We start from the raw sequence: 72,089 nt of genomic DNA on the forward strand, positions 1-72,089 counted from the left end.
CACTTTAATCATTTTGATTTTTCTGTTTAATAACAACTTGCCTTTGTAAAGTAGCACCACAGCATCTCCAGACAACACAGATACAAAACGGAACAGTGCACACAGATCCACAAGTTTTTGTGCTCATGCATGCATATAAAAGCTTGTGGGTTTAAGTAAATATTTTACAAATAACTTTGTTCTGAGAACACAAATTACAGTATGTAGTTAGAAACTATAGGCCTACCTAGATATTCACACACACACACAGTAAATAAAGCCACAGAGATGGAAACTTCCAGAACAAACACACAAACACACACACACACACACACACAGGCGCGTGGAAAGCGTGGTGGATGTGGGTGTTATAACGTACACACTTTTGCTGGAACACGATTCTATCCTCCACACTTTTTGACAGATTAAAATGAAAGTAAAATATGGAAATAAACCCTCCCGTAAAGAGTTGGAACCGTATTTACCATCACGCACACACAGAGACACAAATAGGTCTGTTGATTTGATTGAACGGTCATCCAGCCAATCACATCAAGTTAGCCAGTGAAGAACCAGAGCCGCTCTGATCAAATTCAAAGTGTGCATCTTTCAAGATGTTGCTGCGTGGGTCTGCATTATAACGTCTGCAGTGAGCAGATTTCAGGTTGAATTGAAATGATAATTGTTACCGCATTATGCTAATTTAGTAAACCAAAATTCACTGTCTGACTGACCGTTTTTGTCACAATGTACGCACAAAGGCATTTGTTTCTGCAAAAAGACCTTTGGCTACTGTTCTCAGAGCATTATGCTTTATCTGTCTATGATCTGCAGCTTTTCTCAAACTATGGGCCTCCTCAACAATTAACACAGCCGTTATGCCCGGTGCTTCACACGTCTGATCATTTGCAGCAAGATGGTATGGAACCGCGGACGGAAAAAAACTAGGCTAAAAGTTTCCCCAATCAGAAATACTTCTTTATTTGGTGTCATCAACTATATAGAAATAGCCCAGTCAGCACACATACGTCTCCAAGACGTTTGGAAAAGATCTGAACAGCTTAATTACATCGCGTTCCATTTAGAACGTCTTATTTGATCTGATCACAAACGTGGGCGGCATTTCACTGTCAGTGTGTGTCGTAGTGCTACTGTACATCTATCGTAATATCTTAAATACGATTGCGTTCCATTTAGAACATCTTATTTTGATCTAAACGGCGGCGTCAAGACACATTTGAGTTCTACATCTGAGAACTAAGATTTCCAGCATGTAGAACTCAAATAGAACGCTTATATGAGCGCTCATGTGTGCGTCCCTGCAACAAGTGAAACTGGAGGTAACGTGGGCTAGAAGCAACAATAGTTTAAACAATAACGTGGCTTTCTGTAACTATCAATGGAAAAAGCATAGAGACTGCTAATCATAATCTTTAAATTTACATTAAGCTGGCTATATGCAACACAATTTATTTATATTCCGTTTGCATATGTTTGGGTAGACTTCAAACGTTTTTGAATATTCTGTGTCATTTACATTTATTTAATAGATATTAGTGATACCTAGAAATTAGGCTGCTGTCTGTTAGGCAATTTATTGTAGCCTGCTAACCCATATGCACAAAACATAATTTCTGAAATGATTTCTTGATTTATAACATGAGCTATGTCTCCAGGTAGGGTATAGTGTCAAATAGTGAAGTGATAGCAGGTAGATCATGTAGGCCTACATATCACATGAGCCACACACTGCTTCTTCTGTCCCTCCCAAACAGGGATGGATTACTGCACGGGCCTACCGGGCCCAGGCCCAGGGGCCCAAGGGGTCAGGGGGCCCTGAACCCCAAACCTTTGCATGGAATCATTGCCTCAATATCCACAAATCAGGATGTAGGCTATGAATCTGATTGACTTTAGTATTGGCCATCCCCAAAATGCACCAGAATACAGGAAATCACATCAAACAAATTAAACATTTTCTGGGGGAGGATCCCCAACCCCCCCCCTCCCACATATACAACAATAAGTGGGGGGGCCTTAATTCATCTGGGCCCAGGGGCCCGAAATTAAATTAAAATGGTGTGTTTAGCAATCAGAATTTCTTTTTCGGGGGAGAATCTCCCGGACACCAATATACTGTAGTCCGCACCCCTCTCAGAAAATACATACAATGTCCCTGTAGGGAGTTTTTTTATAATTTGGCCGGATTGTTTCATTTTCCTATCCCACAACCCCCACACTTTTAAAAAGCTTAATATGCCTCTGCACACACACACACACACAGGCGTAACTCACCAGGCAGCAGGCCAGAGAGCTCCATGCTGTGTGCTGTCCAGTTTCTGATCGACTGAGATGGTAGAGTTTTGAAAGAGAGAAAGACACTTGCACAAGATAAACTAACCTACCCAACAGAAAATAGGGGAGGAGTGGTAGAGAGTTTCTTGTGTGTGTGTGTGTGTGTGTGTGTGTGTGTGTGTGTGTGTGGTGGGGGATTGCATTGGTGTGGGTGTAAGGCAGAATGACTGAGACAGACATGCAGTCAGGCAAAAAGTAATACATACAACATATCTTGATTGATTGAATGATTAAGTGGTTTATTGATTAATCCATTTATGCATTCATTCATTCATTCATATATTTATTATATGGAATGACCTGCCTGATGAAATCAGGTCAGCCAAGTCAGTATGCTCTTTTAAATCCCTCCTTAAAACTCATCTTTACAAGCAAGCCTTCCTTAGTTTTGTTTAAGTATTATACTTCATTTTGTGTTAAGTTTATTAAGTTTTATTTCAGTGTTAAGTTTTATTTCAGTAAGTTTTATTTCAGTGTCAAGTTTTATTTCAGTAAGTTTTATTTCAGTGTAAGTTTAATTTCCTTTTTCAAATTTATGTTAAGTTCTAATTGAATTAGTATATATTATTTGATTGTTATATTATTATGTCTTATTTGCATTTTCATTTATGTTGATATTGTACAGCACTTTGAAACTTTGTTTTGAAAAGTGCTATATAAATAAAGATTATTATTATTATTATTATTATTATTATTATTATTGTTATTATTATTATTATTATTATTATTATTATTATTATTATTATTATTATTATTTAGGGCTGTCAAAATAACTGATTCATTTCGATTAATTAATTTGAGAAAAAATAACTGATTAAAAAAATATTGCAGATTAATAGATTAAGTGTGACCTTTGACCCCGAGCCATTCTAGTCAGTAACCATTAGACTGTAAAATGGAGGAGACAGAAGAAAATGTGCTGCCTAGATCATTGATTGGAACATTTACTTTTAAAAAACGGCCTAATGTTGATAAAAAATAAAGTGTTGATTAAAATAAAGCCCTCTGCAATGTCTGCAGCAAGGAATTTGCATATCACCGGAGTTCGTCAACTCTAAAGTCGCACATCAATGCAAAGAAATAGTGTTGACATTCAGGGGAGTGTTAATTTATTTTCATTGTGTCCCCTATGTTATATCTGTGGCCTGAAATGCCTTGTATGTGAAAAAAAAAAAAAAAACTTCTTCCACTTTTGAATTGATTTCCTTAGCATATTAGGTCATATCATAGATTATTATGCCCATTATTTGAACAGTGAAAATAACAATAAAAGAGTTTTTGAACTTTAATGCTGATTATTCAATGATTCATTTGAATTTAAATATTTAAAATACTTTCACAGCAAAAAAATATATATGCAATTAATGTAGATTAATTAATCACAGAGTATGTAATTAATTCGATTATTTTTTTTTCATCGATTGACAGCCCTATTTTTATTGTTTACTTCACTGATGTTTAGTTAGATAGTTAACCAGCCGCAATGCATTTTGGACAAAATACCAACTATGCTTTGTTCTCCTGAGACTAAAAGTCCAGAAGACATTCAAAACAAGGAAACACAGAGAACAGACAACAAGTATCCATGTATGTGAATAATAGAGGGAGAACTTGGATGTTATTATTGAGATTCAAAAAAGGGGTCAAAAAGAGGAAGGCCTGAATCTTTCATATCACATGCACTATTGCAACTAATTTCTCATTATTGGTCTTTTGCTCTTTTTATTTTTGCAACTCTACATTCTACATATCACATTAAAAAGGAAACTTGCAGGATCTGATTAATATTATGTATTCATTCACCATATCTAATTGCCATGGCTATAACTGCAAGGAAAAACAAATGGGGAAGCAGCAGCCAGAGATGTTTTGAGAGCTGACCCATGTTCAGCTAAAAGCCACAGAGTCTTCAGAAATAAACATGTTGGTCACACAAGTGTGAACTTTAAAAGAGCCCGTTCTCACACCTCTTTTGTGGTAATTGGTGTTTTTTTTACATTGGCTTGGTTTTAATATCACTTGGTAAATATTTGAGGGTAAATATTAAATAAATATTATCTGGTATTTTAGGAATACCTCCTCATTATTTTGTACAAGGAGTGTCATATCTCAGAAGAATATCAGTCGTCATATAAACAATAAGGCCTCAGAAACAGCATACTTGAATTTCCTTTAATATTTGAAATATCTGTGAATATATAAAGTATTAATTAACTATGTCTAATTGTCATGGCTATTTTGCCATATGTTGATACATATTTCCTGTTTAATGGTGTCATGCAATATATTTTCACTGCAATTATAACCCTTTGCACATGTGCAGTAGAGAGGACATGGTTGGTGAGTCCCTCCTACACACAGATCACAGCCTACAGAGGAAACCAGACCAGAAGCACAATCTCTCATCTCTTGCACAGCAATAGACACATAGACACCCGCAGAAAAGGTAGAAAAGGTAGAAAAGGTAGAAAACAAGTGAATGAGCAACAGATAAAGCGAAAAGAAAGAAACAGCAATAGGGTATAAGAGGAGACAGAGGGGAGGAGAGTAGCAGGCAGATTGAGGCAGATGATTGTGAAACACTGACACCACTGAAGACCCAGGTAGTGACTAGTTCAACACCACGGACAGCGCCCACATTTGGCTCAGTGTGTCATTGTGTTTCTCACGCTGACTATAAATAGCCCTGGAACCTCCTGTCTTGAGTAATGTCAGCCTTGGGGTCGTTGCGATGGCTTGTGTTGAAACAGAAAATCATCTTGGGCTAATACTTTTTTGAAGTGGTTCTCACGTGCCAGGTCTTTTTCTCAGTTCTCTTTTACATGCTCTACATATCCAAATAAGGTAGCACATGGTTCTGGCTGTGATGAGAACTGACTGTGGAGACAATTTCCAACCATATTCTACATCTGTAATAATCTATAGTAATGCACATTCTGCATGTCCTTATTCCATTTTGTGTGTACTGATTCTGTGAATGAGAAATTGTGCCAATTTTAAGCTTCACTTGTATATGAATGATGAATAAGACATGGAGAGAATGTGAGTGAGTGACTGACTGAGTGAGTTTTGATTTTCAAGCTGCATTACACTCAAGTCCCATGATGCATCTTTATTGTATACTGTGGACCATGACAAGACTGGAAACACTGTGATGATGAGAACATTTACATACAGTTTGTATCTACCAAAGTCAACCTGAAGCAGGACTAAAAGGGAAGTGAGCACTGTACCATTAAGAAGAAGAAAACTGATGTGGACAGCGGTTGAAGTCACTGTGGTCTGTGACTTCAGTATGTCAGCTACATCAGTTCAGCCAACAGTTATTTTGGTCCCCCATCAGCATGCCACACATGGACCACAGCTTTTTACATTAAAATAACTTTTATCTGTCCTGTATAAGCTTGGAACACAAATTTTCATCAGTGATGCACTCCCAGCACGGGGAGGTTTATAGACAACTCTAACCTTTCCTGGAATTGCAGAGAATATTTCAGTCCAAACAGCACAGAACACAGAACACAGTTGGATTGGGGCCAAAGTCTTAACTGAAAACTGTCACCTCCCTCCATCACCCAACATTTTCTTTCTGCTACCTTGAGCCGACTAACTATAGTGGCCCATGACGGGGCCTCCAGAGTTATTTTGGTTCCCTGTCAGCATGTTTCCCACCCATACTTCTCAATGACGTCTAGTCTTGCACCTTCATTTTTCATCAGGTTCCTCATTTGTGAAGTACAATTTCTACAGAACACCACACTTTGAAGGGGCATTTTGGGAAACAGCCTCAGCTATTTTGCTTGTTGCTAAGAACCAACTTTGGTGTGGAGGTCTGTTTTTACAACTATGTGACCATGTGCATCTTTAACACTGTTCCTCCTCTCTCTGTCTGTGTATCTGTTCTCTTAAAGGAGCACACAAACCTTTGGGGAAATAAGCTTATTAGCCATCTACCCCTGACTCAATTTGACTGACGTGGACAGCGGTTGAAGTCACTGTGGTCTGTGACTTCAGTTTGTAAGCTACGTCAGTTTCAGTGCATCTGTGGTTCATTGGTGCCAGAGCAAGTTCACATGCGCGCTAATGCAGTATGGAAGACACAGGGCTGCACATACAGGTAGCGATGGGCAAAGTGATGCTTTCTGAAACCCTGAATCCCATGAACACCCAGCTACCAAACAATTCAGCACCCCGGATAGCTCCAACACATGGACCACAACTTTTTGTTAAAATTACTTTTATCTGTCCTGTATGAGCTTGGAACACAAATTTTCATCAGATGCACTCCCAGCACGGGGAGGTTTATAGAAAACTCTAACCTTTCCTGGAATTGCAGAGAATATTTCAGTCCAAACAGCACAGAACACAGAACACAGTTGGATTGGGGCCAAAGTCTTAACTGAAAACTGTCACCTCCCTCCATCACCCAACATTTTCTTTCTGCTACCTTGAGCCGACTAACTATAGTGGCCCATGACGGGGCCTCCAGAGTTATTTTGGTTCCCTGTCAGCATGTTTCCCACCCATACTTCTCAATGACGTCTAGTCTTGCACCTTCATTTTTCATCAGGTTCCTCATTTGTGAAGTACAATTTCTACAGAACACCACACTTTGAAGGGGCATTTTGGGAAACAGCCTCAGCTATTTTGCTTGTTGCTAAGAACCAACTTTGGTGTGGAGGTCTGTTTTTACAACTATGTGACCATGTGCATCTTTAACACTGTTCCTCCTCTCTCTGTCTGTGTATCTGTTCTCTTAAAGGAGCACACAAACCTTTGGGGAAATAAGCTTATTGGCCATCTATCCCTGACTCAGTTTGATAAGAGGATGCATACCCTTCTCTTCTCTGTGTACTACAGGCTAGTTATAGGCTAACTGCTCTAATCCACTTCCAGTGAATTATGCTAAGCTAGGCTAACAGGGTCAGACAGGGTTATTGCACACACAGAGAAGAGAGGGGTATGCATGCTCTTATATAACTCTGGTGTAGATGGCAGATAGGCTATTTTCCCAAACGGATGCTGTGTTCCTTTAAGCAGTGGCCATGTTCAGTGCTTTTGTGTGTCCTGTGGCCCCTGATGAAATTGGAAACTCTGTGATCAAGAGAGAACTGATGATGTGAGGAGCATAGCATAGGAGAGGTGAGGACTTATGGTATGTATCTAACACAGTAGAGATGGAGGCTTATTCACATGCATGTTAATGTCATGTTGAAAGTCTGCACTTGGGGCCAAGAAAGGTTTTGAGAAACACTGAAATCCTACTCAGGTACATAACATTTCAGCACCCTGGACAGCTCCTATACCTTCTGCCCTTCTTTAGGGACAAGAAATACACCTGGAATTCTCTCTCTCTCTGAACTCTACGCATGTTCCTCATCTGTGCTTTCAAATATTCTCTTCTGTCTAAGGATGAACTGACACGAGGATGTCATCAGTGAATATGATCAAATATGATCAATACTTAATCACTCTTTATTCACTCTTTTTATTTTCAATATACAAAACACACTATGATATACAACTCTATGTCTTAGATATCTTAAATTCACTTAGAAAATAAGTGATCGTATAAGAAAAAGTAAATAGTTAAAACATGTACTATTATAAAGTCTACAGAATATTAGACACCTTTTAAAAAAATATGAAAATAAAAGTATTGCAGTATTTTTTGTGAGCTAATTGGCTGCCACTTTCAACAATGCTGTTTTCATTCAATGTTGCTCAGTAAATTACAATTGCAAATAACAAATTTACTCATAACATATACATAGAGTTTGCAGCAAGTTGTGTTCTTCATTTTATTGTTTATGAACACACACACACAATTATGTATTTGCCAATTACTGTATGTACTTTTATCCCATCATTTGGGGAAATGCCACTTTTTTAAAATACACATATAGAACACATATGTATCAAGCTCATAATAATTCATCATTTACAATAGAACTCAAAGGCATTTGCGGAGATGTTATGGAAGTCCTCAGCCTTTGTGACAGATAGATGGAGCTTTGTACAGATGGATCTTAATTTAGGTAATACCATCTAAAAGGGAAACAACAGAGTTTTGTTGCTTCCCAAATAATGGAATTCAGTGAATTGATATGACAAACACATGGCACAACATTCACATATTGATTTGGACGTTTTACTCAGACAAGTGGCTTTTTCTTACAGCTTTCTCTCTCTCTCTCCCTCCCTCCCTCCTTGTTCTCTAAGTTAAACAGTTTCCTCTGCTTGAGTGTCAGAGGGAATCCCATCTTCATATCCCTCCTCTTCATCTAGAGAAGATAGAAGTTAGGAGGGTTGTCATCATAAACTCCAGGTCAAACTTTTGATACATGTTTTACTATTGTGAGATTTTCACTGTCAAATCGATGACTGGTGTGTATACAGTAGCTTGTATTCACCACAGATACACACCAGATATATTACAAATAATCTCTTTATGTGTATATGCATTTTTATTGGTTATAGCTGGTCATGAACATAGTCTGCATTGTATTTGCATTACACCACCAACAAATAAAACATTTTGTTTATTTGAACAATGTGTTCTACCTTTTTGAGAGTCGGATGATTTCAATGTCTCATAGATATCTGTAGCACCTGCATCAGATAGAAATGATAGAAAAACGCATCCTGTAAACCCCTACTGCATATAGTGTAGTAAGAATAATGTAAGATCAATGTAAACTGAGATTAGTGTATATAGGGTAGCAGGAAAAATCAGATCAATCTGCTCAGATCATTCAATCCCAAATATGGTACAATGTTCTGGGAATCAGATAAACATACATCCTTTCATATGTTTCCAAACATGAACACACAGACCTTTCTGCAGTGGCATGTACAGGGGTGTGAGTGTCATAGACGTCTGTACTTCCTGTGGAAATGAATGGATTGGAAATGGTTAAATTGGAAGAAAAAAATATGTATAAGATGCTGTACACTAAACACACTTCACCATGTTAACTCTTTATCCCATGCTCTCAGTTTGTCATAATTGATCTCACGAGGAAGAATACTGTGACGTGAAATCAATAACAAATCCAAACCCTGCATTACCAGTGTAAAACACACAGTGTAAAAAAGCCAGTCTTACTCTTCTGCAGAGGCAAATACTCTGAGTGAGAGCCCTCCCTTCCTGCAGAATGACTCTAGTCCTGATCTGAACTCTGATTGGTCCTCTGGTCCTGCTGCTGTTGGTCTCTAAAGGGACATATAGATCTCTCATATGCTGACAATGTGATGCTGTATGACTGATGAAGTCAAAGGATTAAGGCAGATTTGTACTCACTCTGTCCTAGTGGTCACACATAGGCCTGCGGTGAAACACAAACAAAACTCTAAACTGCGGAAGTTTAATCTACAGAAATTCAATAGTTGCAGGCAATGTAGTTGTTGCGTTTTACAATGTACGTACCTGTGAGATCTTTAGAGCGATGCAGCCAGAAGACTAAATAGGAGAACATTGCCAGCACCACTCCCACAGCTAACAGGATGAAGGAACTGAATGTGTGTGTGTGTGTGTGTGAGTGTGTGTGTGTGTGTGCACGCGCATTTGAGAGAGAGAGATAAGAGAGAGACATTTACATCTGGGCAGTGGTAGCATAGTCGATATGGAGCTGGGCTTGTATGCAGTAGCCAGAAAAGTTGAGGGTTAAATTCCCTGCTGTCACCATTGTGGCCTTGAGCAATACACCCCATTAACCCCATGTTGCTTGGGGGAGAATGACCCTTGCAATTATTGACACATGTAAGTGGAGATAAATGCCAAATGAATAAATCAAAAACATTTAAATGGTCATGCCAAAAAAAGATTATTGAATTTTTAAGAGAGAGAGAGAGAGAGAGAGAGAGAGAGAGAGAGAGAGAGAGAGAGGGGTGAAGTGAAGTGCATTACTTGGCTCCTGTCCTGGATGAGTGTCCACAGACACTGTAGGGACTGGCAGACCTGTAGGTACAGAGTGACAAGTAAACCATTGACACTCCATCAGCAATTGAGACAGAATGCAGGAAACAGAGATGCAGTATAATGTTTCAAATTATATGAAAGTGACAACATATTACTTTGATCCTGCACAATGTGTAGTGAGTTTAGATTGACACTGTAAACTTTTCAGTACTTAAATAAGGAACCATTGTATGCATTTGTATTGCATTTTATTCAAAATCAAACTTGAATGTGAAATGTGCCTGGGAAAGTCACACCATATGAGATTTGTCTGGTTTGCTTGAAATTTGTGAAAAACGGGAATATGAATGGCACAAATGCTCTGTATGTTCATGTAAAACAGAATTTTCTAGGGTGTAGATTAGATTAATTCAACTTTATTGTCATAGCAAAGTACAGTTACAGAGCCAACGAAATCCAGTTGACATCCAACCAGAAGTGCAAAAGAAGCATTAAATACCAAAGTGCAGGTTGAGTAGCCTACAGTATTCTGTGCAGTTATGTAGACGATAGAGATTAATTATGTACAACAGTGTATAAATACAGGTTTTCCAGATGACTTGTCTGCAGTGACAGATAAGGAGTATAGAAGGTTATGTACAGAGAGTATCAATAGACATTCTATATAAATATTATATATGCATGTAATATATTGCACAGGTTTATGGGCACGTTATGGAATAAAAAAAAGTAAATATATTGTGCAGTTTTGGGTGTTAGCAGTGCAAGGGCATTGATGAAACAGTGCCGGAGTAAGTGTAAACAGGTAAACAGTGCAGTGCAGTCAATCATCACACACATAAAAGCTGCCATACCTTCCTCACCAGATCAATACCAGTTTGCATACAGGAAGGACAGGTCAACAGAGGATGCAATACTGTAGCTATTGTGTTACACACTCCGCTAGAGCACCTAGAGCACAGGAACACATATGCAAAGCCTCTCTTTGTTGATTTCAGCTCAGCTTTCAACACAATCTTGCCAAACAAACTCTATAGCAAACTACATGGACTTGTAAATAGCCCACTGTGCAGCCAGTCACACAGATGCTCTCACTGCTGCTATCTGACCAATCCACTGTCCAATCAGATGTTCTCACTGCAGCTTTCTGACCAATCCACTGTCTCTCAGGTGCTCTCACTGCTGCTATCTGACCAATCCACTGTCCACTCAGGTGCTCTCACTCCTGACCAATCCACAGTCTGCACAGGTCACTATATCAGAGCCAGCTGCTATCCAGCTAACCCTCTGTCCATTAGGAGTTCTCACTGCTGCTTGAAACATGTTATTGAACTCAAGGAGGTCACACACAAACCATTCTGACCAAACCTTCTGACCCATCATCAGCTCTGCGTCAGTAATTCAAGCTGATTTGAAGAGTAGATCCGACAAATTAGTAAAGTGTGAGGAGGTGTTACTCAGACATTGCAGGTGGTGTGTATTTTGCTATTTTCCCACAAAAGCTCTTTTCATAGACACCTGTTCACCAGGTCGGAGTAAGGAAGACTACAGGTAAGCTCACAATGTTTTCTTTTTTCATTTTAAGCAAATGGTGATACATTTGAAATTGAAAGCAGTGTACTCTCTATTAAGGGAGACACTTTCAGACACTCTCAGGACTAGTACAACTACACATGATGCAGCAGTTTAAACTAACTGAGCTGAGGCAACTAACTGAGTTGCCTATTGATATATTCTGATGACTAAATATAATGATAAAATCAGTTTATACAGTTCTAACTGAGCTTTCTAAGTTGCCTATTGATATATTCTGATGATTAAACAGAATGGTACAAGTTTTTTAGAGTAAAGGTTTGTGGATAAAAGTGTCACTACAGTAATATCCAGAATTCTTGTCACTTGATCTCTGTAGGGACAGAGAACAAGTTCAATCTGAAATGGAGGAATCTTACAACCAGACATCAGCATACATTACACCTACAGATACCTACATACCAACACATACCAACATGTCTGATTTTGAATACAATTTTACATGCTTTGAAGATATTACACACAACGGCAATTACTGTTACACTCAGTATTTGAAGGACATTGATTTGATAACTGTCTGTCTGAGGTTATCAGCTGTGCTCCTTGGACTATGCTTTGTTGTCTATGGATTATACTCTCTGGTCAAAACTGGTCTTTTTTATCAAGTGTTTGTTATAAACCTGTTCATTTCTGATCTGATTCAAACTTCTTCCCTATTAATTCGTTTATCTAAACACTTTCTGGTTTTATCGGATTTGATAACAGACTTTCACTCCTTTAGTTATGGTCTGTCTTTTATCTATAATGTTACTGTTTTGTCTAATATTTGCTTTATGGTGTTTATATCCGCTGAGAGATATGTAATGATTGCTCATCCTGTTTGGTATAGACACATCCACACGATCAGGACATCAGTCTTTGTGTCGGTCACTGTTTGGATCATATTACCCATCTTTGTGATGAAGCTTGTTCTCACTAATGAGATCTATGATGATTTGCTTGTACTCTTGTTTGTGCTTCTCCCGTATCCCTTTGTGATGTTCTTTCTCGTGGGGACATGGAGGAATACATCAGTACCTCGTCATGAGCAGAGACGGATTATGGGAACCCTGGCTCTTGTTCTTGGCATTTACACAGTCTTATTCCTACCTTTTGTGGTGGCGCAGCTGATTAATATTTACCACCCTTTTGGTAAGACCTCATGGTTCCTGAGGCTTTACATTTGCGTGAAACTATCCAACTTTCTCGTAGCACTGAACCCCCTATTTGATTTTCTCCTTTATTTGTTTATGAGAAGGGATGCTAAAGATATCTTGAGGGCTCTGTTCTTCTGTTTTCGTAAGAGACATGAAGACGACAGTGTTACAGAAACTGTCACAGAAGCCCAAGGATAAACTGGTTAATTTATTTGAAAGGCTGAGTGGTCACACGTTACAATTTCTTAATTCTAAAAAGAAAAAAGAAAAGGAACACAGGAAAACATGTACCTTGCACATATACGATACTATACGATACAACTTTATATGTCAGTTTGTGTTGAAATTATTTTTGCTTCCCTGGGCCCCTCATTTAAGGAGAGGAGGACAGAAACAATACATAGACATATAGCATCAATAGACAGGCATGTAGACATACATGTAGGACAAACAGACAAACATGAAACTTGACTGTATCAACAGACAAACATGAGACATTATCATATGTGGTAGTTTCCCACTTTTAAGGGATGTAATGTATGAAGCATGATGCTGTAAGACATTCGCCACCTTCCATTCCTGATACAGTGGAAAAATAAGAGATTAACTGACTAAAGGGGGGAAACCTTTAAAAAATGTATGTGCCTTTGTTTCTGTGTGTGTTTACGGTGAGAAGTCACTGTTTTCAGTTTTCAATTGGTTCTGTGTGTGTTTACGGTGAGAAGTCACTGTTTTCAGTTGACATTTGGTTCTGTGTGTGTTTACGGTGAGAAGTCACTGTTTTCAGTTGTCATTTGGTTCTGTGTGTGTTTACGGTGAGAAGTCACTGTTTTCAGTTGTCATTTGGTTCTGTGTGTGTTTACGGTGAGAAGTCACTGTTTTCAGTTGTTATTTGGTTCACGGCCCCCTGCTGTCCTGCTTTGTCTTCTCACCCTCTCTTCCTGAGGTCCATGAGGACAGGCCTAAACTCCTCTAGCGCCCCCTGCTGTGTCTTCTCACCCTCTCTTCCTGAGATCCATGAGGCCTAAACTCCAGTTGAAGTTTAAAATGTATTTGTTGAATGAGAAATGACAACATATTAATTTAGCATCATTTTCATGGTCTAAGTGTAAGGGTCTCATATAACAGTAATGTGAATGTATGAATATCTGAAACCTGGATGAAGGGGACACTCCAATTACCTTATGTTGCCCTGATGAGCAGATACTCCCGATGGTTCAAGGTCTCCAGATGTAAATAGTGTCTCCATGTAAATTTCTATTTGGAATGTATAATGAATGTCTTTGTTCTGGTTGGATATTTAAGGAAAGTGACAGACATTTTACTCTTTGAGTTGATCTGCCGCTCAGACCTTCATCTTCAGTGTGTAGCCCTGTGCCAGGGACTACATCTGTGATTTAATGTATTTGAATTGATTGTTGTAGTACAGTTTATTACATGATTTGATTGATTGATTGTGCTTTTGACACTGATTGATATATGGTCATTCCTGGCATTACAATTAATTGTTATGTTAACTGTTAATCTGTATGAGACACTGTTTCTGAGATTACTGTAATTAAATGCCACTAGTTTATCTGTTCATGTGTTCTCCTTACACACACACACACACACACAAACACACACTCTCTCTCTCTCTCTCTCTCACACACACACACACACAAACACACACTCTCTCTCTCTCTCTCTCTCTCTCTCTCACACACACACACACACACACACACACACACTCTCTCTCTCTCACACACACACGTACACACACTCTCTCTCTCTCTCTCTCTTTCACACACACACAAACACACACGCAGACGCACACACACACACACACACACGCACACACACACATTCTATCACCTCAGAAATTCTATTTTTATTATTATGTTATTTTTATTTACTTCTCTGCACTGTAGTTCTGCACGTAATTCTCTTGCTGTAAGTGGCTTTAGATAAAAGTGTCTGCAAAATTAATACATGTAAATATATTAATGCAATGCAGAGGAGCTGAAACCAGGATTTTACTCTGTTATACAACTACATTGAGATGTAATAAAGTAATCTTGAATCTTACGTAATAATCACAAGTGTTGCCCCCATGCAGATCAAGTAAAGGTGTTACAGTAAAACTGGTGGTGTGTCGCAAAGTTCAGCAACTGTGAACATGTCATGATCAGTCCTTTTTTGTACAATTTCTGCACTGTTTCTTGATTGTTTACTGTAAACACAATCATTTAAAGAAACCCACAGTTGGTGAAACCTTCAGCTCATAGCCAAAACCGCACAAAAGCCCCATGTTCAGCCGTACACTTTATGCAAAACACTACACACAGTTGTTTCCAAAACACAAAAAACTCCTACTCTATAGTTTAGACACAGAAATCTGATATAATGTCACATCTTTACCATTTCAAGACAAAATACCACACTCAAGACCCAGTTGATCAAACACAGCCATGAGGTGTAAAGACATTACAGATGAAGTGTAGTGCCTATTCTACTTTATGAATATGAATCATTTACAGTAAAGTGAGATGCTCAAGCTGATGTGAAGGCCAGATTTGAAAGATGAGTGAAATGTGTCTGAAGGGATTTTCATAGACAAATTTACCAGGATACTTCTTACAGATGAGCTCAAAATGTCTTTTTTGTTGTTGTTGTTGTTGTTTTAAGCAAAGAATGACACATTTGCAAAGTAAAGCACTGCACTCTCTGTTAGGGAGCCACTCTGAGTGCAGGAATAGCACAATGACCCCCATGATGCAGCAGTTTAAACTAACTGAGCTTTTTTCTATCTCCAGGAATACATCAGTACCTCGTCATGAGCAGAGACGGATTATGGGAACCCTGGCTCTTGTTCTTAGCAAAATGTTTGTGTCATCTGCCCAAATTCTTATATCACTGAATCCCCAATTTGATTTTACAAAATAATGTGTTTCCTTCAGAGGTCCATGCATGGATACTAAGGCATTTGTGTGTTTTTTTTTTAATGGGACCAAAGGCATGGAATTTGGTACATTTCACAGATCAGAATTGAAATTCTCAAACTACCTGTTCAATCTTCACATCATTGTGTCACTTTTGCACATCAAAAAAGCAGTTTATCATTTCATTATTCATCATTAAAAATAGACATACTGTAAATGTAGCCTATACAGCTCATTGAAAGTGCTTGAATGTATAGTTAAGATCAAAATTGTCATCCACCTTTATAAAATGACCAAAAAGCATCAGTTAGTTCCCTGGCATTTTATCCTCAATGGTAGTAGTACTGTGTGGAATCAGCATGGGGGCAATGAAGTAGGCTACTGATTGGTGCATGATGGGCTCCATTGTGTTTCACAATTGAATTGTTCAAATGACCATTTTCAGTCTGAAACAGTGTGAAAAAAATATTTTAGGCAGTATTTTCAATATTTTCCTTGAACCCCTTTGAAGCTGCTCTTTCTGACCAGACCTCCAAACACTAAACAGTCTTGCTCAAGTCATCTGCTTGGACATCAGAAAAAGCTAACTACTGTACCACAAACTGAATTCCACATTGCTAAAAATCGACTTTGTTCCGCATCTTAGAAGGCCTAAAGGTCCTTGAATTTGACATTGAGGAAAGAGCGGGAGAGTACAAAAGTGTCTTGTAGAGTTTACCACCCCTGATAATTAGCCCCCCAAAAAATCTCTGTGTTACTAAGAGCTGGAACTGGGCCTGTTCAGACAAAAGCTATCCATCACCTAATCTCATCCACACCCAGTGGTCCACCAATAGGAACAGATTATACAATTATATTGGTTACAAGATAGACTGATTCTGTACTAAATCAAAGCCTGTATTTGTACATTAGAAAAAGGGAAAAAAGAAGAAAATTAAAATAAATAAATACATTTTTAAAAGATCTTCAAAATGAGTTAGAAACAAGAGCAGCTTGTTTGCAGATAAGTAAGAAGAGATGATTTGAAATGATTGGAAAGAGGTGATAGATCTAAGAGAACTGGTTGGTTGGTTGCCACCGAGGTGCAGTTACTGTTCAGTAGGGTGACAGCCGCAGGGAAGAAGCTTCGGGTGTGGAGAGACCTGTTACGCCTCCCGGAGGGGAGTGGGTGGGTGAACAGTCTGTGGTTGGCTTACGCAACCATCGCTTGCCCTGGACGGCCTCGATGGAGGGGAGTGAGGAGCCTGTGATGCGTTGGGCAGTTTTCACCATCCTCTGCAGTGCTTTCCTGTCAGAGGCAGAGCAGTTGCAGCACCATACTGGGGCACAGTTAGTGAGGATGCTCTTGATGGTGTAGCGGGAAAAGTTCACCAGGATCTGAGGGGACAGGTGAACCGTCTTTAGTTGCCACATAGTAAGAGTATATGCAGGAAGAATATGGTTTTGATTACAAGAGGACTGTTCACATATTTATGTTCTTGCTGAGTTGTATATGATACACATGAATACATTACTGTTTGTAGTATTTAGCACCTAAGACATTTTTCATAGTTAAAAATGTAAACCTACAGTTTGACTCCTTGGCAGAACTTTACTGTATTGAAATTGGTTGGTAATGACCCAGTGCTTCACAAAGTAAAGAGTCACCTGGGAACGATTTGTCAAATCATGGCCAAAAGGGGTAATAGAACATGCAATAGATGTGTAATAAAATTGTATAAAATGGGTGTACAGATTATGACAATCATATTTTTGCATGTAATGATTTATGCAAAACACTTTGGCATTGCATCGGTTGTGAAGACACTCTGTGCGCAGTTTTCACGGATCATCATTGCCCTTGGACATTTTCAGCTGGTTTGGAAATTGGACTAATTTTAACATCACTTTTTCCCCTTAAAATATATTTTCTTTTTATTTGTTTATTTGTTTTGTTGTCTGTCTTGTATGTCTTGGTGTCACGGGTACGCTGGCGACTACGCCGCTCTGTCCGGCATTTTTTGTATTTGTTATTTTTTAAAAGTATTTGTCTTGTCTTGATGTCATGGGTACGCTGGCGACTACGCCGCTCCATCTGGCATCTTTTGTCTTGTTGTTATGTGTCTTGTTTGTGGAGCGCTTTGGATTGCACTATGTGCATGTTAAATGCGCTTTAAAAATAAATCTGACTTGACTTGACTAAATATTGTTTTGGGGTGAGACTAGTCAACAAAGCCATTATAAGGCATGTAATGATCAACATGACATGTAATGTAAATAACAGAAAACAATGGCTCATAATCATTACATCATCCTGAACTGTCAAGGTGTTTCAAAGCATTTGCTATTGTTAAAAAAAAATTGAAATTGCTTCTATATGAAACTGTTCTGCTGTACTCACCACACCTGTAGTATCATAAGTCCACCAGCAGAGGGCGATTATGTAGGCCTACTACAGCAGTTCTCAAACTTTTTCTGTCATTCCCCAATGGAGGTGGGGAATTTTCAAGCCCCACCTGACCCCATCAACCTGGCAAAATGGTAACGCTAAACTATTTTTGGTAACACTTTACGGTAAGAGTACATGAATTATCATGAATTCATGCATGAATTTATTCATGATTTATGCATTACTTCATTCCTTAATATCCCATATATCATCAGGAATTGACAAGAGTTCATAGTCTGTCATTCGGGACATGAAAATTACATCACCTGAAGCATTAGGCAGGCGCGTAGCAAGCGTGGGGAATGTGGGTGTTATAACGTACACACTATTGCTGGAACACGATTCTATCCCCCACACATTTTGTCAGATTAAAATGAAAGTAAAATATGGAAATAAACGCTCCCGTAAAGAGTTGGAAGCGTATCTATAACGCACACACAGACAGACACAAATAGGTCTGTTGATTTGATTGAACCAATCACATCAAGTTAGCCAGTGAAGAACCAGAGCCGCTCTGATCAAATTCAAAGTGTGCATCTTTCAAGGATGTGCTGCTGCTTGGGTCTGCATTATAACGTCTGCAGTGAGCAGATTTCAGGTAGAATTGAAATGATAATTGTTACCACATTATGCTAGTTTAGTAAACCAAAATTCACTGACTGACAGTTTTTGTCACAATGTAGAAATGCAGGGAGTCAAAGTGAAAGCGGGGGTGCGCGCACCAAGGCACTTGTTTTTTCTGCAGAAAGACCTTGGCTACTGTTCTCAGAGCATTATGCTTTCTCTGTCTATGATCTGCGGCTTTTCTCAAACTATGGGCCTTCACAACAATTAACCTACTGGTCCACGAAGCCGCGAAATTAAGTTATGCCCGGTGTAACGTCTGATCATTTACAGCAAGATTGTATGGAACCGCGGGGACTGAAAAAAATAATAAATAGGCTAAGTTTCCCCAATCAGAAATACTTATTAATTTGGTGTCATCAACTATATAGACATAGCCCAGTCAGCACACATCCTACGTCTCCAAGACGCTTGGAAAATATCTGAACAGCTTAATTACATCGCCATTTAGAACGTCTTATTTGACCTGATCTTTACAAACGTAGGCGGCATTTCACTGTCAATGTGTGTAGTGCTACATCTACTGGAGATCGCATTCCATTTAGAACATCTTATTTTGATCTTATACGGCGGCGTCAAGACACACATTTTGAGTTCTACATCTGAGAAGTAATATTTCCAGCATGAACTCAAATAGAACGCTTATGAGCGCTCATGCAATGTGTGCGTCCCTGCAGCAAGTGAAACTAGAGGTTATGTGGGCTAGAAGCAACAATAGTTTAAACAACAACGTGGCTTCCTTTAACTATCAATGGAAAAAACATAGAAACTGCTAATCATAATCTTTAAATTGACATTAATTAAGCTGGCTATATGCAACACAATTTATTTATATCCCCTTTACATATGTTTGGGTAGACTTCAAACGTTTTTGAATTTGAGCTTACAGTTCTGTCACTATTCTGTGTCCTTTACATTTATTAAATAGGTATTAGTGATACCTCGAAATTAGGCTGTTGTCTGTTAGGCAATTTATTGTAGCCTGCTAACCCATATGCACAAAAAAATATTTCTGAAATTATTTCTTGATTTATAACATGAGATATGTCTCCATGTAGGGTAGTGTCAAATAGTGAAGTGATAGCAGGTAGATCATGTAGGCCTACATGTCACATGAGCCACGCATAGGCGCTGCTTCTTCTGTCCCTCCCAAACTGCATTAAAATGGTGTTTTTAGCAATCAGAATCTCATTTTTTTTCGGGGGAGAAACTCCCGGACACCAATATAGTCCGCACCCCTCTCAGAAAATACTTACAACGTCCCTGTCCCACAACCCCCACACTTTTAAAAAGCTTGATACGCCTCTGGCATTAGGTACGGTGGACACATCATTATGAATTATGATTTATTAAGCATGATCATGATTATTTATTTTTCTGCTAAAAATGTGAGGGGCCACAGACATGAGAAACTCATGAGCAATTAACCTTAAATTTTGTTCATGCATGACGTTGACAAATGTTGTTCATGCATGACGTCATGAATGAGACTATGAACTCTTGTCAATGTCTGATGATTCATAAGATATAATGGAATGAATTAATACATAAATCATGAATTATTTCATGCTAATCCATGTGCCCTTACTGAGTATATTTCCTGTGTTTGTTTTTTTCTTTTCTAGACTATTATCTGGACTATCTCTTTTGACTACTTTGTTTAGGCATTACATTTGTAACGTAAAAGTAAAATATAGTGGAGAAGTCCATTGCTCTGCCAAGAGGATATCCTCTACTATCTCTATACTACTATATAGAGGAGTGAACAGCTTTGGCCACAAGGGCCATTGGGCTTTACGAGGAGGTGAACACTCAGCATTCTGTCAAGGAGAATATCAGTCTTGCGAAAATGCATGTAAAAGTAGGCAATACTGATGCTGCAGATCACATCTACAAAAGTCTTTTACATCGAGAACACCTTAGTGATACAGAGAAGCAATTCCTGTACTTGCTATGTGGTGAGAAAAATGACCTCTGAGGCAATAGACATGTACATAAAAGCAGTGCAGGTCCCTATAGTCTCTGACTACAGAGACAAGTGCTTTCAAAAACTCATGTCAATTGTCAGATCTGGGAGGCACGAAAGATGAAATCTATTCCTCTCTGTTCGACCTGCCCTATGTTGGCCGCAGGCATAATGGACAATTGTTTCTGAAGAAGTGATCATCGCATGGTTCAAGTACACATTTTCTAAATATCTTTCAAAGCTAACTCTATAGACTGTAGATTAATCACTTTCTGATATTTCAAATAGTATTAAAAATGTGTTTCACGTGAAAGTCAGTAAAGTGTGAAACCCAATACAGCTGAACACTCCTGTTCTTTTCATGCATTCCTTCAGGTTGCTACCATAGCTCAGTTAGTTGACTCCTCAGGCCATGTTACCTCTTCACACATCTGTTCAACTATGTTGTGTTTTTTTTTACTTGCTTCCCATCCCATTGGTTGAGCAGGTTCCATTTTCACTTAAAAAAAAAAAAAAAATATATATATATATATACATATCATTACTGTATTACTGTCAGTGTTTATTACTGTTTATCACTGCTTGTGAACTGCATTGAAAGGTTAATAAATGAGGAAATCCTGATATGCTGGAGATTCAGTTCATGACATATTTGTGCTGTTTTCAGATGGGTTTGAATCTTAATGGGTTTTGAAGCTTAAAGTCTGAGGAATCTTATTTTACAATGTAAATATGAGGAGAGCAAAAAAATAAATAAAATTCATTTATCCTATGCATTAGTCCAAAAAGCCTAATGTAATTATATATTTTCAATATAAATATATTGCATACAAATAATATGTCAGGAGTTTAAAAGAATCCAGCACACTGACCATTACACAAGCAATTATTTATTTAGAATACAACGTATCGGTCTTAGATATCCTGAAGGTCTAAGACCGAAACGTATTCTAAATAAATAATTGCTTGCGGAATGGTCAGTGTGCGGGATTCTTTCTGAGCTCCTGATCTGTGACCTTTGGTCATATCCAACGCACCTGTCTGACAAAAAGAGGTGCAAAAAGCCTTCCTACAATACAAATAATATGTAAATTCAAAATAAATGGATGATTATATAGAAACTATAGGTATCAATTAGGACAATGTAGGACAAAAAAAAACATCAGGCGCAGTCATAAATCCAGCTGTGATCTGCATAGGGTAATGTATCTTTTAATTTCACATCACAACTCAATCAAATGACACAAGTGATTCACTATCCAGGTATCCAGATTTATTTTCAGCAAACTGGACATGACTGCTTGCTTCACTATTAACGATGCCTTTCAACAAAGTCAGGTACCAATGACCTCCATAGGGACTATTGCCTTTCTCCTGCTTTAACTATTGATTATTTGTTAGAAAAAAAGTGAAACAAACACATGAACCTGAGGTATAAAATAAATAAAAAAATAACTAATGCTACTGTTCTGAGTATCTACTCAAAGTAGATGCAGTGTCTATTACCGATATGCATAATATTCATATAGAAACGGTTTCTGGCTGATGTTGTATATACTGTAAGTCTCTGGTCTTTGGTACTGTAATTATACAAAACTTCACTATCCAACTGGGTTTTGTATGTTTCTCAGAAACAGGGCAGAAAGTGTCCAGGCAGGGATGACCCCAGCTCGTCAAGTTTGTATCATGGAAGTCACGTGCTGTAACATGCAATGCTTTAAAATCCCTTTTCACCATTTTTCAGAAAAAGTCTGCATTTAGACCTAGAGCACATTGGCTCTAGTCTAGAGACATCATGTTTTGCATTTCACTGCATTTCACAAAAGGTGATTATACAGTATTACTGAAGCATCTCTGCTGTACAAGATGAAGAAAGAAGAGCATGGTGTGCCTTCAGAGGATGTTGGGATCTGGGATCTTGGTGTAAAGCTGGCTTCATGAGATCAGGTTGGTTGGATCCATCTCCGCTGGAACCAGAGTGACCCCTGCAGCAGTGCCGGAGCAGACACATAAAACCCAGAACCACAGAGCTGCACATTATGGAGAACCCACTCAGCAGGAACGTGGTCATGTAAGAACCCGCTCGGTCCACTAACCAACCTGTGTAGAGGCAGGAGAAGAGTGAATGAATAAAAAGCAAGAGAGAGAAAGAGAGAGAGAGAGCAAATATGTTTATTTGACTTTTACTGCGACTAATTTTGTGTGGTTTAGAACATTTTTCAAAAATTTCAGAAAGAGATGCAGGGTAGTTGTTACAGACAGAACATGCTGATGTAGAGTAGGCATGCACATGGGTTTTGAGGTGATGCATTGCTCGAGACGCTAACCTCCGATTGGTGGACTGATGAGGTACGGAATGGCATGCAGGAAGTAGACCACGCCCAAAGCGGATGACAGGTAGGAGGACCCCACGATGTCCGACGTCACCACGGGGATGAGGGCCACGTAGGCGCCGTCGAAGTAGCCGTAGAGCAGCGCGAAGGGCACCAGCAGGGGGAAGCTCTGCAGCAGCGGCACCAGGAAGCAGCTGAAGCCCTCCAGCCCCACCGCCAGCATGTAGCTCACCATCCGGTATGGCCGCAGACAACTGCACAGAGTGCACACAGGCTTACGTTAATTAAATTTAATTGTATTTATTTATGTATTTATTTATTATTATAAGTAGTAGTATTAGCATTATTGTGTGCGCACACACAGACACACACACACACAGTAAATTGTGCTGATGTAAGGGTCCATAGTTTGATGGTGTTGGTGTGAGGTGAGGGGGGGTGGTATTGATGTTATTGATACTGTTATTGTAGTGTTTGGTGATCACAACACTGAATAATAGAAATAAACAGTTCATCATCAGTAAATATGGTCTTTGCTCCATATGGGGGCAGCCGTGGCCTACTGGTTAGCGCTTTGGACTTGTTACCGGAGGGTTGCCGGTTCGAACCCCGACCAGTAGGCACAGCTGAAGTGCCCTTGAGCAAGGCACCTAACCCCTCACTGCTTCCCCCTCACTGCTTCCCACGCGCTGCTGTTGTTGCAGGCAGCTCACTTCGCCGGGATTAGTGTATGCTTCACCTCACTGTGTGTTCACTGTGTGCTGAGTGTGTTTCACTAATTCACGGGTTGGGATAAATGCAGAGAAATCACCTGAACTTCAGCAACTAACCCTCCACTGAATGGCCACACTTGTGCTCCTCCATGAGCAGTGCCCTATCAGCAGCTGGATGAGCAGGGCCAACACGAAGGAGCCACAAATGGCAGCTAAAATAGCTCATACTAACTGACTATAGCAGGGGTTTGTGGCCCACTAGTGGTCCATGGAGGTATTGCTGAGGTGTGTTCCCTGACCATACATTAACGGATAATTCCGGTATTTAGCACTTTGAGTCCCTTTTCTGGTTTGTTTTGGATGAACTGGAGTGGTGGACACCGAAATTTTGATGATTGGTCCTGTACGGTCCTGACTTTTATGATTAGTTTTGAATCGCCTTTACTGCTTCAGAGTGGCTGCCTATGGGCATGCACAGACATGTCCTTAAAACAACCCTTAACATTCGTTTTCAAAACTGCAACTCATCGAGTGGTTAGTGGTGTTCGTTGATTATTAAAAACAAATATATCGGCGCAATGTATGATTTCCAGCCGTGTTATTTGCTATTGTGGAACTATTTTTTCAGATACCTCACAACCGTGTATAAAGTTCCGCTCAATATTTGAGCCTGAAGCATAGACAGTAAAAGAAGGTCTCGTGGAAAGACTACAACCAAATGTAAACAGCCCCCGTTTCCGTTTCCGGTGGCGCAGTAATATCAACGTGCAATGAGTCTTCCAATAGAAATCAATGGGATTTTACAAAATGCCAAATAAAACACGACAGAAACTGTATTTCGCTATGCTACTTGTTTTGGAACATCAACGAACACCACTAACCACTCGGTGAGTTGCACAGTTTTGAAAAAGAATGTTAAAGGTTGTTTTAAGGACATGTTTGTGCATGCTTACAGGCAGCCACTCTGAAGTTGTCAAAGGCGATTCAAAACGAGTCAGAAAAGTCAAGACAGGACCCATCGTCAAAATTTCGGTGTCCACCACTCAGTTCATCCAAAACAAACCAGAAAAGGGACTCAAAGTGGTAAATACTGGAATTATCCTTTAAATAATGTTGTTTCACTGTGGAAATCACTATTGTCTATTCAGTTGATGGTGCTCTAGGGCCTCATTCTCTGGCCTGAATCTAAAGAAATCTCACTCACTCACTCACTCACTCACCTCCAGTCAGTGATCCAGCCAAAGGTGATGTTTCCCATGATGCTGATGACACCCATCACGGAGATCAACAGCGCCGCCTGCTGGTGGCTCACCCCGACACTGAGGGCATAAGGAACCAGGTAGACAAAGGGCACACTGCAGCCGTATGCCAGGAACAGGAAAGACATTGACAGCAACAGGAAGTCTGTCATCAGCAGGAAGCCGTACTCCTCTGTGGGGGGTAAGCAGAAGCGGCACCCCGCTACAACTCGACACCAGCTGCTCCATCCAGTTGTGACAGGAGCACCCGGAGAGGACCAGTTCTTCTCCCGCAGTTTGGCCTCCACTAGCTTAGCGCAGTGTAACTCTAAATCACATAGCTTAGCATCAGCAGGCTTTAGTGCTGTTAGTGTTGAGTCCGGTGGGGTTGGGTCCACTGGTTTTGAAAGTTTGACCTCTGTACCTGGTAGATATTGGGTCAGTGGCTCTGTATTTGCATGTCTGGTGTTTTCTTCTTCAACTTGATTTGTTTCAGAATGCTTTGGGGAAAGGCACACATTGTCTAATTTTTCATTAATCACATGCATGCTCTCTGCTTGTTCACTCTCTGTGTTCGGTGGATCTTGAGTTTCTAGCTTTGTGACTGTTGGTTGGGTATTTGCTTCTGCAGTGTTTTCTAGATTTGTTTCCAATTGCATTGGTGAAGAGCACATATCGTCCGATTTTTCATTTATCACATTCATGCTTTCTGTATGTTCAACGTCTGTGTTTGGTAGATTTCGGGTCACTGGCTTTGTGTCTGAAAGTTGTTCATTTACACATGCAGTTTTTTCTTGATAAGTTTCCGAATGCTTTGGCAAAAAGCACATGATGTCAGACTTTTCAATTGTCAGGTGGGTGCTCTCTGCTGGTCTCCAGTCAGGTCGTTTTGTATGACCTGACACGTCACCTGCTTGTTTAAACTCCTTCAAAATCTCACCCACGGGTGTTCCATCCGCGAGCTTTAAGTCAGGCAGCTTGACGTGTGTAAGCTTAGCATCGCCTTGTTTAGCGTCAGGTAAGCTTACCACGCACCCCTTCTCCGGCTCATCTGCCCCCAGTTCCTGCTCCTCCACCGGCTTCAGGAGGGCAGCACAGACGCACAGGTGAGACACCAGGCCGCCCAGGATGAGCAGCGCTCCCCTCCACGAGTAGTGCTCAATCAGCAGCTGGACAACGGGGGCCAGCACGAAAGTGCCGATGCCGCTACCGGACATGGCAAGCCCATACGCCAGAGCCTTCCTCTTGCTGAAGTACATGCCCACCATGGCCACAGCTGGGGTGTAGCTCAGAGCAAATCCCATGCCTTTAAAAGAACAGAAACTTAGCCTCAGATCGATAAATACATATGAAACAGTAGCACATCCCTATGCAGACATGCAGTTTGTTTATGTATATTCATGCATTTTGTTGTGCATTGTAGAACTCAATGTTTAGTTATGAACCCAAAAAAGTGTAGTGTATTGTAAAAAAATCTACATTTAATCATGGATCCAAAAACATGTTATGACAGTAACGGTAAGAATCATTACCTGTGTCAGACAGAATGTCTATACACTACAGACTGGCATGGCGGCATACACAACAGCCCCCATCGTGAAGAAAAATCTCATGTCTCACCACTGTTAAGTCACATGGTTTTCCTGTTCACATGGTTTTCATGCTTACAAACCTGTGACAATGCCCAGACTGAGATAGAGGAACTCTAGACTGGTGGCGAAGGAGCTTAACACCAGGCCCGTAAAGGACAGCATCCCCCCCAGCATCACTGCCGCTCTGTGAGACAGACGGTTCCCAATGAAACTACCCAACGGAGCTGCAACAGTCAGAACAATAACAGAAAACAATTATAATTTAGAGAGGAAGAAAGACGACAATAAGTGCCTTTCAGGACTCAAGCACCACTGGTGTGTGAACTTCACTACTGACACTAAACTACTCGTGTAACAACCCTGGAAAAAAGAGGAATTAATAACCGATATTGAGCCACACTTACCCATGGGCGGATTATGAACTTTCGGGCCCCTGGGCCCAGATGTATTAAGGGCCCCCCACTAATTGTTGTATATGTGGGAGGGGGGGGGGTTTGGGGGTCCTCCCCCAGAATTTTTTAAATTTGCTTGATGTGATTTCCTGTATTCTGGTGCATTTTGGGGATGGCCAATACTAAATTCGGTAGGCCCGTGCAGTAATCCATCCCTGCACTTACCACAGAGCATGGTCATGCTGTCAACGATGGAGTGGATCCAAGCGGTTCCTGAGTAGTCTCGAGAGAACTGTAGCTGGAACTCCACAAAGAAAATGGAGATGCACCTGAAACCACATGAAAACATAAGGGACACTCTAAAGAAATGTTACATTTACATTTTATATGTATTCATTTAGTTCTACTCTATTCTTTTCTATCCCACGTCATGCTATTCAAGTCTACAGTATTCCATCTGTATCTGAAATTTCAACATAAAGTTAAAACCCTATATACTGTATTTAAACTGGCTTAGTCACACAACAATAACTTTGTTATGGCCCCTTACAATACAGCCAAAGCACCCTTAAGGGTATATTTACTTGAATAAAAATGTCAAGGGCATGTTTTACTTAAAATGCGTCTTGCCACGCTTTGTTAAGTTAGGAATTTATTATGCAACAGAAGATTTTTAGGTCAATCAATTTTACACATAGGAGGTTTATAACATGTGACCAAAATGCATGTGAAAAAAAAGGAATTTTAATTCCCTTTCTCTAATGCCTCCAATGTATGAAGTCCAATAGTCCAAGCACAACAAGTCATTACAAATACCTGAAGTCATGATTAAAAGTAGAAACTCTTAATGTTGTGAGGGAAAAAAAAATATTTAACCAGTTTGTTAAAAGGGTCTCTGAGCCTGAGAGCACTTCCTACCAAAAAGGATCAGAGTAATGGGCAAATTGGGCAGATTGTTATGGAAGGACATACTTTTGTGAATCTGTATTTGGTCAACAGACAGTACATTGCATTATTTGTCATTTAGCTGTTATCCAGAGGGACACACAGTGAACAAAAATCAAAGGACAAGGTCCCTGGAGCAACTCAAGGTCAAAGGTTGGGCAAGCGATTTCTAACATGTAACAGTTTATGTAACATTCAGCAAATATCTCCTCATGATTCACTAGCTCTCTGTTCTTTAAGTACATTGTAAAACATTCAGTCTCCTCCCACAGCCCTGGCACTGTTAATGGGAAAGGAAGTGGAGGCAGCCTGTCCCTCAAACAGAACACAGTGTTGAGTTTCTCGGGTAGCACTGAAAGAAGGGGTGAGCGCACATTTGTCCAATGTATCCGTCTGAGTAGTAAGTTGTCCGAAAAAACGCCCCCCTAAACTCGTCTCATGAGAAGCGAACTCGTAGAAGTCAAAGGACCTCCAGTTCACGGCGAGCTCTTACGACTAGGAAGTTACGTCATTTCACAAGTTACAAGTTGTCACAAGCCATCAGCATGTACAAATGGATAACACGATCTGCCCTTTTATGGAGGGAGCTGTTAGGCTATGTGTTCACTGCCCACCTTGTTACAGCCCGAGTACAGATGGTGGTGAGGAAACAGCTGGCGACGATCATCCAGCCCCACCCCCCGTCAGGGGCGGCAGCGGCGGGGCGCTTCATGGTCCTCTTGGCTCAAATCTCCTCAGCAATCCAGGAAGTGGCCACACCACCTTCTATTATCCTCCCACACACACCACTGTCTGCTGCCCCAGACCACCTTCTACTGCCCCACACCACCTTCTAATACCCCCCAGACCACCTTCTCCTGCCCCACACTAAATGGAAGCATGTTGATACTACAATCCCAGGTCTTCCGGGGACCATTCATGGACCATTTGTCATTCACTCCCCATGCGCTGACAGTGAAGGACTTTTGGTGAGGACTCGGATGAGGAAGACCCCTGAAAAAGACAAAATGGATCATTTGATTAGTAGCATTGGGGTGCCGCTTGAATTTTTGGGCCCACTGAAAGAATATAACACCCCCCATCACAATGTTGGTGGCAATATGCTTTATGAGGGGCCCTTGTTAGTGCAGGGCCCTTGGAATCATCCCATCTTCCTCCGGGGCCCCTGTGAAGTGTTAGTTTGAGGGACAACTGCAGTGTTTTAAACAAAACAACGTGGACTCCAACTTCCTGTGTGCACGGTCACTCTGATTAGCTCGGGCAGGCCACCATCCCACTGCATGAGCGTTCTACGTGATTATGTTCTTTTTCAAGAAAGGTCCTTGAATGGTCCTTAGTTTTGAATTGAATGAATGAATGAAATGAATAAATGTATGTAAAATGTTAACTTAAACGGAAGTTTCTCCAAATATGTTCTTTATGTAATAGTGTCAAGAAAAGAAATAAAGAAATTAGCAAAGTCTGGTCTTGTAAATTGACTTAAGTGGAGTGATGACTTTACACTAAAAGTGTATAATTCTGGAGTAATTTGAACACAGGCTCTTTTTCACCAAGACAACGAGTCAAATACCCCCTCAAGAGCTATATTACGTTGATCGAAACTCCTAGTAAACTTGCTAAGTTCTTGATGCTTCATTTTATGTAGGTGCCCTTTTCATACTACTGCAGAAGTGTGTTGCTATTTTGAGTATTATTAGTGGTTAAAAAATGGTGGTTTGGATAAGTTTGGCTCAATGCCATTAGCATTTGCACTGTTAGCCTTGTGGCTGCCTTGGGGTGTTCGACTCTTTGTCATGGTGAACAAGACCCTGAATTACACTTTAAATATGCATAGCCAGTCAGAGATCCACAAATGTGCTGCTGTCTCTTCAAAAGAGAACTCTTTGCTTAGCAGGCTTATCAGCCTGCATCTTACAGTTTTTTCTGAATGCTTAAACACAACTGTGATTCTTATAGCACAATTTCTAAAACTATTAATACTTATAGCAAAACCACTCACTGAGTTCGCAAAACTAAAAGCACAAACACTGCTTTGCACTCAGTTTGCAATTTTGTAACACACACTTTGCACAACTGTAGGCACAATTAACTACACAGCACTCTTTTTGCAGAACTGTAAACACAACTCATGCTTTACACTCAATTTCCAAATGATCAACACACTCCTAGCAAATATATACACATGTATGGCTATTATTTTCACTATTTTGCCAACTCTCTGGCACACTTTCTCATGTGAAAACTGTTTTAGATAATTAGTTCACTTTGCAATCAGCCTAAGCACTAAGCCATGGTAATGTACAATGAGTACAATAGAGGGAGCAGGAAGAGTGAGAAAGGTAAGAATTAGAGGAGGCTGAAGAATAGGACATGGAGGTGAAGAAGTAGGAGGAAGAGGATGCGGAGGTGAAGAAGTGAGAGGGAGAGAATGACAAGGACAAGGAGGTGAAGTTAGAGGAAGAGGACAAGGAGGAGCAAGAGGAGGATGGGGAGGGGAAAGAGGAAGTGTAAGAAGAGAAAGAAATAGCCCTTTTACAGGCAAAAAAATCAGTCTACATGTGGGGATATTGTCATGTCAGGCCTGGATACGGCATTCCAGAAGATATTTTCCCCAGTGCCTTGGACTAGAGAACATTGCATGTGATTTAGATGAAATTTTGTGGCCGGACCCAGAGAGACGACACGATGTAGACTGATTTTTTTGTTTTTCTCTGTGAAATTACCATTTTGTGTTTTGACTTGGAAAAAAACACTTGTGTTTGTTTTGATGTGTCTAAATAAACACTAAAACTTGATGTTTGGATCCCTGTATGTTTACAGAACTATGACAAAAGTATTACCTCAAACTGACATAGCCTTGTGCACAGAGAAAGCAAAAGCCAGGTGTTTTTTTTTTATTTATACCATTAGTGTGTAGTTGGCACATTGTGTGCTTATTATTGTGATGGCTTGTGTTTACTGTTTGATATGAAAACACAATTTTTACGAAGGTGTGAAGAGTTAAGCAAGGTGTGTTAGCTTTTGCAAGAGAACTACAATGTTTTGCTGATTGGGTGAGAGGTTTTGCCATTTGTGTGAGTTTTGCAAAAAAAGCCATAGTTACAAAAGCAATCAGAAATATAGCTGCAAGCAGCAATGAGGGGGCCAAGCAGAATAGGCCGAAGTAGCCACGGCGACAAGATAGAACTCAGCAGACACCCGGGATCAACAGGGCTGAGTATTGCCACCGCCTCCGCCAGCCAGCCCCCCCCCCCCACCTAATCACCCCAGCCCGTCCCACCCCGTCCTGCCCTGCCCTGCCTTTGCACGCACGCATTAGAATTAACTGGATGGAACATGTTGTCATCAGTTTCACATCAAAAAATAAAAGATTGATAAAACACATCAGCAACTACACATCATAATGCAATATTGCTAATGGCAGCACCCCCTACAGGTCAAATGTCACCAAATGTTTTGAGCGTCCTCCTAATGGGGTCATGAATATATGTAGTAACTTTGGTTGATACATGGCAGGGTTGCTGAGATATGAGCTCACTTCCTGTTTGGCGGCTTCGCCACCAATTTCGATTGGCTGTTATGGGCGAATGCTTTTGTCAATTGTTATAGAGAGCAATATATTGATAGGTTATGGTCTGAAGATGGTTTGTGCCAATTTTGGTGAGGATCCGCTGAAATTTGTAACCTGCGAAAACTTGTACGTGTTTTTGATTAAATCCAATATGGCGGCCGAATCAATTACGATGACATCACAAGTTAACTTGGGTCGGCCTAAGGACCTCCAACAGTATTACCAGACACCACTAGTGTGTTTTAATTCTAAGCACAACTGCAGCTACAGGCCAAAAGGCATGTTTCTTAATTACAACGCCCCCTAGAGGTCAAAGGTCACCAGATTTCTTGAGCGTCCCCCTGATTGGGTTCTGAGTCCATATACTAAGTTTGGTTATGATAGATTAATGGGTTGCTGAGATATGAGCTCACTTCCTGTTTGGTGGCTTCGCCGCAAAATTCGATTGGCTGTTTATGCGCGAATGGTTATAGTTCCGAAGACAAAAAGCAATGCATTAATGAGGCATGGTCTGTAGATGATATCTGTGAAGTTTGGTATCAATTGGACAAAATGTGTGACCTGTGAAGACATTTAAGTTTTTCTGATGAAATCCAATATGGCGGAAAATCCATCATAGCGGAAATTGACGTCATAGGGTGTGTTGAACTCGGCTTGGTCCAAGGATTCCAACGATACATCATTTTTGACAATCGGCCATACGGGTCAAAAGTTACGTGCGTGAACGCACATCCAACTTTGGCCTGTTGGTGGCGCTAGAGCGCTTGAGGTGCCGGCATGAAACTTGGTGAAATGAATTACTGGACTTTCCCCAATTAGTGTGCAAAATTTTATAACTTTTTACCAGACGGTTCTATGGGCTGCCATTGACTTCCATTGCAAAATAATGCGCATCATCAACTACTGGCCAAAATGCATTTTTGTCAATTACGGTGCCCCCTAGAGGTCAAATGTCACCAAATTTCTTGAGCGTCCTCCCGATGGGGTCTGAGGTACATGTACTAAATTTGGTTTTGATACATGAAAGCGTTGCTGAGATATAAAATCACTTCCTGTTTGGCGGCTTCGCCGCAAATTTCGATTGGCTGGTACAGGTCAATGCTTCTGTCAATTGTTCCAGAAAGCATTGCACTCATCAGGCATGGTCTGAAGATGGTCTCTGCCAATTTTGGTGAAGAACAGATGAAATTTGTGACCTGCGAAAATTTGTACGTGTTTTTGATTAAATCCAATATGGCGGCCGAATCAATTACGATGACATCACAAGTTGGCTTGGGTCGGCCTAAGGACTTTCAACAATATTACCAGACACCACTAGTGCGTTCTAATTCTAACCACAACTGCAGCTACAGGCCAAAAGGCATGTTTCTTAATTACAGCGCCCCCTAGAGGTCAAAGGTCACCAGATTTCTTGAGCGTCCCCCTGATTGGGTCCTGAGTCCATGGACTAAGATTGGTTATGATAGGTGAATGCGTTGCTGAGATATGAGCTCACTTCCTGTTTGGCGGCTTCGCCACAAATTTCGATTGGCTGTTACGCGCGAACGGTTTTAGTTCCGGAGACAAAAAGCAATGCATTAATGAGGCATGGTCTGTAGATGATATCTGTGAAGTTTGGTGTCGATTGGACAAAATATGTGACCCCTGATACATTTTAAGTGATTTTGATGAAATCCAAAATGGCGGAAAATCCATCATGGCGGAAAATGACGTCATAGGGTGCGTTGAACTCGGCTTGGTCCAAGGATTCCAACGATACCTCATTTGTGACAATCGGGCATACGGGTCAAAAGTTACGTGCGTGAACGCAAGTCCAACTTTGACCTGTTGGTGGCGCTAGAGTGGTCAAGGTGCCAACATGAAACTTGGTGAAATTAATCATGGGACTGTCCCCAATCAGTGTGCCAAATTTCACAACTTTTTACCAGACGGTTCTATGGGCTGCCATAGACTCCAATGGCAGAGGAAAGATGTTTAATAATAATAATAATAATAATAAGAAATCATAGAAACACAATGGGTGCCTTCGCAGCTTCGCTGCTTGGCCCCCAAAAAACTGTAATTAGCATCTTAATTGCTACAATGATACTGATGACAGTGTGAGCCAAAACAAAGGCCGACTCCAGCCGGGAGACCATGAGATGATGACCTAGGGGGAGAAAAGGCTTGTTGTTTGCAGGGACCCTTGCACAGATCAGCAATGTGCCGCCCTGACAAAGAGGGGGATTCTCCCCCACCCCCCTCTCCACCACAGTGCACTCGTGGGGAGCGGCGTGCACAACAACTCTGATTATCTGCTCAAACGTGACCGTGCAATGTTTGTGTCCTCTCCTGGTGATGGTCCTGCCTCTGGACACCACGACACCATAGCACGCCACACGCATGTGACCGGCCCTCTGGCCACTCGCATTCACACTGGCACGTTCGCTCCACCCTTGTGCCACCGTGATGCCAGCTGACCACTGTTGATGGTGGTGGTGGTGGGTGGGGACATCTTGTCTGTCCATGCGATAAGAATGGAGGTCTCAAAGAGTTACATGTCAACACGCAGGGGAGTGTTGGCTCCAGTCACTGTGCCTGTGGCCTAGTTCAAAGTCTGAGTTCAACTGAATAGTAATAAGACAGCAGATTGTGCACTGCTAAAACACAGGGAAAAAATAAATAGGGTGGTCTACTTAGTTTCTTAATGATAAGGCAAAGGCTGACAGACATTTTTTTTACCACTCATCCATAAACTTATGTTGCTCTTTTTTGTCCATTTTGTTTTTACTAGGAAGGGGCATCACCCCAACTGAAATTTCAAGTGAATGTTGTGTGGTCCATGCCTAACTGCACCATGCTGAAGTCAGAAGCACCTACTAACTGAGGGAGAGGAAATAAACTACTGCATCCCATCCCCCACTTTACATAGCCTAATTCTACTTCCCAATGGGGGTGAAGTAGTTTAGAGAATTACAATGTCTCCTGCTTTCACATTAGATGCACTAAATAGTATTAGTGTTAGTATTTGTTTTATTATTGCTATTCTCCTTTATTTTCATTAGGCTATTGATTGAATTGGCATTATTGTTTATCATTGCTATTCTCCTTAATGTAGTCTTAACAACATTTTAAACTGTTCACCGTTAAATTGAACTATTGTATTGTTATTATTTGTATGTCGCTTTGGACAAAAGTGTCTGCCAAATCCCATAACCATAACCAAATAAGAATAAAACAAATGTATTATGAATACATAATTCCAGATGCTGACAACAAACAAATTCTACACTGCACATGCACATTTGTTGAAAGAGGCTTAGGCCCATAGCCAGCTATGTCTATTTTCATTTCGTCTTCTTCCTGTCATTTTTTAAGAGCTAACATTAAGATTTTAAGCTACATATTCAGCAAAACAAAAACAACAGCAGTTGAAAATGTCTGTGTCAAGTGCATTGTTAATTCAGTTTAAATGTAAGTATATATACTCTTTGGATCCCGTGAGGGTAATTGTGTTACCAGTATCATTGTCTGCTGTGTGTGTGTATGTGCGCGTGAGACGGTATACAGTTTGCATGCAGCAGTGCATAGCCTAGACGTGGTGTTATTATCTCATTATTGAGTAGGGAAAAATTTGCATGGAATAGCTCAGTTGGTTCTCTTGTGGTAAGATGGTTGGCTGACCCACAGCAGCGCAAACTGATTCGATCGACGTTAATGTAGGCTATGCAACTGCAGTCCTAAAGCAAACATTAGCTGAGCAAGCAGCGTGGACAGTAAATGTTGAGTAGGCCTATTCTTAAGAAGCAAACTGAAAAAACGAAACGCAAAATTGACATGCGGCCTATATCTCATTAGGCCTACAAATCAACCAAGGGGCCGGTAGAAGCTATCTTTCGGACCAGATTTGCAGTTTGACACATACTATCTTAACACTAATGTAACACTTCCCCAGAAAACAAGCTGCACAGAGCAGCATTCAAACCGTTTAAAACAAAAATAGATTAATTTCTGGATACAACGCGCGCGCACGCGCGCACTCTCACACACACACACACACACACTGAAGGGATGGTTATAGTGGAGTAGCCTTTTTGCTCACCCAGAGTAAACTTCAAGTTTAAAATTATTCTTGGCACATAGGCCTACATGATGTTTGATGTGTTTTTCAGGCCTATAGTGTATGTAATCCACTACCAAACGGCCCTTTCAAGGAGGCACTGGACCTCAGTACTTTTCGAACCCTGGCTACAGCACTGAAGAGGTTTAGCCAATGCGTTCTTATTCTTATCAAAAAGTCCAAATGTTTGTGGGAAATGGAAAATGTTGCGAACAGTATATTGACCTGACACAAATCATGTTTGTAAATGTCCTTATGCTTTAAGGAGGAAAACGTCAAATAAACTAAATACGGAGCGAGTCAATAACATTATCACCACAAATAACATTATCACCACACGTGCACAGACGTACCCCCTATATATCTATGCTTACACCAGTCCGTAGCCTACCTACGCCTCTTAAAATATTATATTGTAAGTAGGCTAGGTAGTCCTGATAGCAAAGATACACGACAAATTATAGCTTATTGAGCAAACGGTTCTCCAAATTGAGATAAGGGACGCATCATTGCCAATGATGGCTTCGCAAGGGTAGCCCATTTCAACAATGATATTGTAGTCATCTGCGGACTACTGTTTTTCACTGTAAAATATATATATATATTGAATTGATGTGTAAGACCACAGGTAACATGGAAAGCAGCTTACTTTGAAATCACACATCCAAGTAGTATATTTTAGAGTAGCCATATGAGGACGAAGTCATTGAATATATCCCACTAGACAAAAAGAAACGGTAAAAAGTACAATGACAAAACAAATGCTTGCTGCTTGCTGAAGGATGACAACGTTTTAATACTTACTTCAAGTGCTTGAAGAGCCCTCCATGGTTCGATATGTTCAAAAATCCGGAGACTTCATAACTGCTAACTACAACTGCCGCTCTGTAGTACGCAAGTGTCTTTCAAGAAAGTTAAAGCGGAAGTGATACTTTAGTTGTATTCACTTGTGACAATGGAAAAATCCTTAAACGCCCTTATGCCATGGTCTCTTCACTGCCCCAACTAGCCTACAGCAACACTTGGAAACCGTCTGCGTGAATCTCGCAAACAACTTCATCTGCAATCCATCTCCCACTCGCTCTGATTCTATTGTTGCTTTTCCAATAACTTAAATTTAAAAAATTGATGGACACAAAGTTTGCTCAGTCTCAAATGCCACATGCTGCAACATAGGAAAATGACAATACAACCCAATGCAAGATATCATTGGAAATAGTCAATCGCTCACAGAAGTGTCAAATATCAGGCTATTTAAAAACAAAGATGCTGAGAAATACAGATCAAATACTTACATATGAGCAGGCACATTTTTACAGCTATGTCAAGTGTGAAATTGTTTACAGCCTTGGTGTGTTTGCTATGTTTGGTAAAAGGAAGAGCATGACTGGCATGTGTGTCTTTCACTTGTTGGAACCACTTTAAGGACTATGATCTTCTAAACTCAGCCCAAAAGTGCCACTGTGAATTGATTCTATGGACAAAAAAAAAAAACCTCAATAGCCTAGTTGGTTTACAAATAACCTTAAAGGGCATCAGCAGACTTGTGTGTGTAATGTAATTCACAATGCTATTATGAATTTAAAACATTTAGAAAAATATAAATCAACTCCAGTAGCTATTTTTTTTTTTATTGTTCTTCAAAATCCAGAACATACTGTACCCATCTGCCCAGAGTCCCCTCTACAGACAGAATTTGAAGCATTTACACACAGAAAACTGGTTAGGAGACAGTAGGACTCGTAGATGAAGGATATTTACAAAGTACATTCAGATACACAGGATGTGAATCCATTGGTTCCAGATTCAAAGAACAGTACCATTTATACCCGAAAATACTATAGTTCTAGTCCCCATGGAACACGAAACAGCAACAACACTGCAAAAGGACTTTGCATGTTCATAATTTGCAACATTTAGAAAAGCAATCGAAACAAAAATAAAACAAACGTTACAGTGTTATCAAGATTTCCGAAAAACATCACCAACAGATGAGCGAGTTATATGACTGCATAGCAAAGTTGTGGAAGAACAGATGAAAACTGAAACATGGTCAGGGACACTGGCAGAGAAAGGGCAAGGGAGTCCACTTCCAAGGGAGTCCACTTCCCTAACACACACACACTTCCTCTCTCTCCCTCCCTCCCTCCCTCCATCCTTCTCACACACACACACACACACACTCTTCCTCACATACATACATACTATCTCTTGCTCTCTCTCACACACACACACTCACTCACTCTCGCTCACACACATACACCCATGGGCGGATTATGAACTTTCGGGCCCCTGGGCCCAGATGTATTAAGGCCCCCCCACTAATTGTCGTATATGTGGGAGGGGGGGTTTGGGGGGTCCTCCCCCAGAATTTTTTTAATTTGTTTGATGTGATTTCCTGTATTCTGGTCCATTTTGGGGATGGCCAATACTAAATTCAATCAGATTCATAGCCTACATCCTGATTTGTTGATATTGAGGCAATGATTCCATGCAAAGGCTTGGGCTTCAGGGCCCCCTGACCCCTTGGGCCCCTGGGCCTGGTAGGCCCGTGCAGTAATCCATCCCTGCATACACCCACACACAGACTCTCTCTTTCTCACACACATTCACTCTCCTTCTCTCTCTCACACACATACACACACACACACACTCTCTCTCTCACACACATTCACTCTCCTTCTCTCTCGCACACACACACACACACACACACACACCCTCCACTTCCCTTTTCATTAGTAAGATGTCATTTTGCATAAGTTGCATATGGAGTAGCATACCAGTAAATGTAGAAATATCTCATCCCTGGGTCTGCGCACCATGACAGCAAATTAATGTGACTAGCCTCAGCATTTTCTATTTAGAGCAAAGATGTTTAATTGAGAAAACGCTGAAAAAGACCACACAGTCTATGTTCAGCTGTTTGCATGTATCGGAAATGTAATTCACAGATACAGACACTGACCTTTAAGCATGCTACTATCGAACAGCTGTCAGATTTGCATCACATTGTATTTGATTGTTAACAAAGTCCATGTTAACGTGATGCTAACAAAGTCCATCTGTTTATTCTTTATAAGAGTGCAACTCACAAAGTTTACATCACTGAATGCATGTGTCTCTGTTGCTGTCAACACTAAGTGAGATGTGCCCCACCTGGATTTGCACAGGTACTATGATGGGTCAAGTGGATATGTCACTGACTGATACAACCACAGTTCATGTTGGAGATCAGTTGGGAAAACTATGTGCCGGAAATTCCAACAGCGAGTATTTCATACCAAGAGAACTATTTGCTTTCTGAAAAAGTGTAGCAAATACAAAACGTTCTAACAGCACAATTCCACTCTCATCACTGATCTAGTTGCTCAGGAGTGGAGAGATTCACTGTGATTTCAGCTAAACACATGCGCAATCATAGTGTTTACACAATCTCATTTCTCAAGCCAGTCAATTTTACTATAGTTATTCACTTAAAATGACAGAAAAAAAACCCCAAATGAATTGAATGAGTACAACACTGCATTGGTAGGCAGGAACTATGCGAGACATTGATATTACTCATTTTGAAAGGCCGACTTCAACATAAATCATGGAGACAATGCAGAACACAGTGTTGATAGATAAACAGTGATCAATGAATTTGCTTAAGTGCACACACGTAGAGCAGTAGCAGTTTCTCACACAAATACAGCAAACCAACACAAAACCATTCAGGGATTAAAAGACCCCACATTTTCCTGCATTTCCTGAACTGCATGGGTCCTTAATTCTGCAGCAAAAAGATTTCTGCAAAACGTGTGTTTAAATGACATGAAACAAAAAACAAAACCAGTTAAAACCAAAACATTGGCATGATACAACCACCAACAGAACCGAAACAAACAAAACTTACAAGACAGATGAAAACATGGTCACCAAAACAAAAAAGAAGGCAACAAAAACACTTGATAGAGAATAGGGCAAGATGTTGCTACATTTTCTCTACTGTGTATAAACTCATACTGACATGAATATTGATGCTAGCATCCACACTGTTAGATAAAAACCTCTATACTGCTTGCATTTACAGCGGTGAAGGCCAGAGACGTCCTCAATGTCACCTCTAGAGGGCACTGTGTTGGCGTTGGTGTTAGCTTTAGCATTAGCAGGTTGCTAACAGAGAGGCCATAACAAACAGACAATGAGGACAAAAAGGCAACAACACACGTGGAGCATAAAAAATTAAAAAGGTGGGGTAGAGAAGTGGATAGCTGTACCTTTCTGGCCTAAGCATCTACAGATCCAACTAAAGAAAACAGAAGGAACCAGAGATAGACACACAGCTAAGTGTCACCATCCGACAAAAACTGGCCAACTAACATCCCATGTTTCTCATCTGAAACATGTTGGCACAGATTGTTAATCTGCGTAATCCAAAATAGAAACTGTTCTACTACCTGGCACTGTGAGATAAAGAACTGACTGCAGTTAATACACAATGTCGATGATGATGATCACACACACACATTGCGAATGGCAACAGAGCGCTTTGGATAAAGGTGATGGCTGATGTACCAGACATGAGACATGTAGATGGAAGAAAGGGCACACCATCTTGGAAGATGAGAAGGCAGGCTGAAATTGAAGGGAGGAAGAGAAGAAAAATAAAATGTGATGGGGGAGGGGGTACAGTACTTGCTACTTAGTCTCTCTGCAGCTTTGTAGTTCCCCGAAGCAAAGGTTACCTAAATGCCACTGGTATGTACTTAACGGCACACCGTCTCTGTTTTCGTAATGGCAATATGCTGATAGGAGGGGACCTCATCCTGTGAACTGCCTGCAATTAGAGGCTGAGTGGAGGGAAAGGACTATTCATGGTCCTTTGGGCCCATCATGGAATTGGGCCAATAATGTGGCCTATGCAATAACAGAGCGGTATAGAGAGGACTGAGGGTGACCGTGCATATGCCTGTAAAATACATTGGTCCCATGCTGAGGAGCTGTAGCCAAAGACCCTGTGTCTTAATTCCTCTCCCGAGACCAGTTCTCAAAGACGAGCACACAGCTATTAGGAGAACACTTACTGAACAACATTAATTGATTTTCAAACAAACATAACTTAAAACGTAAATGTGACTGAAATACAATGCATTTGCATGGCAATGTATGTCTTTATAGAAAAGGGCAGAGAACGTATACTGTAATAAATAATCCACCTCAATGTTCCCCTTTTTGTCAAAGCAACGGCACTTCCATTAATGTGATGGAGGAACGTGCTTGTCTCACACCTTAAAAATCCGCTAGCCGCACGATTCAGGCCAGAGCGGAGGGAATCAGAGATTAGCAGAAGAGAAGATGATGCTACATCCAAACTAAACCTCAGGGTCCAAGCAACACAAAAGCGAAACCAAACAAACACATTTGAATGGGACCTCTTACTGCATCAAAACAAACTAACAAAGTCTGTTGAGGGAAGGCTGCCCCTACTGGTGAACAGTATACAGGATGCCAGGAAGTTTCAACACTCATAAAATCTCAGCAGGGTTTGGCATTTAGTGACACACATAGTACTCAAAACAAACATAGAATGAATATTTACATGCATTACCAAGGGACAACAAACAGAAAATAGACAAAAAACAAAATGTCTCACAGACAAGGCGTTTAAGTTAGTCATATAAAACTCTTTTAAAAGGGATATGGGAGCACTGGAGGGGGAAGAGTAGTGTTTAGAATATTTACACACTGCAAAAACTGCTCATCTAACAAAATCTATCCAAGTGTTATTAATCTTATATCAAGATAAAAAAAACTAGTTGGTATTGTTTTTAGTATAAAGACACTTACCTAGCACTTTCTCATGAAATCATTTGACTTAAAATAAGTCAAACTTTTCTTAAATTAAGACATCTCATCCTGAAAACAAGCAAATTTGTCTGCCAGTGCGTTAAGCAAATTTGTCCTAAAAACAAGCAAATTTGTCTGCCAGTGCGTTGAGCAAATTTGTCTTGATAAGACTCCTTAAAATAAGTCAAAGTCTTCTTAAATTAAGTCAAAATGATCTTTCGAGAGAGCGCTAGGTAAGTCTTTTCATACTAAAAGCAATACCAAATAGATTTTGATCTTAATATAAGATTTTTGATCTTAATATAAGATTATCAACACTTGGTTAGATTTCATTTTTTGCAGTGCAGTTAAATTATTACATGGCTTTTCCAAGTATTCCCGGTTTTCCCCCCTAAATTCCAATTCCCATTTTCCTGTGCAGGTGTCCATTAGGAGACCGATGAGCAGCTTTTGTCTGGGTGGTGATTCCGAAGCCACTTCTTAAGCTTCCTCTGAGGACTTCAGAAGCTCTAAAAATGCCCCGACCGCTCCGAAATACCCCTGTGGAGAAACACATACACAAACTACATTGTGAAAAAGTGTTTATCTTTACGTAGAACTAATGCCAAAGATACTTGTCATAATATGAGATTATAGACAGGTCAATCAGTCTGGTGGTAAGGACATTACGTAGCAAAAAATTCTGAATTGGTACATGCTTACACTACTTAACCAATCATCTAAATGTTGCCCTGATGGGAAAGCGCAAATAATCAGAGCTTAGTGTTACTTATCTAAATAAATAAATAAATAAATAAATAAATAAATAAATAAATAAATAAATAAATAATAGTACCAAAACAAAAGTTTATTTTGGGCTCAAACACCAAAATGTTTACCTCATGCTCTAAGAACAGAGCCCTAAGCTGGCCCTTGGACCAGAAGTCCATGGCATAGGCCAGAAGCTTGGTGGACACTGTGTTTATTCTCAGGAAATTTCCCACAAACACCACCCGCTCGATTTTCTGAAAAACAAAACAAGTATGTGAGAATAGAACGCAGACTTCTTTTACGGGCTGATACATTATCAATAGATAAGCAGCTGGAAATCGTTTTTCTCAAGAACTACCTGATAAGTTAGTCTTGTATTATTCTAAAGAAATCAGTCCGGTGATGCCACTGGACTTTCACAGAAAATGCATTATTTCTGTCTCAGTAACTACTTAGAAAAGAGTTCAGTAGTTCATCAGTTATTAATCAAGTTTCCCTGGATTATATTTCTAACAAGAAAAAATTTAAACATAAATGATGAATGAAAGTCAAAAGAGAATAAGAATTCTCGATAAAAGTGTGTTGTCATTTTCTCTTGACATAAAACACTGTCTATGGGTTGCACTCAATGTAAACAAAACCACGTGGTTGTATTTATTCATTGAAGATACCACACAACTATATAGAGAAAACGGCAAAAGTGTTACAGTCTGCAGTTGACGACAGCTGGATTGAGTGAGTGCCCCTACAAACTACCAGCAGGCTTATGGAAAAAAAAACGAGCCGAAAATTCAGTGCCATTTTTTAATTCAGTTGTATGTGTTTGTTTTCAACGAGTTGATCCAAACCAGAAGTGGTCGCGAAAGTGACTGAAACTGGCCCCCATCTAAAAGGACGGGAAAGGAGGTATGCGTACAGAGAGCTTGTTTTAACTTTGATCTTTCTGTGTGTCTGTGCTTGTGTGCGTGCATGTGTGAATGCGTACGTGTGTGTGTCTGTCTGTCTGTGTGTCTATTTGATCGCAGTGTTCTCCACAGAAGCAGCGCAGATTCAGTCTGTGAGCCGCAGATGTTCTGAGCGCTCTGTTAGCCCTGTACAATGCTGCTTGATCACCAGGCTACAAGGCAACACTGTAGAGAGGCTCAGAGCACAGAGAGCTAGTCTAGTCTGCTAGTCTGCTTACTCTCCACCAGGCCAACGCACACTCAGCATAAAAGGACACACACTCAACCCACACTCACTTGCATTAAGACACACACTTGGCCTCACTCTGTAAGCATTAAGGGACGTCTTAAAGGTTCAATTTGTGGTTTTGGTGTTCTTTGGTATTTGGTATTGAGGGAAATCAATTTGAGAATATATACATAAAGTTTATTCTGAATCAAATGATAGACAGGCATAGCAAGTCCTGAATGCACCATATGCAGGTGCTCTTTCTTTTCTCTTTAATGCATCTCAAAAAGCAAAATGGTCATATAATCTAGATTCATTACACATAGAGTGAAATATTTAAAGTCTTTTTTGTCTTGTTTTAAAGGCACACTATGCAATATTTACACCTTTATGAAGCCAATTTGATGGTAAACAAACTTATAATAGGCAAATCGTTCACCTAGCATAGCTATACAGCATAGATGTAGCGAGTCCCTACAGAGAAAATCAGCCATGCAGCTTCCAAGAGTATTTACAATAGCAGAGTAACATATAAATACATCACGACTCTAGAGGGAGCTCTAAACTCAACAAAAATACCTAAACCTGCATACCGTAGTATACTTTTAATGTTGATTATTCTAATCTTGATGATTACAGTTTACAGAAATGTAGACCTGAAAAGAGCTCTAATATGCTTATTAAGTCAAAACACTAGCAATGGTTGGCTGAGCCTTTAATATCTCAGTCTGGGTAGGGCAATGGACTCAGTCATCTAAACTAAACAAGAAACTGCTAGAATAGTGAATGGGTGTGAAATATGATGTGCATTCAGTAATACAGATAGATGCCTGAACTTCTGCACATTAAACATTGTTTGAATTTGATATTGTTAGTATTATTTATATTGTTGTAATTATTACTATTATTATTATTATGCTTAATGTAGACTTTTCATATTTGAAATTAGATTAGATTAGTGTCCATATACCATACTGTAAGTAGCTTTGGACAAAAGTGACAAATAATATTAACATACAGTACACATAAACAGAAAACTTTGTACCTAACAAAGTAAGGGTACATTCGAGTACATTCTCCCCATGACCAGATTTCTATTGCTGCTATTCCCAAGTGCCCCACCAAGTGTGGGAGCATTTCTGAAAACACGCTCTGGCGAAACAGAGTTCCTCAGGCTGTTTTTTCTGTTTTGGTTTAGTACAGTTAAAAACACTGCAGAAGCTCTCAAATCCAACACTCAAGGCTATGGGTGCAGGTAGCCTAGTGGCTACAGAGCTGGGTTAGCATACAGTAGCCAGAAAAGTTGGGGTCTGAGTTCTAACTGCCACCATTGTGCCCTTGAGCAAGGCTCGTTTGACTTAACCCCAAGTTGCTCTGGGGGCTACTTGTAATGACTGCCACTGTCTCAGTCCCTTTGGATAAAAGTGTCAGCCAAGTAAATAATAAATAAGGCACCATGGTGGTGGTCACTACCTCATTAACAGCACACATGCGTGCGATGGAGCCGATGTTGTTTGTGATGGTCACCAGAGTGGCTCTGGCCAGGTCCTCTTTCGAGATGCTCTCCCTTTTCTCCTTGCTCATCATGTGCCCAAAACTAGACATTAAAACAACACAGGGAAATGATCAGGATCACACACTTCCACCTAGCTTGACCTCAGTTACTCATTGTGGTGCACGACTGCGAGTGAAGACTGCAAGTGAATTGGTGAGCAGAACAATTAAAAGTAGAGAGCAAAACAAAACATGCAAGACATGTGTTGCTGGTGGATTTGTTTTTTTGTTTTTCAGGAAACATCAAAACACTGACAATCCAGGAAAAAAGGTGAGAAAAGGTGTTAACATTCTCACTACCATGGAGGTTAACATTCTCACTACCATGGATGTTAAAGGGATACCAGGCAAGCCTGATGCTTTTTCTCTATAAAGCTCCCCCTAGCGTCTGTACGTGTCGATACGTGTGCAAGCCCTCGCTCGGTCTGAAGCTCTTTTCCTTTTCTTTGCATCTTCCGTCAAGGGTTTTCGCTGCTTATTCGCCGGCTCTGCCATTATACACACGTTTGCAACAATCGCTAGCATTTCATTAGCCTGCCTCTGTGCTGGGGATGCAGGATGTAAACTGATCCTGCTTCTCGTGATGTCTGAGACTTTGTGAGACTGAAGGTCGTTGGGTAGGATACACCGAACTTGCAAGTGGGATATTCTTCCTACAGGCAGTAGGGGCGGGCAAGAGAGCCTTCATTCGCCCCGTAGTGAGTCATTTAACCATATACCGACTTACGAAGATGATTAATTAACACGAAAACGTTGCCTGGTGTCCCTTTAACACTCACTACCATGGAGGTTAACATTCTCACTACCATGGAGGTTAACATTCTCACTACCAGGGATATTGGTGTGTGATTGGATAAGAGCACAAGTCTGAACAATGAGATGACCTAACTGGGTTTACACCAAGCCCATCCCCTTCAGCAAAAAAAGCCATTTATTTTTATTCAGAGGGACAAGTTAATCCACATGTTTTGTATACCGACACGAGAGAACATTCTTAAACTCTGCACATGTACGAGAAGGCTTCATCACACACACACACACACACACAGACAGACGCACAGACACACACACACACACACACACACACACACACACACACACACAGACACACAAATCTGTGTGCCTTTGTGTCAAGCAACCATTTAACCGCAGAACGGCCAGTGGATTTAAATAGAGGCAGGAGAGGAGAGGGTGTGGCGGGGCCGATCGTGCAGGTACAGGTGCAACCAGAGATTGGGCGTTACTGTACACGTGAAACCCGAAACAGAAACTTCCTCTGCACTCAAGCAGCCCTCTGCACGTGCCATCCCACAAATTACACAAGCATGCACACACACACACACACACACAAAATCCGGGTCTCTCACCTGGAGGCCACAGCTGATCCTTGCAGGCCGAAGCGCTCGTAGTCCCCTCCGTAGATATCCTTCACCAGCTTGTCCACATTGGTGCTGTCCCCTTTGCTGGCCATTTCCAGGGCCTCCTCAAAGGTCTCGCAGCCCGTCAGCAGACAGCACAGGCCCAGAAACGTGCCACCACCCAGGCTGCAGAGAGACAGGCAGAGAGGGTGTTAGTGTGGGCGGGGTGGGGGAGTGGAGGTGTTCGCAAGAAGATTTATGGCCAAGTGAAAAACGCCAGGGCAGAAGTCACATCATTCATGCTTAAGAATAGCCCAAGAAGTGCCCCACCCATCGCACAGGCTCTAACTGTGACAGACGCACGCGCACACACGCACACACACACACACACACACACACACACACACTGTAATGTGTATCAGTGTCATCAGTGTACAAAAAAGCCCTATGCTTTTGCCTGCTAAGCAGCAGCGAACCTGTTACCTTGAGCTAAGGTTTAAGGCCTATTCACACCAAGAACGATAACGATAACTATAACTATAACTATAACGTTAACGATAAAAGCGTTCACACTGAACAACGATAAACAAAGTCTCTCCTTGTGTTAATGAATGTGACGGTTAAAATTCAATGGGTTCTGATTGGCTATTAGCTTTTTATCGTTCTCAAAATCGCTCTGAAAGTGATCCCCAACGATATCGTTCTTCATGTCGTTATCGTTATAGTTTATGTGTGAACGTCGTCATTCATATTAACGAGAACGATATTTATTGATAGCTATCGTTATCATTCTTGGTGTGAATGGGCCTTAACTCAAACAGGCGCGCGCGTGCACACACACACTTTACTGCTGCATAGTAAACTCTGCTGCATGCTGCTGGGCAGCGGGCCCATTCTAACATGGGCAGCGGACAGAAATACTGTGCCCAGGGTCGGTTCTATTTTTGCCACGTCACATTTCGGGTGGTGTGGAACTGCTGGCGGCCAGATTTAGCCCCTCGAGCGCCAGGTCACTGGTCACGATGGACACGCTCCTCATGACCCCTGGTTGTGTTGTGTTGTGTTGTGTTGTGTTGTGTTGTGTTGTGTTGTGTTGTGTTGTGTTGTGTTGTGTTGTGTTGTGTTGTGTTGTGTTGTGTTGTGTTGTGTTGTGTTGTGTTGTGTTGTGTTGTGTTGTGTTGTGTTGTGTTGTGTTGTGTTGTGTTGTGTTGTGTTGTGTTGTGTTGTGTTGTGTTGTGTTGTGTTGTGTTGTGTTGTGTTGTGTTGTGTTGTGTTGTGTTGTGTTGTGTTGTGTTGTGTTGTGTTGTGTTGTGTTGTGTTGTGTTGTGTTGTGTTGTGTTGTGTTGTGTTGTGTTGTGTTGTGTTGTGTTGTGTTGTGTTGTGTTGTGTTGTGTTGTGTTGTGTTGTGTTGTGTTGTGTTGTGGACAAATGCAAATGGCTACATTTGTTTGCTAGGTCTTACTGAAACATAAATCTACAAAGCAATGCTCCTATATTTCCCTGGTCTTCAAAACAGTCTCACACGCACACACACACACACCAACAATGAAGTTCTGAGTAAAAGCAGCATTATTTCTCTGACTTCACTCTTCATTCAACTGTTACTGAAAACCCTGGCTAAGTGTCCTCTCTCTTCTAGTCTATTTATGTTAGATGGACACAAGGCTAATGTCATGCAATGACTAACAAGCAATGGCATACATGTCAGGTCAAAATAGCTACAGCAAGAAAAGACAGAGACAAGACAGCAAGAAATTAACTACACTCAACAACTTAAAAAAAAAAAAACAAGACACCAAGTACAAAAAAAATCCTTTCAACAGTTTACACCCACTGACTCTCTGATTCATCTTATCTCAAGCATGCCCGTAATGAACAGCTCCAGTCGTGCAGTTCCTCAACAGCTTTCCGTTTCCATTCTGAGCACGAACGAATTGTCTGGTAAACAAAAACACCAGACAGGCACTCTGATCACCCGGAAACTAGCCTAATGAACGCCTCCTCTGGCTCGTCCACTGACCTGGTTCCCGTGACGCGCTTGTAGTTGTCCTTGGAGTAGACGGCCAAGATGCTGACCCCCGAGCCGATGTTCACCAGCAGCATTGGGAAGGGGTTGTCCAGGCAACAGGGCCTCTTGACGCAGTTCTGGGTGTCGGAGGGGTTCTCGAAGTAGTAGCACTCGGGGTGCCCGTTGAAGCCCACAGAGTCAACGTACAGCAGCCCGTGAATCAGGCAGTCCAACTCGTCCAGCTTTAGCAGCTCCAGGTCCGCCATCTGTGTTAAGAGAGAGAGAGAGAGAGAGAGAGAGAGAAATAAAGACAGAGATGGAGAGAGAGATGGAAAAAAGTCAAGAAAAGAGAGAGATATTGTGTTTGTGAGAGACAGATAGAGAAAGGAAGAAAGAAAAAGAAAGAAAGAAACAGGGTGTGTATGTGTGGTGTGAGCATGTGTGCGTGAGAGAGAGTCAGAGAGAGCAGTGTCAGAGAAAGAGAAAATCAGAGAGAGAAAAAGAGAGAGAGAGAGAGAAAAAGAGAGAGAGAGAGAGAGAGCGAGAGAGAGAGAGAGAGAAAAGAAAGACAAAAAAATTGGGTCCATGAGCATACAGTTGGTTAATAGTTGAGCACTGGCTAAGTTAATCAACAGACAAAAATTCCAAGGGTGTGGAGGTTCCCCGTCCAGACAGTATTTCCACACCACAGGGCACCTCTGGGCAAACTCACTAACACTAACACTGATGCAATATCACACATCAGGCCAGCTGACAACAACCAATCACATAAAACACTGGCAGTAGACTTGGGCAGTCTGCACCTTAAAATAATGATAATAACCGCAATGAGGGCAAAAGCTAAATATTGCACACACCCATTACAGCAGTATAAATAACGAATAAGGTTTTTTAAAGAACAGCATAATTAATGTTTTTAAAACAGTGTGAGTGCATTTTTAATAGAGCACAGCATAAATACCGGTAATGTTTTTAAAACAGCGTGACTAAGGTTTTTAATAGAATGCCATAAATAAAACTTTTAAAACAGTGTGAGTAAGGTTCTTAACAGAGCACAGCATAGACCCACCGTTCTGAAGTCGTTCTCGAACTTGTAGGCGCCTCCGCCGGTGGCACAGAGCGTGGTGTGGAGGCTGGAGAAGTTCTTGTCGCGGCCCATCTGGATGAAGCGGTGCATGGCCAGCGTGGGGAAGCGGATGAAGTGCAGGTTGCCCGTGCGGCCGCAGATGGTCAGGTTGCGCAGCTCCAGGTGGACGTCGCGGATGCCCGTCTTGCCGTAGGCCGTGTTGGACGTCAGGTAGCGGCGGATGCTCTTCAGGTTGTCCACCTCCTCCTGCTCCTCCTCGGCCGTGATGTCCTTGGGCTCGAAGTAGACCAGCTTCACCAGCGTGCCGCCAATGTCCATGCCAAACCAGGGGAAGGCTGAGAGCGCACAGCGGGAGCAAATAAAACAAACAAACAAACAAACAAACAAACAAACAAAGAGCAAATCAGTTCACCATCTGTTTACCAAAGAATTACCCATGTTGGCTCATCATCATAAGATTTTCAGTGACTTGTATCCAGACAACAAATATATGAGTGACCCACACATCAAAGCCTCACATCAAATATCAAACAGTGAAGCAAAAATGGAACCTGAATATGACGGAAGGTTTCAAGTCATTCAATCTGAGGTGTTTATAGTACATCGTATGATTCTCCATAGAATCATCAAATCATACTGAATGACGGCAGATAGCATAATCAAATCTGAATGGAGTGTCCATACGCATACTTACTGTATAAACAAAGATAAGAGCTTTGCTTTGTCATCATTACCTCACGTTGTTTTTGAAGTGTAACAACGGCTTAATACTGGCCTAGTAAAAGCCTGATACTGGAATATATATAAAAAGAGCTGTGAATTGCCTAAGCTTTTATTCACAGGCAAAGGTGGGCTGTGACATATTTTACAACATGAATACTGTGGAACACTGACTAGACCAATTCTGTGTAATGCAAAAGCTCAATGATAAGGTAACATAAAAATGTGTTCAAGTGTATTCCAACCCTCCCAGCTTCCTTGGGGTTATCCCAAACTGTGCCAAGCACCGCAATCTGAACAGGAAGTCAAATAACCCTGTTCCCTAACAAAGATTAGCCTATAGGCTATGTATTCAGAACACCTTGTTTTCTTGTTAATGTCTGGTTAGAAAACTGAACCTGGGTAATATTTAAGCCTGAACCATCAACACACAACATAAGGGTTGAGGAGAAGGAAGATATTGGGGCAAATAGAGAGAAAACACATAGAAAGACTGAACGAGTGTGAAAGAAAGGGAAAGGGAAAAAAAGAGGAGAAATGGAGGGAAAGAGAAAGAAATGGGCAGAGGATTGGAGGAAAAACAGAGAATAAGTGAGTGTGAGAAAGAACTAGTGAGGGAAGTCTGCTTGAGCGCGCTTACAGGTCAGTGGGCCGTCTCCAGTGGGCTAATGCCGAAGCATCGGAGGTGTACGTGTGCGCCGCACCAGAGCAGCATGCACCCCGAGCCAACACCAGCCCCCACCGCGGAGCGCAGCACAGCCGTCACCATGGAAACACTGCCCAGTCCACAGAAAGGGTTCTTTGACGGAGCCCATCTTACCACTCAAATAAGAAGCAGCACTAGCTGGTGTAAACTGGATAGGCCTAGGCTATCACATCCACGTACATCTCATCAAGTTCTGTGGAGCACAAGTTTACTGCTGCAGGTAGCCATTTCACACACAAAGGTAATTTGCTGGGACAGTTACTTTGACCTCCCCTATCATGTCCACATACCTCTCTTCAGGAATAAGTTCTACACAGTGATGGTATGTAAAATGACCGCTACCTTGCTTTTCAAATAAGCCACTGCACTCTGAAGGGAAGGTATAAAACATCACACCTCCTACCTGAACTAGATGCTATGGTATGCATGTTGAAAGAACATTAGAATCTATTCACACAGTGGTAAAACCCAGTTAGCCGCAGTGGCCGACAACCCAAACTTCCCATGGACGTGGGGTTCTAAAGTTCACTTGGGGGAAGGGAGGGGGGGTAATTAATTTTATAATTTTATGAGAGAACATCAGGTCATAGCCTACCGGAGAAAAGAACACAAAGGTATTGAGCTAGCTATAAAATGATAGAATAATAGTTTCCTTTCCAGCTGACCTTTGTCTTGTGTTTAGAAGTACTTAAAACGTCTGCACAATTCTTGATTCTTTCCTTTTATTTTGGTTTATGTTGTCATGCTTGTGTGCAGACTTCTTAAGTATTTCTTAAAAAATGTTTTGGCCTGCATCTGGGATGTGCACAATGACCTCCTCTAAATGACTTTGTCTTGTGTTTCTCATGGTAGCCACCACTGTGGAGCAACGATGATGCACTTAAAAAAAGACTGAAGATGCTTTAAATTAAATCTAAAAATAGTAATATGATGTGACTGCAAGTGACGGGACAGGTCAGAGGGCAAGACTCATGACATTATGCTGTGTCTGCAATAGCCCAACTCACCTCATTTTTTTCCTATTGATATATCACACTCAGTATGAGTTTTACACTCACTATGAGGCTTATATTTTTAACAAGGGAGGATTATCGAGGAAGTTAAAATGAGTAGTGAGGACATGATTTGACAAAGAACCAAATTCTTTCCAGGTAATAATTTCCTCACACCTCAGTTTTGAAACTAATCAACAACCAGGAGGGATTTCCTACACCGGCCAATTAACAGCCAAGCCTATTTACCATCAAAAAACAACAAAATAACCAACAAAGCAATCTTTGTGGGTAAAAAAAAACCCATCAGCAACAGTAGATTCAAACTCGATTTGTAAGTCCAGACATTCACATCGAGTACAGAGAGAAAGGTTAACAGGCTGGGAGTGACTTAAAGGGAGCATTGGTCAAGATTGGTCAAGGACTGTGAGGTTGGATGAGGGCAGTGCTCCAGTGAGCCGGTGACCGCGCGTAACCAGCAGGCCATGGTGTGACAACGTGACGTTGGGAGAGACGCCACTGCACATGTGGGTGAAAGGTCTGTTTACCTCCCCATGCTGACGCTCAGAGAAGGGTAGAGAGAGAGAGAGGGAGAGAAAGGGAGGGGGGAGGGGGACTGGCAGACAGGTCTGAGTGAGTGAGGAATAGAGAGAGAGAAAGAGAGAAGAGTGCAAGAGGAAGAGAGAGAGAAAGAGATGGAAAAGGAAAGACGGGGAGATAGCGAGACAGAGAGAGACAGAGAGAGAGTGATAAAGAAAGAAAGAGGAGGAAGAGAAAGCACAAGACAAAAAAGATGGAAAGAAAAAAAGGGAGAAGAAAGACAGGGAGAGGACACAGCAGAGAGACACAGACAGAGAGACAGTCAAAATCAAGGAGATTACAGAGTGAGAGAGTGAAAAAGAGGGACAGAGAGAGAACAAAAGAAAGAATAAAGACAGGCAGAGAGATGCAGAGGGAGAGCGAGATGCAGAGGGAAAGAGAGAGAGAGTGAGAGAGAGAGTGAGAGAGAGAGATAACAAAAGGAAGACTAAAGACAGGGAGAGAGATGCAGAGGGAGAACAAGTAGGCCAGATTAGGAGGTGACAAAACAAAAACAAAAAGTAAAGCATAACATAGGGAGAGGACAACAACCATTTGAAGAAAGAGAGAGAGAGAGAAAGATCAAGAAGGCAAAAATGTGAGGGAAAGAGCTGAAGAGCTGAACACGCTACACTTCAGTCCAAAACCAAATCCTATTCCATTGACCGTGTTCACTGCTCACAAGAATTCCATCAGTGTAATGTAGCATAATGAATTTATCATCTATGTCCACTTCTCCTCTGTCCACACATAATCACAGGGACAAGCAAAGTTAACTAGAGTTCATTAGCCTTGACTCTACGTGTGACCACAAAGACACGACTGTAAACTTAAAGTAAAGTCCAAACAATACTGTTAAAATTGGGTTAGAGAGCAGCACTATTAGTCTTAATAGTAACATTCGTACACACAAACTTCTATCAGGTGAAGTTATCTGCAGTACTGACCAACACCTTTTGGATTGTTTGAAGTAGGTTATGGATCAATGCACTTTGGATTTGTTTTATCGCCTGGCATAATCACTCAACACAGCCAAGTTAGACATATGAGGCCAGTAATTAAATAATAAGCATGCATGGCCAGTATAGGCCCTAGTTAACTTTTTCCCAAACAAAAATCACCATAACCACCTAACCTAGTCTGAATCGAATGAAAGAGGTTTAGAAGTACAGAGTGACTGGCATTCATTCATATGGGCAAGACAACAAAATGCACTGAAAAGTCCTGTTGCAACCTGCTACAGCACACACTATTGGCTTATTCTAGTCTCACTAACACAGTCAGAGGATGATTCAATGGAATGCCGACCAACAAGCTCAGTAATTTAGTATGCCCAGGAATCAGAAAAAAAATACTGTCTCTGCATATAATTCAGCGGTTTCCAAAATCAACACAACGATAACAGGATCCACTTGAATGGACCCATTTTTTCAACACTACGCTAACTGAACTGCATACCAATGAAGTTATTGAGGTGTGGACGTAAATGATGGCCCTTGTATAGGCTGTAATTCATTTTGTAGGACTTACCTGGTTTTTTGATACTAATTAGTTTCATGCTGTGATGCTCAGGTGTGCAAGCCTAAGGCTACAAAATTATATAGATTGTCAGCCAACGTTATTTATAAATCCTTCAATTTGGCAATCAACTACTTCCCTTTCGTGATCGTTTTCTTGCCGTGTCTGAAAGTCTTGAAAGTATGTTTCTCTAACTTTAGTGAAAATAGCAGGGAGGAATATTCTGCATATTTACAATAGGTGGTTCATTGGCCCCTTTAACACTACCTCGCGCAGCCAAACACAGCAATCTGATTGGTTGGAACAAGTCAAGCCTTTCTGTCTCAAGTGATTTCAACACACCTCCTGACTCTCTGATGTCCAATCACAGAAAGTCCTGAACAATCTCAAAAGGTTTCACAAACACAAAATAGGACTTTTAAAACGTGCAATCTACATAACAAAATGTCATAAGCATATTTAACAAGATAATCCCAATTCCAAGGTAACAGATAATGGAATGATGACAGCAGTAAAGCAGCAATTGAAACGGTCGTTTCTCGGTTCTAGGCTACATTGCAGGCACATCATGCTTAACGGACATTCGGGCAATAGCCGTCAAGTCCCCGAAACCAGCTGTAAGGCTTGCTCAGTAACGTTAGTCTGAGAAAACCCACCAATCCTGATATGGTGATAATACTACTGGGGAAATTGATGCATTTAGCAAATATATCTCAAGGGGGGAAAATACATAGATGTCAGCGTACCATCTGGCTCACCGGAACTGAAATGTCAAATTAACCTTAATGACACCACATACAATGAATGGGCTATCAGGTGATTTATCCACTTACGTGGTCTATTCTTTTTCACTGATTCCACTCGTCTCCGAAGTCGACATCTTTTAGCAGGCGAACCATTAGTTTCAGGATCATAATGAAGATGGTGGAAATTGTCAGTCCCGTTGGTGCTGCAGCCACCGTTCGGGCTGTAAGGGTTGCAGCCACTGTTAGCAAGCTGAGCCCGAAACGATTTTTGCAATCCGTTCGAATAACAAGGGCCAGATCCCTTCTGCTCCATTATTGATTTCGCTTTATCCATAGCTAGCTAACCTAACCTAGGCTAGTTTCACGTTCACTGACTGCAAACCAGTCAACGTTACCAGCCTTCGCCAGAGGGAAAGGCTTTTAGTAAGCTATACAGCGACGTTATACACCTAAAATAGCGAGCGGTGCTTTAACGGCCGACTAAAACAGACTAATTTCGACAGCAATTCATTAATTTCATGGCAAATCCTGTCAATAACTACGACGGGGAGACTCAATCGCTATAACGTCGTGTGTTTGAGGTCACTGTCGGTCATTTTCCTACTTAGTGTGTAGCCACTCCACGCTTGCCGCAGCTTCCCAGTCTAACAGCCGGTGAGCTACGTCACTGATAATGGCTCCCTGAACTCGTTTGCCTGCTTTTCACGGGCACATTCGGAGCACAGCGACGAACATTGGCGTGCCTGTGCTGTTGCGTACGCACATGCGATTCCATTACAGGCATCCAGAGATGGAAAGAATGCAATGTTCGTTGCGTACAATTTGTTTTTGCAGTGTCTTCGACATATGAGCTAATGGTAGGATATTATTACCTTCTCTTCCACGCACATATTAATTAGGCAAGGTGTACGTTTTAATGATGTAACGCCACTGAATTTTAGTTGGGCTATCTCGTTTGGACTTGTGAGACTCGCATATGTTTTGCTGGCTATGTTGTCAATGAGCGACCGTGCGCATTTACGCAGTAGCTCTCTGGGTGCGTTGCGGTTTCATCCTCGCCATTAAACGCATAGTTTTGGTGGCAGTTAATAAGCAGTAGAGCTCTCACTGAAACTAATTATCATGTTGATTGCCAGCCAACAAGGCCACTCTTTCCCTGGAAGAACATGCAGTCAACTATTTTTGAGTTTTAAAATAGGCTAGTTGTGCATTTTGTTTGGTCTCAGATGTTGGTAAGGCAGATTTGACACAAACATGCACCTGTGTCAGGGTATCCCAGCATGAGATAAATAGTGAGTGGTGACAAACTCTAATTCACCCAAAGCTGTTGTAATATACTTTGAGGGACCCCCGCCCACTGAGAGTGGGTCTGGAAAAAGTTCATTGACTTACGACTTTGCGCAGACGCGTAACTAGCAGTGAAATTAAACTTAAATTGGTGCATTAAACTCTTACCAAATTGTTTCAGAAGTGCAATCTTGTAAACAAAGGTTTTAAATCCAGTTGTTTACTCAGTTCCAAAGAAATACATGTCCATGCCAGATTAGCGATTGTGTTTGCATGCCTGTGTTTTAGGGACATTGGTGATGGGCTTCAATGGTGTCTTGGCCAGGTGGACCTAGAGCAAATCACAAATTTGCCTAGGGTTTGTATGGGTATTCCAAGGCTAGCATAGATAGAATGGCACACAAATTGAAATAAAATGTTTAAAATAAATTGTTTAAAAGAAAACATACATCACGTGTTTATGAATATGTACATATAATAGAATGGCAGGAACTGATTTCACCCACCATGCACATTTGGCCCCAATGTTGACTCAATAGCTACAATCTTGAATTCACCAGTGAAGAATTACTTATTTGAAAAAATATAATGTCCACAACACTGCTTTTGACTCCCAATTATTTAATGCAACGTTTCGACCCTGCTGGGTCTTCTTCAGGCCACATGACTTCCACACTAACACATTTGCATTACATATCCCATCTTTCCCACTGCTTCGGCTGTAGTTATATAGCCTATCTTGTTATGTCGATGTCAACAGGTAAGTTCAATCGAACCATCTGCTGCTGAAGTATCTACAACTTAATACATCAGGCTTTCTATAATTTATGTTGGAATCAGTAGATCAATACAATCATTGGTGAAAAACAGTTTCACCAAGTATTCATCTGTGACACGTGTGTAGTACAGTACATTCAGTTCTGGAATGACATTCACAGATCATGCAATCCCTGAAATGAACACAACTTTTAATTTGGGTAGAGGCCAAATGTTTCTTGAACAACAAAGGCACACAGATATCAACACCACTTTCAAGGAACTCCAGTACACGTGTTTCTCAGTTTATCACCAGGGCAACTCGGAGCCATCCCAAGCATACGCCTTCCCAGATTTGTCAATATTGAGACTATCTATAATAGCCATGAGGTGTTCCACGGAGTGCTGGGTGCTGAAGAGCTTGTCCTTGGGCACGTTCCTGTGGTAGGGTCGCGAGAGGTCAGTGTTCAGTGTGCCAGGGTGCAAGGACACACACAGCACCTTGGGCCGACCGCGTCCGAGCTCAATGGACAAGTTCCTAGTAGCCATGTTCAGGGCCACTTTGGACATCCTGTAGCTGTACCAACCTCCCAGTGCTGTGAAGACACGACCGACAGACAGATACCGTGTAAAAATGAACAACACTTTTCTACCATGTGACATCACTAGTTTTAATTTTCATCTTAAGACATCTACTTTCTGTAGTTTTCTAATGCAAATGTAATGCCTATTTTGCACATTGTTGGCTTATACAATCCTGTTCTATCTTGGAAAGACCACACTGGGCTGGCACATAAACCAAGTAAACGCTCAGTTCTCAGTTCCAAACATACAGGCATTTGTGGGCGGAGGTGCAAACAAATGCTCCATCGCCATTGGGATCACATAGTAAGGAGCCAGGTATTTTGTCGTGTTTGGTTGTATAATGAAAGCGCAGTTTTTATAGTCATCCATGTGCGTTCACTTCTGGCTCCTTGGCTATGAATTTGGTAACTTAAATGGGCTATTTGATGTCTTTTGAATGCTAAACATATTGGAGGTGTCAAATGTTGAATTACTCCAGTCTATATATTTTGACATTAATCACTCCTAAGATGTATTAGTGTCTATCCAAAGTAAAGTGCCTGTTTCGAAGTTAACTGATGGTCAAATCAACCAAAACTCCGATATTGTTTGCACCTCCAAGTGGTCTGTGACATTTTTGTGTGTAAGAATACCATTATCCCCAATTGATCCAACTCTTGCAGTGATGTTCACAATAATTCCACTGTGTTGCTTGGCCTTCTCAAGGGGCTGATGACCAAATAGCCCACTACCCTTCTGAAGCAAAGGGCTGAAGTACTTGGCCATTACCAAGGGTCCCACAGCGTTTGTAATAAGTGTGGAGATGGCCCCCTGAAAAAAGGCAAAGAAAAACAAACAAAACACAGAAATCAGAATGCAAAACTCCACGTAGGCCTACAGTTTATGAAGTGAAATGATCGTATCCATCAATTTAGCCTACATTAACGGCAGATGACAGCCTACAACTATGGACAGTTTAGCTTTCCCCACGTTTGCCTACCACTGGATGACATTTCTCGTACCTGAGCGGAGACATCTCGCAAACCTGTCTCTCCTTTGCCAGTAGGGTGAAGCATCGCGGAAGAGTTAATGATCAAGTCCACTTTACCGAATGATTTCTTGACAACTTCAGCCGCTCCTTTGATGTCATCTTCCCGACTGACATCCACTTTGAGAACAGTGACACGTCCCGGGTGCTGTGCTGCTAAAGCGGCCAGATCTGTGGCTCCTTCCGGATTTCGACATGTTGCAATCACAGCCGCAGGGGCTTTGAATGAAAGAATATGTTTGCAAAATTCTAAACCGAGTCCCCTGCTAGCTCCCTGTACTAGAGTTACAGCAGCCATGACAGTAACAGGCTACACGGTGTTTGAATGAGGCGAGGCGGATATACTATGGTGCCCTCTATAGGGCGGTGGAAGGACACTTACACAATGCACGTGTTCCTTGTTTGATAACAATCAGACTTTGTCCACTTACAAAATAGGCTATGGATGTGTAAAGTTTACTAATATAGCTGTGGTCGCATTTCATGTAGGCCTAGCAGAAATTTGGCAACAGAATATTGTTGCCAAATGTAGGCATAGGCTATCACACATCTTGGGAATCCATGACAACATTTTTCATGTACAATCTATAGTGCTTTACATTGTCAGATTAATCTTACTATGTCTCAATTAAATTTGATAAAAAATGCTGTCCTCCGAGGCTCCGTCTTTGGTGCTTCCCTACTTTCTAGCTGCAGTGTATAGCCTATCCCTTAGCAATAAGTAGATGCAGTATATTGGGTTTTGAAATATACACAGGAATCCCTAGACCAGTGGTCCCCAAACTACGCCCCGCGGGCCGCCCGCCACCTCATTTTAGGTGGACCCCCAAAACATGTCCGTGGTATAGGATCCGGCCCGCACGGGAGTACGACATCGTCAAACTATAACCTCCGTAATTTCCCCCATTCATTCTCTATGGCGGGTCTTAACAGTACACATGTAATACTCTTTTTGTTCACTGGTGGTTGTTTTGGCGCTGTTTCGCGTTTGCCATCGAAAACGGAATGAAATGTATAGGCCTACCTGCAAACAATGTAAGAGGCCTCTGCTGACTGCATCATTGCTCAAAGTATTCTAAACATTTATCAATTAATTGTTAATAACTAACTAACTTCTATTCAAGTCATAATTCTGGAACTTTCTGGTATAATTATTTATATTTTTTATTCACTCGTTCAAATGTTCATACAGAGTTCACAAAGTTCTCATCAGGTGAGTGAAAGTTAGAATGGTGGTCATTTCCGATGTTTCTGCCACCACTTCATAAAACTCATAGTTTTAGAACTTTAAATTATTTGTAGGATATTGCTTGTTCACAACTTGAGCTGTGTATGCAAAGTTCAGAGTTCAAAATATACTTTTAGAGGGAGAGCAGCTTCACAGAAGAGAACTTCTGACGGCAAATTTGAGGAAAAGTTGGTAAACCACCCTTCTTACCTAATTTGAGGGTGCTGATTCTGAATATTTTGTTTACCAAGCTCAATTCTGAGTTCTAAGCCACATAATCAGCATTTTAACATAAAATAGCGATTATTTTTGCTTATTTTTCCCTAAATTGGGTTGATTTCAAAAGTAATCACTAAAACCAAATAAAAGTGTTGTCTAAATACATGTTTGAGCATTAAAGAAGCCATACTATAGTTTATTAACATATTTAATGGGAACATGATTACAGTTAACATGTAATAAACTCGGAAATTCTAATCAAAACACAACCATATTTTTATTGCTAACATAGTGAGTCACTCGTGGTGTTTAATGCATTTCATCACAATAACAAATTGCACAGATAACCTTCAACTCAGAATATATCCTACAGTACATATGAATTTAGATAGTGGGAATAAGCCTAATGCAGAACTGCATCTACCGTCAACGCATCGGACTCAGATACCGCACTCCTACAACCTCTAGGGACTGCTAGATCATCTTTTTCAGCATTCACGCCTCTCTCCGAGAATGAAGTATCTAGACTCCTGACATGCAGCCGTCCTACCACATGCTCGCTGGACCCTATACCTACGAGCCTACTTCAGTCCATCAGCCCGACCATCGCACCAGCTATCACACACGTGATCAATGCATCGCTAACCTCCGGCACATTTCCAACAGCGTTCAAAACGGCCCGGGTAACACCGTTACTTAAGAAAGCTTCTCTCAACCCTGCTCAAGTCGAGAACTACCGCCCTGTCTCACTCCTGCCTTTCTTATCCAAAGGCATTGAACGAGCAGTCTCCAAACAGGTCTCTGACTTCCTTTCACAGAACAACCTTCTGGATCCAAATCAGTCTGGGTTCAAAAGCGGCCACTCTACCGAAACGGCTCTGCTGTCTGTAACAGAAGCCTTAAAAGAAGCCAGGGCGACCGCTCGGTCATCAGTACTCATTCTGCTTGACTTATCGGCTGCCTTTGACACGGTTAATCACCGCATCCTTCTCTCTATACTCGCTAACATGGGAATCTCCGGTTCTGCTCTCTCCTGGTTTGAATCCTACCTCACAGGACGCTCGTTTAACGTATCATGGCTTGGTCAGCTATCTGCACCTCACCATCTCACCACAGGGGTCCCCCAGGGCTCAGTACTGGGCCCCCTTCTCTTTGCTATCTACACCACCTCCTTGGGACAGATTATCCGTTCGCATGGCTTCTCATACCACTGCTATGCAGACGACACACAGCTCTATCTGTCCTTTCCACCTGATGACCCCTTGGTTTCAGCACGGATCTCGGATTGCCTCTCAGACATAGCTACATGGATGAAGGCACACCACCTCCAGCTGAACCTCTCAAAGACTGAACTGCTGGTCCTCCCAGCTAAACCTACCATACACCACGACATCAACATCAAATTTGACTCTCTGTCTGTTTCACCTACCAGGACTGCAAGAAATCTAGGAGTTGTTCTCGACAACCAACTAAACTTCTCAGATCATGTTGCCTCAGTCGCCCGGTCATGCCGTTTCGCACTCTACAATATACGGAAAATCAGGACTTACTTAACTCAAGATGCCACCCAACTTCTGGTTCAGGCAATAGTCATCTCACGACTCGACTACTGCAACGCCCTCCTGACAGGTCTCCCAGCCTGCGCAGTGAAACCACTTCAGATGATCCAGAACGCGGCGGCGCGCCTGGTCTACAACCAACCCAAGAGGGCACATGTTACCCCGCTACTCATCCAGCTACATTGGCTACCTATGGCGGCCCGCATCAAATTCAAGGCTCTAACGCTTGCCTACAAAGTAGTCTCCGGTTCTGCTCCCACCTACTTGAATGCCTTCATACAGACATACGCTACCTCCAGACCGCTGCGCTCCTCAGACGAACGACGTCTAGCTCTACCTCCGGTACGCTCAGGCCAATCAAAACTTTTCTCATCTGTTGTTCCTCGCTGGTGGAACACACTGCCAGTTCCTACAAGGGCAGGGACATCCCTCTCCATTTTCAAAAAACTCCTGAAGACCCAGCTCTTTAGAGAACATCTCCTCTCATAGCAACACTTACAACAAGTCTTGCTGATCCTAGCACTCACCAGCCGTCTTAAACTGACACGTAACTGTTAAAAACAGCACTCACTGATGCACTTATTCTTACTGTACTCTAATGTTTTTTTAAATTGTCCTAATATTGTTGAGAATTGCTCTAAACTTAAACTGTTTACCATGTTGTTAGTCGCTTTGGCTAAAAATGCGTCAGCCAAATGTAATGTAATGTAATGTAATGTACCGTCAGCAACAACCGACAAGTAAAAACATTTTACTTCTAGTAATTTTGGTATGTGTGCTTGCCTCCATACTAGAGCTTGATAATGTGCTCTTCTAATATGCCATTGAGCAGCACCACTTGTTGGTGGTAGAGCCTCCGATCCTCGACATCTAGAAAACAGAGTGGCTCTGGCATAGTGTTGTCACGATACCAAAAGTATGACTTTGATACAATACCTGCCATAAATATCTTGATACTCGATACTGAAGCGATATCCAAATCCCAAAAATATCTGGAAAAGAAAGGACGCAGACCTCCTCCAAGTGTATTGAGTCATTTGTGTTGAATTTGGTGCACTTTTGGTCAATTCTGGGTTTCAAACTTTAAACTTCCTACATAATTATTATTTTTGTAGTCAGTAAAATAGTAGTTTGTGTGTGATTAAGTCCTTTATTATTTGTTATAGCTCATTTATATTGTGTGATGTTTTGACAATAAATTACCTTTAAATAGCCAAAGTAGGCTAGATCAAGGTCAGTGTTCAAATTACTGCATGCAAATCACTTAATGCTATGCAGAAGAGCCTAATCTTTAGGCCATCTGATGTAGGCTACCCTAGGCGTGTTTATGGGATTTCTTTGACAGTTGCAAAGGGAAAAAAGTGAAGATAGTCTTTTTTGCTCCCAGTGTAATTTAATAAGTACTGTACGTTTCAACCACTCTTTGGGTCTTAATCAGATAGGCCTACACCATTATTACATTACATTACATTTGGCTGACGCATTTTTAATCAAAGCGACTAACAACATGGTAACAGTTAAGTTTTAAAGCAATTCTCGCAACAATTTTAGGACAATTTAAAAACGGTAGAGTACAGTAAGAATAAGTGCATCAGTGAGTGCTGTTTTTGTGCACAGTTCAAGACGGGTGGTAAGTGCTAGGATCAGCAAGACTTGTTGTAGGTGGTGCTATGAGAGGATATGTTCTCTAAAGAGATGGGTCTTCAGGAGCTTTTTGAAAATGGAGAGGGATGACCCTGCCCTTGTAGGAACTGGCAGTGTGTTCCACCAACGAGGAACAACAGATGAGAAAAGTTTGGATTGGCCTGAGCGTATCTGTTGCAATATCTGTGTGCATTCCTACATTAGGTCTATATCTTTGATAGTCAACATCATTTGCTACCACATAACAAATACCAAATAACAATACAAAAGTTTCTTACAAACTTTCCTGCATACTTCTTAAATGTGCTGCAGTCAGATGGGTGCCCTAAAGACATAACTAGATCTTGAGCATCTATTACCAGTGTTGAATGAGCAGTTTTTGCAGTGATCACTACTGGACATTCCACATTGCTAGACAGCACTTGAGTGAGGATGACTTATTTCCACTTCACAAATAACCATCGCTATCTGCAATAGCTACAGTACAGGGACATTAATCAGTTCATAGCTGAGGATTTGTCCTAGGTCCACTTCCCTTTCAGCATCATATGCAGTAATGATGCACTGGAGAATGTTTCTTTTTGTTGCATTATAAAGGATATCTTGTCTAAATTTGTTGCAAATAATGCAATCTCTATAGCACTCTTCAGCAACCCTCAAACATGCACACTCTTCCATTTTTTTGCATGGCTGGGATTTGAATGATAGGAAAGAGCACCAGTGAGATGTTTTAACTAGGCAAGCACAGTCGCCTTTACAGTAAAAAAAATACAGTGTAAATCCTCTGTAAAGACTGACAACTGTTCATAATAGTTAGTGACAAAATACTTTCTACAAAATGAGCAGTCACCTACTATTCTATCAATTTATTATCAAGGAATCTATTTTGCTTCTAAACGTCATACTGAATTTTAGCTATTATTTCAATTTATATTTTATTTTTAGCTTATTTTCATTTGCTACTTGAGGGTCATTGGGGTAATTCCTGTCCTGTCCCACAACATATCTGATACATAAAGAGTATATTAATGCCTTATTTTTTGCAATTCCTATGATATCTGATGGCAAAACCAAAAAGTATGTGAATTATGCTAATTATGCTAATTAGCAAGCTTAAAACTCAAAATTGAGCTTGGTAAACAAAATATTTGAATTTAGCACCCTCAAATTGTGTGAAATAGCCCCTTTACCGACTTTTCCTCAAATTTGCCAACAGGACTTTTTCTGAACGTTTGTTAGCTATCTGCTCTCCCTCTATTTTGGGACTCCCTGCTTATAGTTTTGAGAATGCTATTATTAGTATTATTTCATTTGAGCTACATTTTACACTGATATGGCATGATGGCAATATAAACACAGATAACAATGGTATTAAATTGCAATAGCCTATAGATTAAATGTAATGGAATATTCAACTAAGGTAGACCGCCTTTGTTCACAGCGCTAAGCTATTTATGGTTACTGATATACTCCGAGTCTCTGGCCCTCTCTTAGAGCCAGGCATAGTGAGCTGGCCCTCGGAAGAAAAAGTTTGGGGACCACTGCCCTAGACATTGAACATTCATGTTGTTTTATCCAATATTAGTTGTGCATATGTAAAGTCCCATCTTATACACATCCATTGAACCGACAAAGAAAATGCAAAAATAGAGACTTTTGTGTAATCATTTCATATTTTGTGTAGTCATTCTATATCAGAACCCCTGACATACATTCCAAATAGTCTACAGGAAACCTCAAAGTGTTACCTTTCATTTGAGACCAGGATTATGCTTCTACACAGTAAGCCTTTTATTGTCAATATGCATTTTGGGTAACCAAAATTCCTATGGGGAGTTTCCATAGGGCATTTTACAACATGCATGAGCATACCTTGGCAAATAACGGTCTAAAGTACTCATATTTCATTCTATATTGATCTACTTTAATTAAGATAAAGATTCACCAGACCTGGTAGTGGGCCTCAGTTTTGTTTCCAAGACAAAATAAATGACCAAGAGGGCAGAATGTGGTCATTTCCAAAACCGCCTAAAAAAACTATCATTCTACCCTTTGCCACTCTCTGACAGTTCATCACACAGTCAATCTATTGGTACCAAAATAATCTACAAGGCCTCTGCTTTCAAAAGAGGTCAGGCACTTCAGTGTAAGTCAAAGTATGTGGAAACAGAGCCATTGTTAGTAGGCGGTGTGCAATTTCAAGCAAAAACGCAAAATGGAAATGGGGGTAAGTGCAAAGATTTAATTGCACACTGGTCTATGACAATATTTGATATCAGGTGGTACAGGTGGTAGCCTGTTTAATATTTGTCCTAGCCATATGGTATGAGGGTGATAAATAGTTTTTGCATGTCGACTTTATGGATGGTATGCCCATTTTCTTGTTCTGAATAAAAGATATTCCAAGATTTGAAGTCTTGATTAAAGTACGTAATAGGCGAAGCTATGTGTGTACATTCCATGTCCTTCCTTGCATTTCCTCAGTTTTATTGCACACTCTACCAACGAAAGGCCTATTTCACCACTAGATGACACCAGAGTGCTGTTGCCGCTAGGGTGCGTCTAGATTTCTAGGCTACCACTTAGGCTTCTAGTGCTATAATAAAATGACGAGTTTTAGATTAACGATATTCTTAACATCTATTATTGTCTACTTGAAAAAAAATTGTAGCTTAAATTACTAAAACTTATTTAGTTAGGTAGACGAAGCTTTCATTACATAGGCCTACCGTAGTATGAGTATCCTATACAGACTTCCTGATAGTAGCCTATTTACTGTAAACACCATTTTATTTTTTTATTATCATTATTTTTATGTCATTTCAAGGACAGACTACCTAAAATGGCTCATCTTTATGGTAATGTCTAAGATAACAGGTAGTTTTTAATATCTTTGTATATTCGTTGGATAGGCTATTCTTATTCATTTTCTCAGTTGCATGCATTGGACTCTGTTAATAGCATAGGCTATAGGTTAAATGATGAAACTTGACAAGAGCTGAGACGTTCTGTCCCGCTCGCATATAAAAGTCTCTAGGGCCTATCATATCTTTGATGGTTGACATCTTATTTTAGGAGTCATATGATGCTTTATACTGGGCAAGGCATTCAGCTGCAGCACACGTGCAATTTCCAGTGTCTTCAACTCTCCTGGGAGGTGGATGTGGTCTTTGACGTCACTAGCGTGCGAGACAAATTGTATTCCCCCTTTCTCATACAAGTTCTCGTGAAGCTGTTATCTCGGTGACAGACAGTGGAACAGCCACCGTAATGAAAACTTTGGCTTCTGTTTCAAATCATTCTTTTCGCAAAGGAGAGCAGGTTAAAAATAGCGTGGCTAAATTGGCTGCTCACAATGAGTGTGTGGCAAAGGCGATAATGGGATGCGCGATTAGTCAGCGCACATCTGTGAGTTTTGTCACCAGCAGACGGGCTTGTAAAGTCCATGGATAAAAGGCGCGCACCATGGTGCTGCTTGACTCCAACGGAACCGGAGGCGCACTGAACTCGGAGAGTTGGAGGAGTTCTTTCATGATTGGGGAGCGTTTCATGGACCCCAGCACGGCCAATACCAACATGTTGATCTCAGAGGCTTTGGTACCACGGCTCATCAGCATTGCGCATGAGGCTGGAGAAGCTGTGGTCGCGGCGGCAGCAGCATCGGGGTCCGACGGCGCCCTACCCTCGGGCTCTCCGAGTCTACTTATGGAAATGGCGAATGGCTCGCACTGTGGTGAACAGATTATCAGTCACGGTAAACTGGAGAAGGTCGTGATCGGCATGGTGCTTACTTTACTCACTTTCATCACCATTTGTGGCAATCTTCTAGTGGTAATTTCGGTGTGTTTTGTGAAGAAGTTGCGACAGCCCTCAAACTACTTGATCGTCTCACTGGCGCTGGCAGACCTGGCAGTTGCGCTCGCCGTCATGCCGTTCGTCAGCATCACCGACCTGATAGGTGGCCGGTGGATTTTTGGACAATTTTTCTGTAATGTTTTTATTGCCATGGATGTAATGTGCTGCACCGCGTCCATCATGACACTCTGCGTCATCAGCATAGACAGGTTAGTGCAAAATTGCACATGGTCCTCTACACTTTTTAAGTTGATTTATTTTTTTTTGCATTGTAGGCTACACTCTTAAAACGAATGTGTTGAAAACAACACAACCTGCGTTGTTTTAACACATCTCGATGTCCAGATAGGGACAACACAGTTTATGTTGTTTCTTTTTTTTATTTGTTCCACAATATGTGTTGAAAATAACACAACTTGCGTTTTTTAATCACATTTCTGTGTCCAGATAGGGACAACACATTCATTGTAAGAGTGTATAGTCACGCCAGATATGTTTATGTTATTTCATTCAACGCGCGCGCACACACACACATACACACACACAGGCGTGTAGACAGCACAAAAGCAGACAAGCCAAAAATGTTTAAAATGGTATGACATGAAGACACCAGTGTCCATATTTTCATGTCATACCATTTTATACATTTTATGTATAAGAAAAACACGCATAACTTATTAGAAGACAATAACACAACTAATCTATTAAGAAAGTCATCAGAATGTAATTAATAGTTAGTAGTAATTAATAGTTTAGAGTAGTTTTCTGTCTTTTAGCTCAGCATAAAGATGCATAGGCTATAAGATGTCATCCACCTTAAAAACGCACTCTTTTATTTCAGGTATCTTGGCATCACTAAGCCACTGACGTATCCTGTGAGACAAAGTGGGAGATGTATAGCGAAGATGATCTTCTCCGTGTGGCTGCTCTCCGCATCTATCACTCTGCCCCCACTCTTTGGCTGGGCCCAGAACGTTAACGACGACCGCGTGTGTCTCATCAGCCAGGACTTTGGGTACACCATCTATTCCACGGCGGTAGCGTTCTACATCCCAATGACTGTTATGCTGGTCATGTACCATCGCATCTACCGTGCGGCCAAGCTCAGCGCTGCCAAGCACACCATCACCGGTTTCCCCCGGCCAGGTGAGGAAGAGGAGGGGCCCGACAGAGAGGCAGATGGCGAGGAGCGCAGTGTAGACTGCGTGTCCGTGGCGCTGAAATTGCACCGCGAGGTGGAGGACTGTGCACGCCTGTCTCGCCTTCTGCGCTCGGCCACTGGCAATGACCACAAGAGCATTTCCATCTTCAAGCGGGAGCAGAAGGCGGCGGCCACGCTCGGTATCGTGGTGGGCGCGTTCACCGTTTGCTGGCTGCCATTCTTCCTGCTGTCCACCGCGCGGCCCTTCATCTGCGGCACCGAGTGCAGCTGTGTGCCTCTCTGGGTCGAGCGCACGTTGCTGTGGTTGGGCTATGCCAACTCTCTCATCAACCCTTTCATTTACGCCTTCTTCAACCGCGACCTGCGCACCACCTACCACAACCTCATACGGTGTCGTTACCGCAACATCAACCGTCGCCTGTCTGCTGCAGGCATGCACGAGGCCCTCAAGCTGGTGGAGAGGCCCGACCTGGTGGTTTGAACACCTCGAAGTTCGAACTCGTGCGCGTAGCCTACATCAACAGGCCTTTTGGTGTCCTCAGAACAGTGGGGCCCAGACCTGCTCTTTGAGCCCAAGACTGGATGGAACTGATGGAACTCTTTTTGAACATTCTAACATAACATTCCGTTCCGCAACAATTTAAGGTTCTAAAATTCTATGTTGAATTCATGAACTCAGATATTCTTTAGAACGTTCATTTTCCAACATTCCCGTCACACCGGTGTGACGGTACTCCTTTAAGGGTTAGCAGTGATGAAGATGGCACACAGGCCATGCTCATGGTCAGCGTTGGCCCACCCAACCATGTCATGTACATAAATTATCAAAGAAGGGAATTTTGAGATGAAGCCATGAGAATCCATTATGTGTCCATTTTCCTGTAGCTGAACTGATGTTCCAGTAGTTCAACCAGCATGGTGAACATAACAACACCAAGCTCATGAGTTTGATTCAAGGTCATGCTGGGCCCTGGATAGCCTATGTGCCTGAGACATAGCGTAGGCCTATTCATCTTATGACACTATTCAGATAAAATTGAATTGAAGAGTTTCCCAGGGATAAGCATAAATTAGCCTTGCCCGCCCATCCTAGATCTCCTTTAAGGGAGATTCTAGTCTGATACGCAATAATTCACAAACGTTTCCCTCAGACAAGAAAAATGTCAGGCCAATCAGCGACGAGAGGGGAAGACCAAACCGAAATGTATTGCGATAAACAGTAGCAGCAACACTTCCAAAAAAGAAACAGCTGGAAAAAAGCAGAAATGTATTAACACCAAAGGTAGACCCACAAATTTGTTTCCTGACTGTTGATGCTGTTTATTATCAGTTTGTAAAGTTTAGGCAAAGTAGGAAGTAACGTTAGGAATTTCTGATCAATGTGGTAAGGCTGGAACAGTGATTTCAAAGTTAGTGCCCGTAACAATGCAAGTGTTGGAAAGGAATCCCAATCATGCGTCACCAGACTCTATTCAGTTAATGAATGAGTTTGGAATTTTCCAGGCTAAGCATAAATAGTATAGTGAAAGAAGTTACTTTAATTGGTTAGTTAGTTGCTTTGGATAAAGAGGCCACCAAATGAATACACTGTTGCACTGAGAAAGAGGCACTTAGCCATGTGGCCCAGATTTGTTATTGTCTTGTCATGATGGAGGTAAAGTTTAAACAGTATTGTACAAAATGTGTATGTGGAAGAGTGTTGTGCTATCCAAACACACATTGGTCATAGGAAAAGAGCTCGTAAGGGGCTACCCATATGTGTAATGGTCAACCACCATGCCTTGTCATTTGGTCTATTCAACTCGGTATTTGCTCTCATCTGGATAGAGGAGACAGTCTTGCCAAAACACTCAATTTTCTCCCTCTTATGCCAGCTATATGTGATGACATGGTACTCTTTTCGCTGTCTTTTTCACTCTCATGATTTTGAAAGTTTGCTCTGTTTGCAGTGACCTGGATATTTGGTTTGATGTGTTTTTTCAAATAAAAAACTCTAAGGGAATACATTTGACAGTCTAGATCATTTACTAAACCATGCTTACACTCATTTGTCAAGTGTCAGCATTTAGTTACTTTAATGAATGTGCAAAAGCATATTTACCTGTCCATAGCACTTTGTTCAGAACAGAGCACTTCTCCATTGAAAAAATAGAACCTCTCACCTCTCTCCCCAGCGGTGGTGAGTCTGATGGCCAAGGCGATTCTTCTATTTAGCGTCAAATAGTCAGGGTTAACGGTAGGGCAGCTGGAACCTGATCCCAGATCTGTGTTTGCGATCTGTTTCTCTCTCTCTCTCTCGGGGATGTTTAATAGTCACACTCTTGGATTACCAGTAACCTTTGGAAGGCACTGTGCTGTGCTGTGCTGCCTCTTAAGGGAAGATCCAACATGGTTTGTCAATGGACTTAATGGATTCTTCCTTACACCTTCAGACTTTAACACATGAATGTTTTATATACCCTGCTGACATGTTTTTATTTTATTTTCTTTTTTAAACCATGTATACGGGCACAAGTTAAAATAGACTGTGGTGTGGAGTTTCTTCATGAAGTGTGTCTTTAATTTTGTGAAGTTTTCAGGTTATTTTACAGCATGTCTTATTGTAGTGAAAATGTTTAACTATCAATGAAATTTCAGACTTGATATTTATGTCAATGAATTTTATATATAAGCACCTATCTGTTGTACTGTATCTATTTATGTCCACAAACACAACAATAAACTATTTTCCTTTTAGGTATTGTCTATTGTTCATCATTGTACACACATTTTTTTTTAGGAAAGGTCAAGTGAGTATTAAGTTATGTATTTTTTAACTAAATGACAAATAAATGTCAATCACTATGCACACTAGCCATAATCAGAATAGCAAATAACACAAGCAATCAGCACAGCAATACTATGGCAACGCTACAGTAACCTGAGAGACAGGTTATTGGCTCAGTGTGCCCCCCAAAAAGAGAAATGGCACCAATCTGCAACTCTTCAAGAAAATGAAACAGTACAGGGCTGATGACACCAGTGGGGAAAAGAACACGGATGGGCGTTTGTGTCATTTCACCTCAAAGACTCGGAAGATATGCTAATTATTATACCCCCTCGCTGATGCTAGCCAGAGCCCTGGTGACACCTGGCCAGAAATTGAAGAGACCTCTGAAGATCACCCTCTTTACCCATATAAGGAGATCTGGTATCTTGCGATTTTTCCAATGGGAAAATAACATGGAGATTTTGAATTATCGCACCTGTTAAACTCTCGCAGGGACGAAGAAATGGGAAAGGTCTACACATTTTTTTCCTCTGCCTTCTAGTGGATACTGTGACGTTCAGTACATTAAAACATCAAACATTGATTTGGGTTTACAATGCAACTTGCCATAAGTAGTTAGTTTCAATTAACACCCGGATCTCCTTATATGGTCAAAGAGGGCAGCTTTGAATCCTTTTTGTAGGTGAACTTCAGAGTGCCTAGTGTGAAAGGTGGAGGAAGGGTGGATGGGACTCTGTACCCACAATGCAGTGGGCTTAATTACTTTTTAATAGTCCAGGCACCTTCAGGAACAATGGCAGGCCTAGCTGACTGCTTGGGAGGTTTAAGGGAGCTTCTCCGGGATCCCCGTGCTGGATCTCACACACAGGCCCCAGCCCCACTCAGCCTCAAAGAGGTGAAGGAAGAAATACATTGAGTTTCTTAAGCATTGCCTTGATGAGTTAAGAAATATTTGTATTTTGGCTTTGCAGAGGAGCAGCATTATTTAATTTACCCTATTACATTTTTCAGACATTTCACTTTAAAAGCACATATATTTTCAGCCAAACCTAATAACGAATGAAAAGCAGCTCAACGGCATAGGCGTAGAATATTCCTTTTTGCATGAAATGCTTTTTATAATACTCAGTGTTGAAAGGACCCCTTCCTGCCAGGCTATTCAGCCGTACCT

The 72,089-nt window shown here is 41.2% G+C and overlaps 4 protein-coding genes and 1 long non-coding RNA gene across 6 annotated transcripts; 1 reads left to right on the plus strand and 4 right to left on the minus strand.

Moving 5' to 3' along the window:
• Positions 1–7,977: 7,977 nt before the first annotated feature.
• Positions 7,978–9,423, minus strand: LOC143123854 (uncharacterized). Its single transcript, XR_012986928.1, has 4 exons — positions 9,305–9,423; positions 9,172–9,223; positions 8,899–8,946; positions 7,978–8,618 (listed from the first exon to the last, which is right to left on the minus strand). It is a non-coding gene; the product is annotated as an uncharacterized LOC143123854 (long non-coding RNA).
• A 12,679-nt stretch (positions 9,424–22,102) lies between these two features.
• On the minus strand, positions 22,103–36,794 carry LOC143124579 (monocarboxylate transporter 12-B-like). Its single transcript, XM_076286219.1, has 7 exons — positions 36,611–36,794; positions 28,751–29,129; positions 27,417–27,520; positions 26,880–27,023; positions 25,190–26,513; positions 23,251–23,510; positions 22,103–23,023 (listed from the first exon to the last, which is right to left on the minus strand). Exons 2-7 carry the CDS (start codon positions 28,846–28,848, stop codon positions 22,764–22,766), a joined length of 2,190 nt encoding a protein of 729 aa, XP_076142334.1. The 5' UTR covers positions 28,849–29,129; positions 36,611–36,794; the 3' UTR covers positions 22,103–22,763.
• A 645-nt stretch (positions 36,795–37,439) lies between these two features.
• Positions 37,440–55,462, minus strand: pank1a (pantothenate kinase 1a). 2 transcript variants are annotated; one of them, XM_076286220.1, is made up of 7 exons: positions 54,914–55,462; positions 49,548–49,900; positions 48,491–48,744; positions 46,480–46,656; positions 45,032–45,155; positions 42,514–42,639; positions 37,440–42,175 (listed from the first exon to the last, which is right to left on the minus strand). In XM_076286220.1, exons 1-7 carry the CDS (start codon positions 55,158–55,160, stop codon positions 42,116–42,118), a joined length of 1,341 nt encoding a protein of 446 aa, XP_076142335.1. In that variant the 5' UTR covers positions 55,161–55,462; the 3' UTR covers positions 37,440–42,115. The 2 variants fall into 2 exon arrangements, with proteins under 2 accessions (XP_076142335.1, XP_076142336.1); XM_076286221.1 differs by lacking the exon at positions 54,914–55,462 and adding an exon at positions 54,093–54,879.
• A 1,267-nt stretch (positions 55,463–56,729) lies between these two features.
• On the minus strand, positions 56,730–58,788 carry LOC143123855 (C-signal). Its single transcript, XM_076285136.1, has 3 exons — positions 58,456–58,788; positions 58,087–58,264; positions 56,730–57,465 (listed from the first exon to the last, which is right to left on the minus strand). The coding sequence occupies exons 1-3, from the start codon at positions 58,777–58,779 to the stop codon at positions 57,179–57,181; spliced, it is 789 nt and encodes a 262-aa protein (XP_076141251.1). The 5' UTR covers positions 58,780–58,788; the 3' UTR covers positions 56,730–57,178.
• A 7,808-nt stretch (positions 58,789–66,596) lies between these two features.
• htr7a (5-hydroxytryptamine (serotonin) receptor 7a) lies at positions 66,597–68,629 on the plus strand. Its single transcript, XM_076285137.1, has 2 exons — positions 66,597–67,195; positions 67,828–68,629. The coding sequence occupies exons 1-2, from the start codon at positions 66,597–66,599 to the stop codon at positions 68,627–68,629; spliced, it is 1,401 nt and encodes a 466-aa protein (XP_076141252.1).
• The last annotated feature ends 3,460 nt before the right edge of the window (positions 68,630–72,089 follow it).

The sequence above is a fragment of the Alosa pseudoharengus genome, unplaced genomic scaffold (genome assembly GCF_046254945.1).
Source record: "Alosa pseudoharengus isolate Yale_2024_CS ecotype anadromous, Long Island Sound unplaced genomic scaffold, YU_APseudo_1.1 YU_APseudo_1.1_scf_15, whole genome shotgun sequence".
Classification (NCBI taxonomy): domain Eukaryota; kingdom Metazoa; phylum Chordata; class Actinopteri; order Clupeiformes; family Clupeidae; genus Alosa; species Alosa pseudoharengus.

What these genes read in the sequence shown, in the direction of transcription:
- htr7a (XM_076285137.1), top strand. Translation starts at nt 66,597, where the DNA reads ATGGTGCTGCTTGACTCCAACGGAACCGGAGGCGCACTGAACTCGGAG. An exon ending in TGCGTCATCAGCATAGACAG is followed by an intron (nt 67,196 to 67,827) that starts GTTAGTGCAAAA and finishes CTTTTATTTCAG; the next exon opens with GTATCTTGGCATCACTAAGC.
- LOC143124579 (XM_076286219.1), bottom strand. Translation starts at nt 28,848, where the DNA reads ATGAAGCGCCCCGCCGCTGCCGCCCCTGACGGGGGGTGGGGCTGGATG. An exon ending in TGTACTCGGGCTGTAACAAG is followed by an intron (nt 27,521 to 28,750) that starts GTGGGCAGTGAA and finishes ATGTGGTTTCAG; the next exon opens with GTGCATCTCCATTTTCTTTG. An exon ending in CAGTCTGGGCATTGTCACAG is followed by an intron (nt 26,514 to 26,879) that starts GTTTGTAAGCAT and finishes GTTCTTTTAAAG; the next exon opens with GCATGGGATTTGCTCTGAGC.
- pank1a (XM_076286220.1), bottom strand. Translation starts at nt 55,160, where the DNA reads ATGGATAAAGCGAAATCAATAATGGAGCAGAAGGGATCTGGCCCTTGT. An exon ending in GGATCAGCTGTGGCCTCCAG is followed by an intron (nt 45,156 to 46,479) that starts GTGAGAGACCCG and finishes TTTAATGTCTAG; the next exon opens with TTTTGGGCACATGATGAGCA. An exon ending in GCATGTGTGCTGTTAATGAG is followed by an intron (nt 42,640 to 45,031) that starts GTAGTGACCACC and finishes TTTGTTTTTCAG; the next exon opens with AAAATCGAGCGGGTGGTGTT.
- LOC143123855 (XM_076285136.1), bottom strand. Translation starts at nt 58,779, where the DNA reads ATGGCTGCTGTAACTCTAGTACAGGGAGCTAGCAGGGGACTCGGTTTA. An exon ending in TGCGAGATGTCTCCGCTCAG is followed by an intron (nt 58,265 to 58,455) that starts GTACGAGAAATG and finishes GCCTTTTTTCAG; the next exon opens with GGGGCCATCTCCACACTTAT. An exon ending in TGGATCAATTGGGGATAATG is followed by an intron (nt 57,466 to 58,086) that starts GTATTCTTACAC and finishes GTGTCTTCACAG; the next exon opens with CACTGGGAGGTTGGTACAGC.